General features: G+C 47.4%; 2 protein-coding genes across 2 annotated transcripts in view; one reads left to right on the top strand and one right to left on the bottom strand.

Moving 5' to 3' along the window:
- Window positions 1-5156: 5156 nt before the first annotated feature.
- Window positions 5157-53318, top strand: COL20A1 (collagen type XX alpha 1 chain; the record flags this gene model as incomplete). Its single annotated transcript, XM_082491066.1, has 39 exons — window positions 5157-5229; window positions 7708-7818; window positions 9527-9670; window positions 9915-10073; window positions 10956-11156; window positions 12396-12551; window positions 13256-13375; window positions 13538-13702; window positions 15267-15431; window positions 16731-16903; window positions 17555-17684; window positions 18220-18365; window positions 19797-19920; window positions 20393-20532; window positions 20703-20832; window positions 21357-21499; window positions 22624-22756; window positions 28970-29112; window positions 29762-29891; window positions 30191-30247; window positions 33069-33107; window positions 35074-35212; window positions 36939-37081; window positions 37470-37579; window positions 38343-38501; window positions 40529-40606; window positions 41140-41226; window positions 43407-43460; window positions 44411-44506; window positions 44994-45047; window positions 45398-45451; window positions 45794-45847; window positions 47345-47416; window positions 48093-48128; window positions 49437-49503; window positions 50063-50251; window positions 51590-51667; window positions 52486-52641; window positions 53143-53318. 39 exons carry the CDS (start codon window positions 5157-5159, stop codon window positions 53154-53156), a joined length of 4422 nt encoding a protein of 1473 aa, XP_082347192.1. The 3' UTR covers window positions 53157-53318.
- Window positions 53319-61139: 7821 nt separating this feature from the next.
- The window catches only part of CHRNA4 (cholinergic receptor nicotinic alpha 4 subunit), a gene marked incomplete at its 3' end in the record, with an annotated part of 21737 nt that continues 21445 nt past the window's right edge, over window positions 61140-61431 (bottom strand). The window contains exon 6 of the mRNA XM_082491005.1: window positions 61140-61265. Coding sequence (XP_082347131.1) covers window positions 61140-61265 — 126 coding nt within the window. The remainder of the gene's footprint in view (window positions 61266-61431) is intronic.

The following is a 61431-nucleotide window of genomic DNA, read 5'->3' as shown; positions in this document are numbered from 1 at the left end:
TGGGGTCCTTCCAGCCCCTAAGTGAAACCAGACAATCTTTCAAACCATTTGTCAATATACTCACAGTTGTTGTTTCTAGCCGTTCGGTGCACAAGCAAAGCAGCATCCATCTGCCTTTTTGCTGTTTAAATTCTGGTTTGTGCTGCTGCTCGGGGAGGGTTTGGGTGTCTGTGGGGGCCCCAAGGTTTAATCCAGAGTGTGGGGCTTGAACAAAAGTCAAAGCCAGAAGACCGCAGCATTGCGTGGGCACCTTGGGAAGGGTAGGGCAGAAACCAACAAGCTGAACATAAGCACTGGAAGAAGCTTCAGATTTTTCTGATGTAAACAGAGTTTGAATTTTAGCCCCGCATCTGTATTCCCTGCAAGTGAAGTGCAGGAGATCTGTGCTCTTTCCTTTCTCACATCCTCCTAGTGTTAAAGCAAACTGTAGCAAACCTGGGCAACTACTGAAATCCAGTAGGAATTACAGAAGAGGTGATTTGTGGTATTTACATGTAGGGCAGTGACAACTCTCTCTTCAGAGACTACTAAATGCTCCATGTTTTGTCTTAACAAGATGTAAGCGATTCCTTTCGGTGTTATCCTTTGGCCTGAATATTGTGATGCTTTTAAATACTTACTGGGTTATAAAGCAAAATAGCAATGAACTACCAAATATTTTTTTTAGTGTACACAAATATTTAAAAACTACAATTTTATTATATTTTTTTCTGCCTGACTTGTCACTTTCAAAGGTGCCCATGTTTCCTATAGAACGGCAATTGCCAGTTTCTTGCAGCTCACTCGGTTGCAACGGGAGACTGATGCTGACAGTCCTCCGAGATGCAGCGGAAAATCTGGCCTCCATTTGTAATGAGAAATGTCGCTGTCAGTCGTTCCATTCCTGGCAATGAGGACAAAATCTTTCTGGCAGAGGTTTTGGCGCGGAGCTGGGCAGCTCTCGCAGGCTCTCCCGGGGCTGGGGACCACGTGCCGGTGGAGGTCAGGGCTGTATCCCCCAGCTGGGAACGCTGCAGCACCGTCGAGCTCCAGTTCATGATTCAGCCTCTGGCCTTGCGAAACTTACAGATGTGCTTAATTTCCTTAAACAAATGCGATGCAATTTGCCTTCAGTGCAAATGCCGGGCTCGCAAAACTATTTAATGGGATGTGAATGGGGCCAGACTGACTTCATCCCTGGGATTCCGGCAGTGGGCGGGAGCCGCGACTTGTTGCCGCGCTCTAGGAAACCAGCGCGCGGCTTCCTAGACATGTATTTAGTATTTACTTAGCAAAAACACTAAAAGCCATTCACTGTTTTTCATAGAAGCGGTCTCTTGCTTTCCCCGCGCGCTTTATTTAGCTGTGCGTAGGGGCCACGCAGCGCTCTGGGCTGCGCGGTGCGCGGGAGGTGGGGGAATCGCCGTCCCTCTCCCCCTGCTCTCCCTCCCCTTCCTCATCCCTCCTGACGTCTGGGAATTGAAATCTCTAATCACGCCGAGGAGCAGACGAGGCGCCGGGGCTGCTTCTCCCACAATTTAAGAATGTAGCTGGATGCGTCGCACCTCCCGGCTGACTCCAGGAAAAGCTCCCCGGAGGTCTGTGGCTCATTCCCCTCGGGGGCTCGGTTCGCGGGGATGTCGAGGAGGGGCCGCGTTGGTTTGGGGTACGCGTGGGGATTGCCGGAGCAGGGAACTTCTGCAGGGTTTTGCAGTCTGGGAAACTTGGAGCTGGCGCAGCTCAGCTCGGGGCAGCGCTGCTGACGCTGCGCAGGGGTGGCTGGTCTCGGCCGCTCGCCGTGAAGAGGCTTCAGGACTCACATCAGCTGCAGGTCAGGTCTAAATATTGCCAGGACTGCTTTAGCAAGTCTTTTGGAGTGATGCCTGTGAGAAATGCACTTTGTTTGCTGGTTTGTTTGTTGTTTCCCCTCCCCCCCCAGCCTCCCAGCCTTCTATTTTGTAGTTAATAGCATAAAACCTGCAGGAAATCACTGCCCTTCCAGTACTTGGGAGGGTTTGTTAGCAAGGGCGGTTGTCTGGGTGGGTTTTCCCACCTGGAGGTGTGGTGTGGGTCTGCATCACGCCAATGTTGCTAAGTCTCCCCGGGCTGCGGGGAGCTCCAAAGGCTCAGCCTGGAAGTGAAACTTGTGCCTTACTTTTTTGAGACTGGTGCTGGGAGAGTTGAGACTTTTTTGTCCAGCAGTGGAACTGAAATACAAGAGATTTCCAGGAGAAAACAGAAAGGGTTTGATGAATATGTTGGGGGTTTTTTTTAAGACTGTTTTAGGTCCTTTAACTAGCGAAGTGCTCAGGGCGTGTGGGACAGATGTGCTGCCTGCAGCTGGCTACCTCGGGCAGGTCACTGGTGTCTCCTGCAGGGCTGTCCCTGGAGCTGCGCGCGTGTCCGGCAGCGGGTGGGCCCTCAGGTGACATTGCTTCTGCCGGCGCTTCTGCGCAGAGGCGGTGATGCCCTTTGGAACGGTCCCCAAACTGTGGCTGTGGAGGGTGGAGATTAAGTCACAGTGCCCCCAAATTCTTGCTTTTAGTTGTGCTGGTTTAAACACGTGGCAGGGACATTTTGCATAGATTTTTTTTTTTCTTTAATTAAAGTGATTACTTTTAAAATTTCCTATACAAATAAGGGGATCTCTGACTGCCTTAACCTCCAAATCCCCTCTGAGCACACAGCTGGGGCAAGCGGGAAGTGGTGTGTGTGTCCCCCCGCACCCGTTTTCCAGGCCCTGGAAATACTCACCACATGCTCCATGTGTTGCTGTCTCCAAATTCCTTCCCCGGGTGAGTAACAGGAGCGAGGCACTGGCGTGCCGGAGGCTGTCCGCCCGCCAGTAGGCTGATGTCACCTGTGGTCCCCTCCGTCCCGATGTCCAGAGCTGGCTGGTGGCACCAGCGAGGACAGGAATGGATGGAAAGGGACCAAGGAGACCCGGGGGGGGGGTTGCTTAGGGTCCAACCTGTGGAGAGGGAGCTCTGCAGGGTGGGGAAGAGAGAGCTCCTCCAGCCACGTATCTGCCACCGTCTCAACCAGGTGCGCGTGTTATCCCTGCTTTCCCGGTGGGAAAATGAAAGTTGGAGAAGAGGCAAAATAGCGATGGGTTTGCACTGAGCTGGGAAGAAGCAATGAAGTCCCTGCTCCTTGCTTTAGTCGCAGTAAAGATCCACACCCTGGGGGCTTACTGGATCCAACTGGGTTCACGTTGAACTCATCCTCACTGCCCCATCAGGGTGGGAGATCCTGGCTGAATCGGACCCTGCAGTGATCCCGGTTCAGTGCAGGCTGCAGAAGCCCGTGGGTTTATTTCTGGTCCCATATAACCCTGATTAATATGAAAAGATCATACACAACCCAGTGCTTTTGCCAGAGTTGGGCATCCCGTTTGCCGGCAGAGCCATGGGGAAGTTGTGCGGAATTCAAGAGCAGTTTGGTGGCGTTGCAAAATGGCACAAATGAACTTGTGATTCAGGGAATTTTTTCGAAAATGCCGCCTTCTTGTGTTGTTTGGCGCATGTACCCCTACAGCCAGGGCAGGCTTTGCTTTTCTTGAGGTGACAGTCAGATTCCCGAAACCCACCTGTAAAATGTTTGCTGTTTTTTATAAGCAATGACTTCATTTTATTAGCTGGAAAAAAAAAAAAAAAAAAAAGTGTTTCCCATGGCTAAGGGCTTCAGTTACACTGCAGTTGTTCTGTATAACCTGATCTTCAACCAAAAAAAATCACAGACTGAGTACAGTGGTTAACATCTCCCTGTTATAACTTGCATATTTTTCCATTCATTCTTACAGCAGTTTAGAACTGATTTAAACCCTGGGAGATCATGGCCGGGTCACTCACGTGAATATTTATTTTTCCTTGAAATCGCTGAAAAGCTGACGTATTTGAAAGGAAATAGGCATTTGCCAGGAGCCTCTAAATACCTGTCCATCAAAATGAATAGAAGTGAAATGTCACTGCAGACGGCAGCGGAGGAAACTTGTGTATGGTCTGGTTCTGCCAAAAGCAATAAGGCTGAAATGTGGAGCACAAAAAATGACAGATGCCAAGGACGCGTTGCGAAAGGCCAACAGCATATGTTTTAAACCCGGTGTCTCGAGACTGAGGTGGGGGGGGGGGGGGGGGAAGGGGAGGGGAGGCACTGTTTCCACCAGGGCCGTTTTATGCTGACCTGACATTTCTGACCCAAACTGAATAAAACTGAAATCCAGGCCAGCAAAAATGACTGACGATGCTCGGGGTCCGTGGGCTGTAGGCTGACTGTCCTTAGCCAGCCGGCTCTGGCAACGCTGCAGAGGTTACTTCTAAGTCAAACTGACCCTCTGCCATGATTAAGGCTGTAACTTCGTCTGTTTTCAGTCTTGTTGAGGTGAACAAGTTAAAACAAGGCTCTCCCAACAAGTCCTTGAGTGTAAGTTCTCGGGAACTCCTCCGCGAAATAAGAAATGAAGCCCGTGCTTCTGAACTGCTGACGCATAAACGCAGCTCGGTCTGCGGTCTCCCTCCTGCTGCCTAATTGCTTTATCTCAGTGACTGCAGGGTCGTTAAATCTGCGGTGTGAGGAGCTCGTCTGCCAAAAAGTGCTCCTCTAAATGCTTCTCCCTCTATGACCAGTGCGTGCATTGCAGGGACACGAGAAAGGCGCTGTGTGTTTGTATACCTATACTGATTTCGGTCACGGTAATCAGAAGTAATTACTTCTGTAGGATTTAAACCAGAAGCTGTTCCGGAATCTATGTCTGTCCAGTGATTTGGCCCATGGTGCTTACTTCCATGGTCAGAGCAGGACCCAGCACGTATTGTCCTGCTGCTGTTGGGATCGTCCTGCCAAGAGGGCAGTGCCCATCTCCGGGACCACACAGGCTGAGAGGAGTACTGGGTCAGAGCCTCCTCCCCATCAGGTGTATAAACTCCATTTAGTACTGGGCCAAGGCATTGAACAGCTGTATTGGAGAGACCAAGAATGGGAAATAATACATGGGAATTGCAGGAAAATCCAGCATGTGCTTCTCCATCCGCTCTTTCAGTGCTCAGCGATGTATAGAGCTGTAGACCTCAGCTTGCGGTCCCTTAACCGAGGACTGCAAAAACTTGGGTTTTGATGTGGTGAAATGTAAATTTTACTTCTCCTTCCTGATGTTTGCCTTCTTGTAGGTCCCAATCACCATGCTGATTAGCACTTGCTTCTTTTTTGCCTGCCTGCCTGTGGCGAGCCACGTCTGGGGACGAGTGGGCCAAGGTAAGGAGCCCTCCTGCCCTCGCTCGGGGCAATTCCTGCCGTCTGGATGTCACCTGGATTAGCCCAGCCCTTGCCTGAGCCCTTCCCGGTGGCAGTGGCACCACATGAGAGGGATGCTCCCAATCACACACAGGGTTTCAGGGGGCTGCTCTGTTCTGCTGTCTGTCAGTGAAGCTCCAAACAGCCCATTCCCACACATGAAGAGCAACGGGATCCCTCCCCACCCTGCAAAGCCCGTCCTCATCACTGGCAGCAGCCCAGCATGCCGCTCCCTCGCAGCAGGGATGCATTTCAGCCTGTGTAAGCAATGGAGGGTTCTTATGGGATCTGCAGACGGAGCTTGAGAAATAGGAAGACAAAAAAGGTGTTGCTTCTGTTAGTGACTGCATCTGTCCTGCCCTCTGAAACTATGGCTTTGGACACACACGGTGGTACGTGGTGCAACATCTGGACAAGAAAGCACATGAGGTGCATTCCTTCTGTAGCTCCCATAGTACCATTCCTTCCTCTACTCCCATAGTACCATAAATGACCAGAAAATACCTATAGCACCTCACCATAGCCTTTCTGAGGTTGAAGATCCACCTTTATATTATGTTTGAACCTTCTGTGGAAGCAGTCAGCACAAAGGTTTCTAGAGAGGCGATGGCACCTCACAGTTTGGACAGACGTGCCTCCCTGTTGTGTATCTTCCCAACCAGCCTCTGCAGATAACTCTGGGCTTAACCATCAGCCGGAGAGCAAGGTTACAGCATCAAACAGTACGCGTCCAGCACAGGGCAGGGAAACAGTGGAGCTTTCATGGCGCTGGGGCTCATTTGCATCCAGCACATAATGGCGCTTTAGAGGATGCTGTCCTTTGGTCTGTCTGGGGACATTCTTGCCTTTTTCACTTCTGGGCTCCTAGAGTGATGGCCAAGGAGTTGGACATCTCCATGTTTAATCTAAAGAAGACAGTTCCATGTTTAATCTAACTATGAATTCCCTCATTGTTCCATGATCTTTTACCATCTCTCTAAGGCGTGATTCTGGGATTTTATTTTGTCCCTCACCCCTCTTCCCCATGTTTTCTTTCTTCCCCTTCAGATTTGCCTGGGGTGACATGTGAATCTGAGCTTTGTTTCCCCCCAAATAGTTATCTGCTTGTTGGGCAGCCTGCAGGAAGTCTCTGCAAGGAAAGGTTAAGGCACAGATGTTGGGCTGAGACAAGCAAGTCCTCGCTGCCAACTCTCACTGCTTTCCTGGGCTGTGGCTGGATGGCAAGGATGTCAGGAGATGTCTTGGACATCATGCAAGACCAGATTAGGGACTTGAGGAGTCCTGTGCAAGACAGATTGCCAGCACTGAGCCGGACACTCCAGGTCACCATAAACTTTTTTTATGAGTAATGGTGAAAGGAAAGAGATTGGCAACAACTGCAAATGAGGGTGGGTGTTTGAGTGCAGATGCTGATATTGTGCAGGAAAAGGACAGGCTCACTCGTTGCAAATGAGGGCAGCCTGCTGGAAGGGCAGCTGTAGGTACAGTGCCAGGAAGGAAGGGAGATAAATCCGCTGAGTTGTCATCCTGTACCCAGTCAAGTGAAGAAGTTTCATACGGTGACGTGTGTACGACAGTACAGCTGTTTTACCTAGGAATCATTGAGTCAAAGAGTGACACATGAGTTCAGACCTCTAGCTGGGGTTTAAAAGATATCTGTGAAATCTGGAGATGATAAGGGAATGCGCTCTTTCTTCTTTTTACCTCCTTGTCTGATATTATTTTTTTCCTCAGGATTTGTCATTTAGTTTGCTGCTCCCTGCAGCAAATGGATACAAGCTGGTGCCCATGAGTTATGGTCCTGCCAGGAACTGTTATTTACACTTTAGCAGGTTTTCTTTCTTTTTTTTATTCTTCTTCTTTTTTTTTTTTTTTCTTTCTAAACGCAGCTGGTCCTTGGAGCTGCCTCTGAAATGATCTTTCTGCAGAAGTATGGGATCCATCAGCTGGGGAATTTCCGTATTTCTCAGCAGCCCAAACCTATTGAAGAGCCTCATGAGCCCTTGTATCTCTTTGCTGCCCTCCCATTTCAGATGTTTGCACCAAAGACACTTGCTGAAACAAAGCGTCCTGCTTGAAAGCTCCTGGGAGAGTCCTCCAAGATGTGAGGGCTCCAGAGAAAGCCCCCACTTCTGTGGGAGGCTGTATTCCCTGTTTGCAGCAGTATATACTGAGGTCTCATTTGAGCACCTGAGAAACTCCTCTTGGCATAGGGTGGAGGCTACAGATTTGCAGTGACTCGCGGTGGGTTTCCTGGCAGAGGAATTGCGGTGCGGCGTCAGGGGATGCTGAGGACTTGCATGGGATGGTGGTGGTTTCCTCTGCACTGCAACTGTTCCCATGTCCATAGAGGAGATGGCACATGCGGTGTTTTGTAGGTGCGTGTGCAGAGGGAGGAATTGCATCCATAACAGCATGGACGTGTCTCCTCCTCCCCAGGGTCAGGCCGGCTGAAACTCACTGTCCTTTCGGAAGACAGGCTCCAAATGAAATGGAAAGAGACGGAAGGGGACATCAATGGCTACAAAGTTCGGGTAAAGCCCATGGCAGGTATGTGCTAACGTGCTGGATGTCAGACCCGGCAAAGATTTGTGTATGAGTGAGGGACTGAGCTCCACCTTCTGACTGGACAGCATAATAAGAGCATTATTTAGACCTTAAGGTGATAGAGGTAAGGCAGAGGGAATTATCTGCTGGTTGTTCTGGTTTCGAGTCTTGATTACCGACATCAAAAGTTTCCACTGGGCTGTACGGACAAGAAGTTTTCTGGCCACCATGAGAGCAGTCCATACTGCCACATCAGTGCAGGCACAGTCCCTCCATCACTCATTCACAAGAGAGAGGTGAGATTCAGCTCTCTTCATCCTAGGGGAAAGGCTTAGCCGGAAAGTGTTGCTCTTTGGGACTGTGTGAGACCAGACTGTGTCTGGTTCTTCTGTGGGAGCTCCCAGCTCTTCCCCCACCTGCAGCGACACGGGATGGGATGTCCTTGATCCCACGTGTGGGGGTTTCTCAGCCCTCTGGCTCCCTGCCCCGGCTGAGCTCCAGCTGTCCTTGACTTAGGATGCTGAATCTGGTGGTGTTGGAAGGACATGAGGTCCCTCGGTGGGGATCAATGGTTGGGGGAAACCTTAGTCTTGGCTGGCATTTGGTTTTCGGTTGCTGCCACTCTGCCAGCGAGCCGGAGAAGGGAGCTGCCAGGCAGGACCGCGTGCGGCAGAGCTCTTGTGATCATCCACCCGCTTTTAGCTCAGCCCCCACCTGTTTCCCAAGCTGGAGCAGGAGGTTTCTCATTCCTTCCCTACCCTTGGTGGAGAGCGATGAGCATCCCGGGAATGCAGGGAATCCCCACCAGCATTCCTGGCACATGCCTGAGGTTTTCCCTCTTTGTAGGCTGTAGAGCTCCGTCTCCAGCCACAGGCATGAGCACAGGGATGGTGGGATCAGAAACGCATCCATCTCTGTAATTTAAAGCTTGTAGACCTTGTAGACCTTTCTTAATCCGTGGGGTTTAGGGAGCTACTTTGCCTCTCTCCCTTTGTCTTGTGTAGCGCAGAGGCGACGGTGCAGCATTGGCTGCTGCTTGGCAGAGCTGCTTTGCTCCATCTGCTCACTGCTGTGCCAGCGCAGAAATGCCCCAGTTCCTGGCTGGTGGAGGCATCACAGCCCCAGGACAGGTCCCACAGCCACAGGACATGGCAGAGGGGTCTGGAGTCAGCGCTGGCCCCAGAAATGAGCTGTCTCCCCACAGAGAGCAGCTGCCCTTGGAGAGAGATGGGGCTTGCAGAGACAGCACAGTGAGAGCGGCTGGGATAAGTAAGATGAGTCCCAAGTGCCAGTGATGACCTCAGGAGACACCCAGGCACTTCCTCGTTTTGTCATGTATGACATCCAGCACATCAATTGGTTGGATGTTTTCATAAGCAGTATTTACTAGCAATTACTCAATTTTTACCATCTGCAGACCGGCTTTTCACTCAGCAACTTCTTGAGAAGTTGGCGAAAGTTGCACTAACGCTGGGTAGGAACTGGTTTTCCATTTTGGGCACGTATCAGAGATTTTAAAAAAACCCTAAACGTTTTCAACGCTGGAGTGGGAAAAAGAGTAAAAATCAGAGATCCACAAAATTAAAAATAGGAATAAGAGTTGACTGAAGTCCCTAGGCAGACATTCCCTGCATTTCAGCGGTGCTTTTGCTACTGTCAGCTTAAATTTAAGCTCTAACAGTCTCTGAACTGTGGTTTCATCCCACCTCAGGGGACTCGGAGCAAGAAGTCATGCTGAAAACCAAGACTCCCAAAGCCACAGTGGGGGGCCTGAGCCCTACCAAGGAATACACGCTGCAGGTCTACGTGCTCAATGGCTCCCAGGAAGCTCTCTTTGCCAAGAGGAAATTTGTGAGTAAGTAGAGTGTGCTACATTTTACCATTCAGAGAGCTCCTGAGGCTCTTGGAGATGTTGCTCCTAAAAGCTCATCCTCCAGAACTCATCCCCCTGTAGACTATGCGACAATCACAGGGCCTGTTACTACTTTTTTTGGAAGGTTAGAAAGGAGAATGGTGAAGACGCAGGAGGTGAAAAATGGACCATGCCTCATAGATCTGCCTAGACTGACTCTCTCTCCCTGTCTTTGGTCTTCCCACAGTAGAGGAGCTAAAAAATGCATCCCAGACTAGAAATAACCGAAGAAACTCAGGAGCTGCGTCAGGAAAGAATCTCACCTCTTCAGGGAGCTCAACAGCTGAGCACAGTGGGGTGGCAGAGGCCACCCCACCACCCCTGAGCGCCGTCCTGACACAGCCAGGTGGGTGCACAGCTGTCCCTAAAAGCACTCCCACCCTCCCTCTGCAACCCCTACTTCATCAGGGACATTCAGTCAGTGAGACATGGCGCCCAGTCTCATCTCTGGTGTGCATCTCTGAACTACAAGAGCACAGTCAGCAACCTAAAAATATTTGCCCCTCATGACAGCCAAACTGTCCAGCCTGGCATAGCACATCCACGTGTTCCTGGGGCTTACGGGTATTCAAATTAAGCAGATACAGTCAAATCCTTCAATTGAGAGCAGATCCTTTGAGAACAAGCTGCTCCCAAGGCACTGGGGCTAACGATGCCTGATTTCCTAAGCTGCAGATGGTCTACAAGAAGGTGTGACCTCTTTCTGTGGCTGAAGACTGCGTATATAACTGCACAGATTTTCTCATGTGTCTAATAACAAGTTTTGCATGTGCGCAGAAAAGTATTTGTACACGTTGATGGAAGAAAGATCCGTCAGGGCCATTATAGAAAAAGACTGGCACTAATATAGGATGTTTCTGAGTCACACACTGCTGAGGTCTGGAGAGTCACTGGGTATCAGGTGCCATGGTATGTTTTCCCTGGTTTATGTTTTATAAACATTCATTATTTTTCATCATCAAAGATAATGGGAAGGACAAACTTTTGATGTGATCCTTTACTGATGTTATTACTATCATCTCATGAGCCCACTTGCAGCCCTCAGAGAGGCGTGAATGAAGATGGCATCGTCTGCCTACCTACCTGTTTGCAAAAGGCTGTAGGACTTTTATGCTCTCTGAGCCCCCTACACCTCTGCCAACGTGGCTGAAATCAGCTGATGACTACAGCAGCTTACAGGGGGATAACACAGCTAGGGACAATGTATTTTTTTCTCTTTGGAGCACAGCAAAGGACAGAGGTGAAAAGAAAAGGCAGAAGGGGGCTCAGCCAAAGAGCTCAGGAGAAACTGCAAGAAACCAGCCTGGTGCAGAGGCCAGTGTGACAGAAGCAATACCAACAACCACAAGATCATCCCAGCGCCCTCCTGCAAACCCGGCGCGAGAGCCTCTAGGAAAAGAAAAACCCACAAAGGATTCATTGAGGCGAGGTGAGAGGGGTTTCAAACATGTCTTGCTCCTTCTTCCCCACTCTTTTCCCTAAAGCTCGTTGAATAGAAGCCTTCCATCCCACTCTCTGTCACCAAGATTTGCAAGAATACAAATGCTGCTGATGATAGTGATTTTCATTGCTAGGTCATGCTTGGGGGAACATGCCAGAAACCACTGGAGAAGTTTGGAGTTCTGCAGAACATCACAGATTTTAAGGCAAACTGGAGCTAGCCCAAAAATTCCTTCCAGACAGTTTAATTCATTCATCACTTTCTTGATGATGCCACCTCCCCCTGCTTCTGACAGATCCATGTAAGAGCTTGTATTCTTCAGCAGTCCCCCAGCCATGGACCTTTCCAAGCCTTCAGGAGGAGAGGAGCCCATCAGTGATGTTTGTAACCCAACTTGCTCCACCTCCTGGACTTGTTCTTCATGTTTCTCAGAAAACTGAGCCATGATGATCCTTCAGATTCATCAGTTGAGACTATGGCAGGGCAGATGGCTCACAGCAACTGTTGAAACGGTGGGAATGGGATTGGGCAGAGCATCCTCATTTGGTCCCTTGAGACCAGTAGGAATCCATGGCTGTGAAAAGAGATAGGAGAGTAACCTCTTTGGAGCCCACTGAATCTTGATGGGATCATCTATTTCCCTCCACCAAAGATGGAAAATCCCCCATCCGAAAAATATTCAGGGAAGATGCATTCGACCAGCAGCATGCCCTGTCTTATCCTCTGTTAAGCTGCAGGCCTGGGCTGGGGAGAAAGGCTGTGAGTGTCTGTGGTGCCAGCAGGTTTTTACGGAGAGATTGGATTTAATATAAAGCCACGAAATAATTATAGCCCACAGGGGATCTCGTGATGGAATGGAATTAAGCAATCACCTGCGATTCTTGGAGACTTAGGCTAGCTAACAAGGAAGCACTGGGCTGGGGCTGAGATGTAATGGAGCTGACAGCTTGCAGAGAGCAGTGCTTGGGATAGGCACACACTTCCCGACAGCTTTAACCCATTCTTTGCAGAAGTGCAGCTGTGCACCACTCAATTTCTTGCTACTGAGATGGCTTATCCTTAGCCACGTGGTTTTCCCAAGATGCTGGGATGCATCAAGCTGGCAGATGGTCCAATCCACCATCCAGACAGGGCCTTACACTGCACATTTTGTTTTTATCCTAAAACTGAAGTGGTTTTTCCTCCTTTACAATTGCTTCTCTCAATATCAAAACTTATACCCTCCAGGTTCCCAGTTTCAGTGTGACACATCTGCAATGACTGATATTGTCCTGCTTGTGGATGGATCTTGGAGCATTGGACGCAACAATTTCAAGCTCATCAAGGAGTTTCTGAGCAATTTGATTTCCCCATTCGATATTGCCCAAGACAAGATAAGAGTAGGTAGGACACTTTCCTGTTTCCTGACCTTAAGAAGTCCGTGTTCGAAGGGGCCTTGGTCCCTGTTCCTGTGGTTATGGGCTCTGAGCTTTATTCTTTCCCCCATCTGGTAGCGAGCTCTGGCCTCTAGTGGCTGTACGAAATAGCTGCAACAGTGAACAGAAGCGATGTCTTCTGGGCAGCGCCAGGTGGGGCATTGATGCTGAGACACATTTGGGATTTGCTGCCTACCTCTGAGGAGGTGCTCGGCCGCCACAGCACCGCGCAGACAGATGTGGTGGCAGCGCTGCGCTGGAGCTGCTCCCAGTTCAGCTCAGAAGGGTGCTGCTGCCCGTTCTGAGCGTTGCTAATCCCAGCGGATAGCGCTGCCCAGGCTGCACGTCAAATTAGGGCGGCGTAAATCCTTCCGCTCCTTGCTGCTGACTAATTTGACCCCGATTAACGTTGAGACCTTATCAAATACTTCAGAGCACCACCACAGGGGTAAGTTCCACTGTACCCCGCGGGGTCTGAGGCATCACCTCGCCGCCTGCATGACGAGGACCACGCAGAGCAGAGGAGCTAGAAGCCAAATCTGCTCACCTCCAGTCCCATTTATTATTTTGTGTCATCCTCCCATGGCAAGCCTGACGCCGCCTTCCCAAAACGAATCTCCTCTTGCAGCTTACCTTGGCTTGCAAGATGCCGATAGCTCTTGCCTTCCCCAGGGCTGTCCCAGTACAGCAGCGATCCCCGCACGGAGTGGGATCTGAGTGCTTACTCTACGAGGGACCAGGTGCTGGAGGCCCTGAGGAATTTGCGGTACAAGGGTGGCAACACCTTTACAGGTAACTCCATCTCATGGGTCTCTGCTAAATGATCTGTGCAGCTGCAGGGACGGAAAGCTGTTCCCATGGGATAACCTCCATGGGGGCAGAGAAAAGAGAAAAGGGGAGGGGGGAGGGTGTCTGCAAGGCTGTAGCACACCATCCATCTCTGCTCCTCCCCAGGTCTGGCACTGACCCACGTCCTGGAGCAGAATTTGAAACCAGACGCTGGTGCCCGGCTGGAGGCAGAGAAGTTGGTAATCCTCCTGACTGATGGAAAATCCCAGGATGATGCCAACCTGGCTGCTCAGACATTGAAAAACCTGGGCATAGAGATATTTGCCATTGGTAAGCTCACAGCCATCGATAAGCTGTAGAACAAAACCAACCTATTTTTGGTCTTCTTCAAATTGAAGGTTGTGTTCCCTCAAATTTTTAATATATATATATATCCTGATGCTTTAAAACTAAGGTAATGGGTAAGACATTGCATTGTGGCTAAGATGAAAATTAACTCATTTATTCAGCACAGGCAGCGTCTTCAAAGGGGATTTTGTTTATTAAGAAAAAAACCTCATTCACAGGAGTTATTTCACACCTCCCATCCATAAGACCTTTGCGAGCCTCAGAGACCTGTACCATGAGAACAATATTCTCAGCTGTGGAATTAGGCGAGAGAACATTGTATTGGGGAGGGCAGGAGACCTCTTTTATAATTACTGCCTCGCACAACTTTCCATTTCTCTGAATAGTAACACTATCTGCTCTTTGCTATCCAGCAGCAATAATGAGACATAAAATGGCCTTGAGCAGATCTGTCCTTGATGACTAAACAAGTCTGCTGGAGTAATACATGGGCAACAAAGTTACATAGAAAACTCACCTAAAATTGCAATCTCCAGAACTTTAAGTGCTAATTTAGGTTGGGAAGAGACAAGCAAGTGTTTATTGCATAGGGTTATGTAGCTAAGTGGCTGGCACTGTGATTTCTGTCACGGATGGGTGGAGACGTTGAGCCTCAACCTTATGTTGGGCAGCACAACAGACTAACATCTGCGCACCTGAAATCACCTGGAGATCTGTTCCTGGCTGGGGTATTTGCCTTTCCTCTCTGGTTAGAGAAGGATGATGTCGTTTGGTCCTTAGATATCAGGACCTGAGTATGAATCTCAATAGCCCCTTCTTTCTCATTGCAAGAGGAAGAAGGTTAGCAAAGCTGTTAAGGGGATGGTCTTGGATTTGAGAAACCAGGTGGGGCCTCCATCTGGCAATGGTACTGCTTGGGCAATGCTAGGATGACCTTCAGCCTAGCACTGGGAAGCCGCATAAGTGGTATGCTGTGGGGCTTGGTCTGCAGAGGGTTAATGAGGATGGGGAGCAGAAGGATAGGGATGGAGGATGCTCTGTCATGGTGAAGTTCTGCTAAATAAATGATCTGCTTTTTGCCCATCCCTGGCACTCTTGAAATGCAATATAACATTCTAATGAACAACAGACTCTCTGTGGGGAGTGCCGGCACCTCATAAATGCAAAATTTTTGTTCATTCATTCCCCCATTTATGCCAACTGCCTCTTAGGGTGAAAAATGTCTGCCTTCCTGGTAGCAAAGCCTGCAAGTGATGAGGAGGTAGGAAAACAGAAGAAGGATTCACTAGACTGTCTCCACGCCATAAAAGACCTTCTGAGCCCACAGAGTCGAGTCTTTCGCAGGCTGGACTGAGGCTGTTGCTGCAGGAAAGCCCAAGGCCATTCTTAGATACCAACACCTGACTGGAATGACTGGGAGGCTCTGCTTGGAGAGCAGGATGACGGTGGACCCATCCTGCCCCTGAACAAACAACACAGACAGAGGAGGCAGAAGCTGCTTCTCTCTGGGGAGTTTTCTCAGTCTCGTTCTCTGCTCTGGTTGCAGGGGTGAAGAACGCGGACGAGGCGGAGCTGAAGCAGGTGGCCTCGGAGCCTCTGGACCTCACAGTCTACAATGTGCTGGACTTCCCACTGCTGAGCTCTCTGGTTGGCAGGCTCACCCAGGTCCTGTGCACCAGGATCAAAGAGAAGAGCAACAAGGAAAATGCAGGTGAAGCGAAACCTCCTCAGTGAGGGCTGAGCTTCCTTCTGCTCACCATCCACCTTCCTTGCAATCAGGATTGACCCTTTCTCACTCCTTTCCCTTCATGAGCTCCACCACACTGTCAGCGCCACCTAACTTTTCTCTTCCATTGCTGATCTCCTTGCTCAGCCCTGTGATTGTTGCCTTCTACAAGACACTCTGGATGCAGTTGTTCCACTCTCACTCCACTGCAGAATCCCTGCTGTCTCTAACAAGTCACAGAGAGCTGTTACCTGTAGATGTTTCCATTCTGGTGCTCTTGGTTTGGTTATCTGCTTTGAGCCTGTGAGACAATACAGCCAACAGCCATTCCTACCAGGGGTTTGGATAACTCTTGGTGGACATAATCACCTAATGACAATAATTACCATTGTAGGGAAGAGGGGACTTCTTTTCCTCTTCCATTATCATATGGTGTGATAAATGCATTGTAACCATCTCCTTTTCTGAGTTTATTCCAACCAAGAGGTGGTAGAAAAAGAAAAAGAGGTAATTTGAGAATATACGAAGGAGAGCGTACAGAGAAAATGTGGATGTAGGAAGAGGAGATAACAAAACATCTAAACACTCCCCATGCTTTACTTGAAATGATGGATCTCCAAGGCATTTTCAAGTTAAAACCAAACAGCCTATTTCTTTCCTTTGCTGGAGAGCAGCTTGTGTGATGAACAGGAGAGGATAGAACCACTCCAGATGTTAGCTTAGATCCTCAGGAGAGAAGTATCATGTACATATTTCCATGTCTCTTTGCTCTAATATTGGCCTAAGGAGAATGGGAAAGTCTAACTTTCAAGTATACTTTTATTTTAATGCTCTGGAGATTCTTAGAAATAAATTGATTAATCCTTATTAATTTGTACTCGTTTGATATAATTAGATGTTTTTCAAAGGTGCATATTAAGCTAAAGAAAAACGGGCTGCTCAAAAAAGAAACCAAAATAACTTCTGCTTGTTCATTTTGACAGATTTTCATGACTTAGGAAAGCTGGGTCATCTTTTGTATACATGTAAAAATGCAGACTTGTGTTGAAAAAATATTCCCAGCACCCAGCAAAATACACAGCTTGTTCTCTATGGAGTATTTATGTTCTCTGTATGCCCGGTTTTAAAATATTTATTTCAGAGCAGTTTGGAACAGTTTCTATACTGCATAGGGAACGAGACTGTAACTTGATGTGAAAAATGTCACTCATATTTATGAGCTGGAAAGTACATTTGGCAGCAGAAGTCTGAATATAAGAAAGTAACTCTGTTTTTAATTCCTAGGCAGCACTGTGAAAGATATCGCTGTGAACACGGGTCCCCAGCTGAGCCCAACTGACCTTAAAATATCAGCTGTGACCTCTAAGAGCATGCACTTGACCTGGAGTCCTCCTCTGAGGCCACCAAAGAAATATCGGATTGTGTATTATCCATCTAAGGGTGGTATTCCCAAAGAGGTGAGAGACCTTTCTCTGGACATCTGAGACTGCAGATGGTGGCTGGGATTTTAAGTGGACCTGAGTAGATGAAGGTAGAGGTACAGTTCTTGTGGGACATCAGCTAAAGCCAGAGATGAAATTAAGTAGAACATTAGTGTAAACATGATCAGCTGATAGGATGACAAGACAGAAGAGAAAATGGGATAAACATCATCTTGCTAGAAATACTGCAAGCCGTGCTGATGCTGATGCCGATTTTTCTCTTATGCAGTGTTATCCCCTCCCTAAAGCATCTGTTTTGACTCAAAGAGGACACACAGGTAGACAGAGCTGTCCAAGGATGCTCATCTGGGATGGAAGTGACTTAGAAAAGCAAATCCAAATTGTTGATGAGTTTCCATTGATTTCAGTGAGAGCACGATAAGAGTCTTGTGCTTGGTGTTTGCACAGATCCCAGCCTCAGAGGACATGAGTGCCTACTGCCTCTTACCTCTCTATTTTGGGGAGACACTAGCTGGCACAAAGTTCAGAAGGCAACTGGACTGCATATTTCTGGTCACAGATCTCCCACAAAAAAGCCACGCTTGCTAGGGAAGACCAGTTCAACCATTCCTTTGCTCAAGAGCAGCCAGCACTCCCCATCTCGACAACCTTCCTTTGTGCTTTCAGGTGGTTTTAGATGGAGCAGTCTCCTCTTTGCAGCTTTCCAATTTGACCTCGCACACGGAGTATCTGGTGTCGGTGTTTCCCATTTACGACACAGTTGTTGGGGATGGGCTGAGAGGCATCACCTCCACATGTAGGTCGTGAGTAAAGAGAATTTTGCTGATGCATGGTTTATCATAAGTGAACAAAGCTCTTTCATTGTGACCATCTCAGACTGGAACCTGGCATTGTATTTTGCCCCCTCCCTCAAGTTCAGTCTTTCTACAGCTACTTTTATCCATGGAGATGTTCAGAAGGTGACCAGACTAGACCCTGAGCAACCTGCTCTAATTTGGCCCTGCTTTGAGCAGCAGGTTGTACCGGAGACCTTCAGGGGTCCCTTTCCACCTCCGTCATTCAGCAAAGGAGACCACTGTGTTGAGCTCCCCCTGACGTGGCAGTAACACACCATGCTGGGAATATATTGCAACCCCTTGCCACTTTTTTATCCCTGGGGCTCCAAATGAATTAAACCTATTCTCTGTGAAGTGGCAGCTCCACTATATTAGATGTGGGGTAGATGTCCACCAGCTTGCAGTAGCTGTTGCAAAGCCAGGTCTCCTCTGGCGTTTGAGCTGTCACAGACCTCATACACTGAAGATACCTTTCTGACTTGTTTTTCCCTTCAGTGCCTTTGTCTTCCCCTCGGTCCCTGCGCGTCTCTGAGTTGAGCCACAACAGCATGAGGCTGAGCTGGAAGGCAGCCCAGGGAGCCACACAGTACCTGGTGCTCTGCTCTGCGGCCCCTGACGGAGCAGAGGACTATACGACGGAGGTAGAGTTCATGGGAATAATGATAATACCATTTTTTCTCTGTCTGGGCTGAGTTTAGTTCTAGGTCTAAGCTTTGTGAATCAATATCATGTGTTTAAAAGAAAAAAAAAAAGCGTCAACATTATTACCAGCAGCATCTTTCATAGAAGGTTTTTTGTTTGTTTTTTTTTTTTTTTGTTTTGTTTTGTTTTGGTTTGGTTTGGTTTTTTTTGTTTGTTTTTTGTTTTTTTTTTTTTTTTTTTTTTTAATGGTGTATCTCAGTCAGTTATAACTGTGAGGATTTCACACAGGAAGTTAAGGGATAGGGAGAGAACTGACCGTCTCCTGGGGCCCCGGGAACCCAGGCACTGAACTTGCATCTTTGCAGTCCCGAGTATAATTGCTGTATCCTTGAGGCTTTACGTAAATGTCTTTACTGTGTTTATCTTAAAATGTTAATTGAAAATTTGTTAGGGTGGTTTTTGTTGAACTCTAAAAACAGACCTGCAACACTGCATAAGAATAAAGCAATGCTCAACGAATGGAAAATCCTTAAAAATATCTAAGAACCCTTTGTCATGTGTGCATTTTAACGAGTTGTCTGGAGTACCTGTAGACTGAGGATATGAATTTGGAAAAAAAAAAAAAGCAGTAGAGGGAACATGTAATGCCTCTTTGACTCACATTTTCCCCCTTGAATGCACAGCAATGGGAGCAATTGCGGGATGGTTTTCAAAACAGAGCAATTAATGCTTATACTCTGCCTTCAGTGCATAATTGTGATGGTTTTTAAGATTCATAACATTTGAAGAGAGACCAACATTTAAAATTGTATTTTAGCATATTAGAACATTCCTGCAGTTGCCTGACCTACTCACTCTGAGTGCAGTGGTCTAAGGCTACGGGACGACTTCAAAACCAGCATTAAAATGTTCCCAGCTTTTTATAAAGCTGTGCTCCATGGGGTGCAGCCTCCCGTAAGTCTCTGGGACGTGTTTCTGCAGCGAGCGCCCTGCGGGAGGAGAGCTGTGGCCGTGCTGCGTTAGCGGCAGGTGGCAGCAACCCGGCTGCTATGGCTCTGCCTGCAGCAGGCAGCTCTTCTGCAAGAGCTTTCCCTGTGTCTGAGCATAGCGGGGTCACGTCTCTCACCCGCTCCTTCATCCAACCCAGAACGACAACAGCAGCATCTCTGTATAAGGGTCTTCCACCTCTGCAGACCAGGGTAGGAGAAGGTGATGTGTAACCCCAAGGTGCTCGGTGTCCCTTGGGAAGAAAGGCAGAGCACTGACCACTGTAGAGCACCCACCCAAGTGGTGAAGTCCCAAAGGGGAGAAGTCCCCTCGGTGTAACCAAAGGGACCTTGACCTGTGTCTCTGGAAGGTCTTGCTCTGTTGAGGGCATTGGTGGGTACCCCAGAATTAAAGGGTACCCCAAAACATCTCTCTGTCGACAGGTGAAGGTGGCCCAGCCTGAGGTCCTGCTGGACGGGCTGTCGCCCAGTACGGAGTACTCAGTTGCAGTGTACGCGATGTATGGGGAAGATGCGAGTGATCCAGCCAGCATCCAGGAAACCACCCGTAAGTGCTGCTGCTGCTTACTGAGTTGTTATTAAACACTTAAGGCGGGAGAGACGTGTTAAATGAGGTGCTTCCCATATTGTGCATGTGGCTTGTAAACACTCTGCCTCTTCCCTGCGTGATCTTAAGCGAATATTGGTCCCTGAGGGGATCTGTAATTACAGGGTGAGCTGTGAAAAAGAAGTGATTTTCCCATGGTAAGAGAACTCCTGAAAGAGCTGTTCCCTGAGGTCTTTGTTGTTTGGGAAGAAAAAGGGAATTATTTGGCTGTTTCTTCACCTAAAGCCCAGGTAGCCTTTCATGACGTCCCAGAGACGTGTACTGTACTGACATAAAGAGAATATTTTCCCGAACGATGAATGAGTCTCTTAGTTCAAGGTGGGGTCATTTATGAGCAGCAGGAGGCAACTGCTGCCATTGCCATCGTACAGCCTGGGAAACCTCGGAGTGCCATCACTAACTGTTCTTGCAGTGGCTTTGAGTCCTCCCAGATACCTGAGCTTCTCCGAGCTCAGCCACGCGTCCGTCCGGGTCAGCTGGGAGGCTGCATCTCCGGCCGTGAAAGCTCACCGTGTCACCTATGTTTCTAGCAGAGGGAGCAACGCTGGGGAGGTGAGTCCTCAAGGGGTTGGTGGAAGGAAAAGAAACTTGGGAGTTCCTTCAGCTGCATGGTTCAGGGAGGGCTTATGGGCACTTTGGATGCCTTTGCCACCCACAAGCTAATCCCTCTGCTAATGTCCCCATGCTCCTCTCCTAATACTCGTACAACTCCTTCACCGCAGGTAGAGGTTCTTGGCACTGCAACATCCACTGTCCTGAGACCTTTGTCCTCCCTCACCCAATACTTCATCAGTGTCCGATCTATGTACGATGAAGGGGACTCCTTTCCAATTACCGGCAACGTTACTACCTGTAAGTAGGGAAAGGAAATGCTTTTGGTCCCAGTAACAGGTGACAAAACTGGCTTGTGTGTGTCTGAACACGTTTTGAAGACCAGTCCCAACAGCTCATGTCCAAAACCCTTGCACAAACCCCCGGTGACTGCTGTTCTTTGTGTGTGGAATACCTCTAGCTGTGTTATGTTTAAAATGAGGTGGAAGGGTTAAAGGAAAGAAGCAAATGAAGAAAAAGCACGATGTATCACTAACCTCTGTGTCCTTGAGACCCCTCCTAGCCTTCTTCCCTTTACAGTACCGGCATGATATGTGTCCTCTCCACAAATGAGATAATCCTCCTTAATTAGGGTTTTAAAAATAATTTACCCCTCTCTGTCCTGATGGCTGTTGTCATATGGGTCTGAAGAAGTGGAAGACAGGCTGGTCTCAGACATCTGCCTGGTCGATGTTTTGCTCCCCGACCATCTGCTCCCCACCTTGGCTCTGACAAGGCGCTGTCAGAGCCTGAGCTTCAGCTGGTTTTCCTTCTGCATCCCTCAGTGAAGGTCCCCCCGCCGCGTGCACTGAAGGTTACTGAGCTCTCCGGGAACAGCCTGCGACTGCAGTGGGAAGCTGTCGCTGCCTCCGATGTGGTTGTCTATCAGATCAAATGGAGCACGGTCGGTGGAGAGAAGCCTCAGGAGGTACGGACCCATGCACAGCTCTGGGGAGGCTGGGTTGGCTTTGTGCCCGCTTAATGGCTCTGAACTCACCTGCAAGAGTGGTATAGGGATGTGCAAAACTATTCAGGTTAATGCACTCGAGAAATTGAGCAGTTCAGCACCCAGCCGAAGGAGGCTATGGAATAAGACAGAGTCTGTCCTGGGTCTGGCTCTGTTCAAGGGAACTATCACCTCGAGTGCTGGAAGTGGGAGGGACAGCGGGACGGCAGGGTCAGAGTCCGACAGGCTCTGGGAAGATTGCAGAAGTGTTCTGGAAAATCTCAAGGATGACATTCAATAGGGACAAGCAGAAAGTATTAAGCTTAGGCAGGAATAATTAACTACAGGTATACAGGATGTCAAACAAATGGCTAAGAAGCAATTCAGTAGAAAAAGATCTGGGGTTGCAGAGAATCACCAGTCCACAATGTCAAGTTGTTGTGGAAGAGACAAAGATAATACCCAAGTATTTATAGCTAGAGGTATCACCTCTAAGACAGGTGAAGCAACTTTTGCTTTCCTCGGTGCTGTAAGCACTGAATACTTTTTGGGGTACTGCTCTTCAAGAAGGATGAGGTCCAACTGATGAGCACACAGAGAATGACCAGAGACAGAGCTGGTGCAGGGGGTCAGGGATGGACCAGGTCACCTATTCCATCTCAAGCCCCTGTTTTCAATATGAGTGCGAAGAGCGGTTGAAGTGGGTTAAAGACACGAGTCTCTCATACAGTGCTTCACATTTGGGCTGGAAAAGGGGTGTGCTGAGGCTTCTGTCCCCAGCACATCTGAAAGCTGGAAACGGAGCAAAGGGGTTTCATGCTCAGGGCAGGTTGGCTGCCTTGTGTCAGAGCACCGCATCGTGTTACTGAAGTAGCTGCTAAATATAACTGGGCAGCAATACATGGGCATCTACTCTGCATTAATCAGGGCTGGAATCTTGCCTTTGCTTAGATGTCTGCAACCCGCAACAGCAGACTTTGTCCCCGAAGCCCAGCGCTAACTCATTTGTGCCTACGGGCAGTCTGTGAGACAGACGCTTGGACGGCATGAACCAGCTTGAGGGGATGCCTGGGAACTCGACTGACTCATTTCTTCCCCTGCTGCAGCTCTCCATTGCTGGAAACGTGGCAACTGCTGTCCTGCCAGGCTTGCAGAAGAACACTGACTATAAAATATCCATCTGGGCCTATTACAAAGATGGTGCTCGAAGTGACACAGTTTCTGTCCAGCACAGGACCAGTAAGTGATCAGTGCTCGTTACGCACAGCCCACAGGTAGTAAACAGGGCATGGGATATCTCAGACCCCATCACAGACCAGCAGCTCAGATCTGGTCATCTCCAGCTCTGAAATCCCAAACCTGACTGTCTGAAAGTGGCTGGAGATATTTAGCTTTCCATCTTAAAAGTATTCTGAATTTGTCCTGAGAAAAACAGGCTGGGCAAACACAGGCGGGCTGATACCCTCACGTGTTTCATGTAGGATACATGGCTTTCCCCCCACTGCTTCTGTAGAGTGTATTGATGCAAATGAATTGGCTTTCTGTAGGGTGTTCAGCTGGACGTGCTGCTTAATGAGTGTTTCCTGTCAGTAAAATATTGTTAAGGAGGGTGAGGATTTCGTCAGCTACGTCATTGCTGAGCTGTGCTTCATCTGAGGGCACTCACCAAAACGAGAGAGAATCCTGCAGGCAGCCTCTGCCTGGCAGCATTATCTAAATCTCGCTTTGTACAGGCAGGATAGGAGGTTAAAAAGTGGCATTCCCAGAGGTCCTCTTAATTAATATTGCTTGTATAATGGCTTTGTTGGCAGTGAATGGAATACAATTCATTCAACTGCGGCAGTCCTCTCCTCCATCTCTCAGCTCTCAACCTCCTTTGCAGAATGAACTCAACGGTTGAGCTGATGAAGCTCAGAGTAAATGACACTCATGGACTAAGAAGCTCAGGTTTTGTCAATAATGAATAACAATAACAACATTTGTTTATAGAAAGCTACCTCAAGCAAGTACCTAGAAGCTGCAGACTGACAAGAAGAAAACAATAAATGACTGCATCCTAGAGGTATATAATGATAAAGGGGCAGAGCTGTTTAGTGGCTTTGGAAAATGAATGGCTACATTTTAAGCCACGAATTACAGAATGTCAGAGGAGCTCCCTCAGCCCATGGCAAATGGCACGCGACGGGGCCCTTCTAGGTGTATTAGAACAAGCCGGTCCTTGCTGGTGTTGGCACCCTGGTAGGACATGGAAGGTAATTTGACTTCTGCTTGTCAGCTGCTGTCCTTGTGCAGGAACAAGGATGTCGTAGGGATGTCAGACTTTGCCGTGCTGCGTGAAGAAAGCATTCAAAGAAATTGAGTGTGCCAAAAAGTTGGGCAGCCAAAGCGGAGTCTCAGTGCCAGGGTGCCGCTGGTCAGTTTGCATGAGGAGTCAGGACGGTGTTCTCAGGGCCAACATTTGCCCGTGCAATCAATGTCTTTGGTGGTGATTCTTTCTTTTTAATGTTTAAAGTAAGAGGTGCCCACAGGGGAGAAGCAGCACAGGAGAAGGGGTGGATGATGATTTCCAGGAGGCAGCGCTGATCTTGGCCAGTTCAGAGGAAACTTGTGGACGCCAGCAAATTGAACAAGGCTGTGCAATGGATGTATGGGGAGATGTGGCATTAGGCAGGACTCTGGGAAATTCTGGGGTATGGTTATACTTCAAAACTTTACTGTTTCAAGCAAAAGGTACCATCTTGTACCGTGCAATTACAAGTGGTTAGGATGTCTAACAGGGTCAATCTACATGTCAGAGCTGGTGAATGGTAATTTATTCAGCTAGAGCACGGCAGTCTCTTATGTTATCTGGAAAACCCCAAACCCTTGGTTTGATTTTTATGAGCCCTCTCCTCCCTAATTTTTATCATAAAATGAAATTCCGGGGGCTGAAATACCAACAAAAGCTACCTAGTTCTCCTCAGGATGGCAGACTTTGGGTTGCAGTGTGGCGAACAGCAGCGATTGGGCTGTGCTGAACAAAAACAAAAGAAGGCATTAGAAGAGGTTGAGAAACCACTTTTCCTTTCATCATTGCTTTTCTCTGTTCCTCTCTTGGCAGCATCCCCTCATGTAGCAATAGGTAAAGTCATGAAGTTTCTCTTAACAATGCCTTGGTAGAATTTGCAAGAAAGCCTGAAGTTTTAGGGCAGTGGCTGAAGTGAAACTCAGCAGGAAGCACTGGTAACACAAGCTTCTCTCCTCATCCTTTATCCTCCCTGGAACACTTTCTTCTTTGAAGGTTAAGGGGAAAAATGTCAGGTCAGAGCGATGCTGTTTGCATATTGGTTTTGTGAAATGGAACCACGTTCCTCCCCTGGGGGTGAGGTGCGAACAGCAAGTTCATTTTATTCAGGACCACTAATCCCTCTCGCCCCACCTGAAACACCCATTTCAAGGCCAAGGGACCCTGCAGACACCAGTCCCTCGTAGACAATAGGTCCTCAGAAACATCATCCTCTTTTATAAAAACCAAACCCATTCATCCCTGTGATGTGTCACTGGGTAGGCTTGGGATGAGGTTTCTATTCTTCCTGGCAGGCAGAAAATGCGTTTCAAAGTTATGGCTTGATATTTATCCTCAAAATGTTTATGAATTCAACTTAAAATGGCTGAATAGCTTTAGCTGGGAAAGGAACAAAAGTTGGAGACAGTGATATGGTGCAGGTCCCTTATATTCTTATCTAGCTCAGCACTTAGTGTTTAAGTTGTAAAGGTGTAATTAAACGTTCAGAGAGTGAGTGAGAGGGAGTAAAAATTACTTTTGGAGTTAAGATGTGTAGCTGGAAAACCTCAGATCCTCAGTCTTTTTAAAAATATTATTTATTAAAATATTTAACTATTTACATGGAGTGAGATCATTGCAACATAAATAACTGAGATACCTTAATTTTATTCCCACCACCAGCACCAGGAGGTCTGGGCACCCTCCTCAGGAGAAGGGCACCCTTCCCAGTGACTGTGCTAGCACGGGGGGGGTCTCTCTCCTTCCACGAGCCTAGTCCCTCTCTGCCATTGCCTTACTTTTATATGAGCCTGAAACACAACAAAAAAACCCGGTACCAAAAGGAGTGCTTGAGTTGTCACAAAATGCATGGAGTAAGTGGAATTTTTTCAATTCTTGGTCTTGACTAGGGAAAAAAAAAGAAAAATATTAGGATTATTTTTCAGTAATGCAGTTAAGCAAACCTTTCTCTGCAGACTTACCAAGAGGCACAGCAGGAACAAGAGCACACTGATGTATTTCCCACGGATAACAAAACTGTGTGCTTATCCGCACTTCTGATGTTTCATCTTGTCTCTGTTATATTTGGACTGAAGACTCATTTGGGTTAAGAACTGTCCTTTCAGTACGTTGCTGTAAATTGTCAAGTGTAACAAAGTCCTTAGCTTTGACCAAAGGCTCTACACAGTGGTCAATTGTCATATTGACCATTAAATGTCAACAACCTTAGTGGTACTCCAAACAGATACAAACCTTTCCCGCAAGGTAGTGGGAGTGCAAAAGATGCTCTTTGGGAGAGGAAGCTGCTGGGACAGAGAGGTGTTGCTGAGCGGCAATCCTTGGAAGGTGCTGGAAGGGGTGGCTTTTGATCCTGCTGAGAAGCAGACAGGGATGTCTCGTCGGTACCGAGGGGAAGTTCGTTCATTCAGGCTGAGGAAAAGGAGCTTGAACAAAATAAAACAGTCACTTGTTTTTTCTGAAGAACAAGGATATCGGGGTCTCTCTCTGCCATGGTGTTTCACGATGGAAGCTCTGAGGCAGTGGTGATGTGAATGAGCATGGGAGGACGTTAGCAGTCCATGGTGACACAGGGACTCTTCCCGCAGCAAAAGGGCTGTGACGTGACTCAGGAACCTGGATGCAAGGGCAGGACTTTAAGGTCTATTGTATATGTAACGGAATTTCAGCAGTATACCAAGTTATTCAAGCTGTCAGTTGAATTTTGCTATCACTGTAAATGTTTAAATATTGCTCACCATCCTTGCCCAGCTTAGCTCAAATCCTGCCCAGGAGTTTAAAGTGAAGTTGCATTGTGTCCCAGGCTCAGCGGAGGAATGGTTATACATTAAGCCACCATATCCCAACTGTGTTTCTGAATCTCAGTTGTCTGCTAACACAGGCTCTCCCAGGCAGAGGGACAAATGGACCAGACTGCAATAGGGCAGCCCATATAGTCTGTTGGTCCATCGGAATAAGAACCACAGAACTGGGACCATGAAAGGAGTCCCTCAGCTTAAGCAAGTTGAGACAAAAATTATTAAATATGGACTTGGGAAGATCTTCTTCACGAATTTGGCAGTGTTACCCCTCCCCATCCTCCCCATCTGCTCAGAAAGTGTCTCTTGGAGGTTTCTGCCACGAGGGCAGAGCATGCAAGTGTGTCTCATCTTCTTCTGTGTGAAGAACGAGAGAGCAGTTTGGATGGGAACTGCAGCCGAAACTGTGCTGAGCCACCCTGGCTAACTTGGCACTGAAGTGGATTACAAAGTACTTATGTGCCCCATTCTTCTTGCTATGCTGTGCCAGACACATCTCCAGCCTGGGGCTGAAAAATGTCTTCATTCTTTATCCAGCTCCACAATGAGCTCTTCCTACCAGAGCATACATCGGAAATAAAAGGGACTGAAATGTGGGGAAGAAGTTTCTACCCACGACAGCGAGGGAAAAAAACCATGACCGACATTATCATTGCAGATCAATATTTTAATGGAGCAGACTCCAGGGTTTTACTCTCATTTGAAAATGTGCCTGTGATGCTGGTTAGACCCAAGAACAAGCAGCCTGGGATTCCTCCTGTGGCTAAGCAGAGGTTCAAGAGGTAATTGAAGGCACAGATGGTGTCCTCTGTGTCAGAGATGCTTCTTTCCTCCTGGGCAGCTTCGGGAGGTGACCTTTTCGCTGGCTGTCAGATCCATGCCATCAAATTCCACTGGGCCTGAGGGCTTTCCAGAATAAACCCAACTCAGAAGACTTTCCCTAACTTTCCCTTTGTTCACTTAAACAGAATCTTCACTTACCTCAGCTGAAGGAAATAGCCAATGCAGCAATGCAGACGTGTAGCACAGCACTAATAATAGTGCTGTTGAAGTGACTTTACTTCCCACACTTGTTTTCTTCTCCGCTTTACCTTGCGGTGATGCACAGCAACAGCCTCTAGTCTGATTCAGCTGCCAGCAAACTTGGTTCAGCTTCAGAAGAAAGCCCATTTTATGCAGAAAAAGGAAGGAGGATCAATGAAGATGTAAATGATCTTCATTCAACCTGTGCTCTAAGGTCACCCTGGACTTTGCTGGGTGGGCAGAAGAGCCTTACAGGTAGAACTGCACTATAGAAATCTCATAGCCTGGGTGTGTGTCCTTGACTCTCTTTAGGGCTCACCCATAATTTTTAGTCTCTTCTGAATAAAATGCTTCCTTTTCTCTGTCCAAGACTTCTGTGCCTTTACATCACCAAGGGTTCAAGGCCAGACACATGCATTTATGCAGAGCAAGAAGCTCTTTGGAAACAAGCTCCAGGAGCAGATGACCCCACGCTCTCGAGCCCCTTGTTTGAACAGCGGATGGATTTAGCCCACTCTGCCTTCCTCTTACTAACCCTCAGTCCCTGCTCAGAGAAATCGCTCCAGCATAACAGCCTCGGTCGCCAGGTCCAGTTTGCTCCACAGCAGGACCCCAGGGAAAGAAATGCATTTACATAATTAAAAATTTCCCAGCTTTGGTCTCTGGCAAACCCTTTTCTGGCTGACTGCAGCTCAGCCCATCACTTATTTGGGATAGATCCATACATCGCAGTGCAGGGGCTGAAAAGAGAAGAGTAGCTCAGGCACTGCACGTGCTCCCCTCCTCGAGGCTGTGGGTGGTGGTGTGAGAAGCGCTAGACAAAAGCGTTGTGTGCCGACTGCTCTGTGGTTTTTTATGAATAATTTTAAAACAGAAAGAAAAAGCTGAAAAATATTAGAAATTATGAGGGATTAACTTTGAAGCATGATCCAGGTTTAACCAGCAGTCAAGACATTTGTCCAGTGTCTCTCCAGATCATCGATGAAGTTCAATTGCAGTTTGGGTCTTTATGAAGGGTATCCTTCGGTGTTTGTGATGTGTACAAAGGATCTCTTTTCCTTGTGCTTCCAGGACTCTTCCCTCATTCCAAGATTTTTTTCCAGGTCCTAGGACCTGAACTGTTGAATGTTTGAGTTGTACTGTGTTTTGCTTGGGCAATCCTCATCCCTCCACAATCTCTTTTCTCTCTTGCCTTGTCCCCAAGGTGACTGCTTCTGCTCTGAGCATTGGTTAACAGCACAGCAGAGCACTGAAGCATTCAGAAATGGGCTAGGAAGCAAGTGCTGCTGACCCTGTTTATAGACATTGCTACCCGCCTTTTATGCCACTCACCTTTAATCCCTGCTGCAGATTCCCGGAGCCCACCCACCAACCTCTTCATTGACTCCGAGACCCCCACCAGCCTCCAGGTCCACTGGACCCCCCCCGACGGCCGTATACAGCACTACAAAATCACCTACAACCCTATTTCTGACGCTGGTGCTCAGCAAACAGTAAGTCTCCAACTCCTTTGTAGGTGACAGGAACCAGAGCAGAGGGACACGGGGACAATTTCACGCTCAGGGGAAGTCAGCTCCAGTAGGGCTTACCATAAGGATAGCTGGTTCACAGGACTACGAAAACAAATCTCTTCCTCTGACTTGCTGGATGTTGCTTTGTGAAGAAGACCTCCAGGCTTCTCTGTAATTAAGATACTTGCGTCCATCAAAGCTGCTAATAATGCAGCTTTCTCCCCACCCTGGACTGGGATGGGGAATTCTCAGGGGCAGAGGGGTTGAGGATAAACCTACTGACCCTCTGACTTAGGGAGATTAAACATTAACCTTTTAATACCCACGTTTTCTACACAAACCTGGAGTGGGTACCATGTTATAAGGCACTTCTGACTCATTTGAATGGGGAATATTGGGGTCTACATAGAGAAATACTCTTTCCTCGGACATGGCCGGTCTGATGGCAATGCAGAGCCAGGCTTCCTTGGCTTGCTTTCACCGCTGCCTGAACCATGCAGGAATACTGTCCTGAGCCCCGCTGTCCCAGGACTCGCCGCTAGAACCCCTCCATGTAATGCTGGATTGTGAGTAAGCGCTGTAACGGGGAGCCTGCCCAAACGTTGGGCTCTTTTTTTCCACCCCGCTGTAGATCATGGCTTCTGGCAAAAGCAGCAGTGTGACCCTTCAGTCGCTGCTGCCTGATCGAGCCTACAAGGTGGTCATTTCTGCCATCCACTACACGGGAGAGAGCGAGAGCACGTCCACAACGGGACGGACGGGTAAGTGTATCAGTCAGAACATGCATGTTCTTCATAACCTTCCATCCATCGGTCTTGAGGCAATCTCTATTGGAGATGCGATGTCCTCGCTCGCCCTGGGCTGTGGCCAAGCCCAGGGCTTTGCTCGTCAGGGCAGACTACTAGTCTTGAGAAGGGAAAATTCCACCTCAAATTCTCTGCACTCCTGTGCATGATTTGCAATTCCAGGATGACTGGGAAAGGCTGGTGACCACCTGGGTCTCGAGCCAGGCATCGCCATCCTGAATAACAGCTCACGTGTGCATTGCTTTCTGTTTCAGCTCCTGTGTTGTCTAAATTCCCTTCAATACGAGGATTCATTCCACCTAAAACCGAAGGTAAATCACCTTCTATGAAGTCTTTGGGTTCATTTTTTTTCAGTAACAGATAGCACAGTGTGGGCTCCGCAGGGCAGGCAGGAGTGGGTATGTCATTTCTTGACAGATGCCTCTGGGGACTGTGCAAGGACAGCCAGAAACCACATAACTTCTTAATATCCAACTCACTTAGTAAAGAGACTGAGAGTATTTGTAGAGGATTTCTGCACAACTTGACCAAAATGGAGCAAAGGGAATGATGACATGTTTTAAATTAAAGTTCCTGTAAAGTCCCTTATTAAATTTAATGAGCGTATGTTCTCATATGCTCATGTAAAGCAAACTATGAAATGGATTAGTGAGAAATGTTGAATTAACAGGGTTATAAAAAGTTGTTAAGAAGCAAATATTAGAATACAGATATTGTGGCAGTAATGCCTTTTCCGGTCTATTCGAAATGATGCTAAACAAAACTTCAGTTTTAAAATGTATTGAGGGAAGCCACAAGGGAAGAATGGAGCAGATTAGATGAGAAAATTTTAGTTCATACCCAACAAAGAACATATCAGACTAAGTTTTCAAGCAGCTTATTGAGGAAATCCACAGATGTTCAGACCACAGTAGAAAAGTCCTGTGAACTTTCAAGTAGAAAACAATAGTCCCATAAGGTTGATGAGTCATCTTGTAGAATTTAATATAACTCTATGGCTATGATAGCTGAAAAGACAATAGGAGAAATATTAAATTCTGTATGTTTTATAAAGTAACTTTTTTAAGAAGTGGAGATGATATGTAATGATGCTGGGAAGTCTGTTGCACGCGTAATAAAAGACTCAAATATTGATATGTAACGAAATTATTGAGAGAAATGGTCTGACCTTGCAGGAGTGAATGTTTATTGTATTATGAATAACTGCATTTGGCTGGGACCTGGGGAGAAAAACAAAAAAAAAAAACCAAAGAGAACAACAAGACAGCAGGAATCCTAGGCTGGAAATTCTAGGAAAAAGATCTTCAAAGCAGAAATGCAAACTGCCAGTGTCAGGGATCCTTACCCTCACTCTGATATGCTTTGCCTAAGCTGAGCTTTGCCAGATCAAAGAGCTATGAGCAATCCAAGGGACTTCAGCCTGGGAAGGAGGCGAGAACAGCCAGGGATGTCACTGAGAGGGGACACTGGGGTGTGGGCAAGGGTCAGAAGAAGCTCCCTGACTCCCAAGCAAGAAAATCAGATACCTGGTAAATGGGCAAGTTTATAGCCTCTTTATATGACTTTGGGGGGGTTTATTTTCTTTTTTTTTTCTTCCTTTCTTCATCATTCTTTAATTCTGAGCAATTCTTTGGATTTGGAAAGCCGGTTGGTTTCTGGAAGGGGAAGAAGGGAAAGAGCTGTGTACAGCTTGTAAGCATAAGTCAGATCATCCCGGATGCGGGACACGGCTGCACAGCCAGGGGCTGGTCAAGCTCAGAGAGATGGTTTTGAGGCTCAAGTTTCAGTAACTGTTTTCTTAACTGATTTCCATAGATCCCTTCATTAGTTTTATACACGATGCTACAGGAATTATGGTACGTATGTGTAAAACTATGCATTAGATTGAATAATGGAGGTCATGGCAACTGGCAAGCCTTTGTGTTTTAACTCCTGGCTTTAGCGGTCCCATGGCCATCAAGGTCACAGGTTTGGGTGCCCTTCCTTTCATGTGTGTCTTGATCCTGAAGAATGGCACTGAAACTCCTATAGGCTTAGGAATCTCAAGTGCCTTGGGGAGGATAAGTCACCCCCTTTAAATTTTTTACACATTTGACAAAAGTCAGGTTTGGAAAATTGGAAGCCCTGCTTTTCTGATGAGGTATGAAATGGCACTGATGCAAGAATAGCACGGCTATAACGAAGCCTCAATATAATGATCTGCTAGATTCTATTATACTGATGACCTAGAAACCATTTATGAAATAGCCCATCTCGTCAAGTGTCCTTGATTTTCAGGGACATTTCTCATTTTGCGTCAAGCATTCCCTTTGTCCCAGCTCCATCTGGCATCCATGGCCTGGGATTTACATGGCAGCAGATAATTGAAAGTAGCATTCGTGTGCTGTTTTCTAAAACACCCTCTTACCTGAGGCTTTTAAATGGAGAGTGCTCATAACCATGGTGCCTCACGTTCCAGCTTTGTGTTCCAGCCTTTTCTCTTCTGGTTTTGTCTTTTGTCCTGTGGCAAATTAGAGGATTCATCAAGGGATTTTCTGAAAGGCAAATTGCAAAACTTCATGAAAACTCTTTGTGTTTCCCTAAAGATTTCAAAAGCCAAAATCTCTGGTTGAAATATATATTTTTGCTCTGTGTATTTTGAGTTTCAGGTACAAAATTTGGTACTGCAGATATCTTTTGGTGTTTTACAACACCATTAAGGGGCACGTTACAGTAAAAGCACTGTTTAAAAAAAAAATAGTGTTTTGATGTCTGTTTTTAAAAAGAAACTTGCAGAACATGATGCTCCCTTGTATTTCATATTGTAAGGCACCAGGTGAGTTAGTCAAGAGAAAGCAATGATGGAGATGTTTGATGATGAGAGACAGTATTTTCACTTTTGTGATGGGCAAGCCCAGGACCAAACAACCTTTATGTTTGCATAAACATAAATTCTCTCTTTCTCCACATATATATAAATAAGGTTAAAGGCCAGGCTCTGACGTAGAATATTTTAAGTTTTGCTGTGTTTTTCCCATTGCTCTGCCTAGAGGAACCGTGTTCATTCTGCTTCCGTAATCATAGAGTCATAATCCCCTACTGTCTTTTTTTTCCCTAATAGTTTTTCCCTTTTCTTTCCTTCCCTTCCCGCAGCCTGCCCCACCATCAGCTCCACCGAAGGCTCCGTGCGAGGTACGAGGCATATCAAGCCCCAGCGGTGCCGGGCTGTGAAGGGCAAAACACTGCTTGGTCTTGGCGTTTGAGAAACGTACAAGAGCTGAGCAGGGGGGAAATCGTTTCCCTGCTCTGAGGGAAAGGGGAGAAGTCTGAGAACTGAAATAGAAAAATATCCTTTATCAGGTAGAAGAATATTCTGCACTCACTGAATTGGTATGCCCCTGCTGTTCCTCCAGCTCCCGCTCTCAGCTGTTAGTGCTTAATGCCGGGATTTTCACCGGCCTTAAGGAAGTTGGGCTTGAAACAGCTGTTGAATTTCAAGGGGATTGCATTTCCTAACTCATACAGGCTCCTTAAGAAAACCTCAGTGTGCCACCGAGATCACCTTGGCATCCTCTAGAGGAGGGATGGATACCCAAAGAGCTCTCTGCAGTCAGGCTGTACGGACTTCGCTGGGGTAGCCAGTTCCCGTTTCTCCTGTCTGTGCCGTAACCCCGTTCGTGCTGCTGGAGTTGCCGAATGTATTTGTTAGTTTATAAGCAGAACTAATTGCTTTCTAAGTGATATCACCTCCTTCCCAGAGGGCTCTGTGATATGGGGGAGACTGAGAAACTGGTTTCAGTTCTCAGCTCCTCTGTTACTCCATGAGTGAGTCACTTCAGCTCCGCTCCGCTCCTGCCCCTGACCCTCGCAGCTCGCAGGGATGCGCATCCCTGCCCGGGAGGCTCTCGGCGCTGTTGTCCTCTCTACAGAGGCAGAGGCCAAAGCAATCACACCGTAAAGCCACAACAAATGTTGGCCTCTCCTTCTCCTCCTTGACAAAGGTGGCAGGAGTAGCCATTTCCTTAGCAGCTCGCTGAAAGCATTACATGGCGGATTCAGAATATGACAATAATATGAGCAGATTACAATATGTTCATAATTGTGACTCAAGCTTTATTTTCAGCCTTTACACTAGAATATTTCCTGCATGTTTTAAAGGAAGTTCCAGTGCCAGAAGCTCCATATCAGAGATAAATGGCTCTCAAGTAGGTCATTTCCTTTGGCAAACTCCCTAGAACTGCTGGAAAACGAAAAAGAAAAAAAAAAATAAAATAAAGCACCCTGGACCAACCCCCAGGCAGAATTAAAAACTCAAGCCAAGAAACTGCAGAAGATTGTACATGGTGAAGGGGCGAGGGAATCCAGACTGAAAGGATGTGTGGTAATGAAGTTGTAGCCTTTCCATTTGCCAGAGAACAAGCTATCTCCTTCATCCCAGCCTGCTGCAAACTCAGATAAACTAAAAAAAGAATCCCAATTGCAAGATCTTGTCTTACTGAACAGAAAACTGAAATGAGAAAATGTCTGGGAGCTTTAATGATGAGCTGGGAGAGTGAGATGAGGCTGCACGAGCCAGGGAGGCGATGTCGCAGATGTCAGGGGAGAATCTGTAGACCACACGAGGCAGGTCACCCCTGGGTGTCTCGTGAAAACAGAGAGAAATGGAAATGTTCATATTTTAAAGTCCTTTCCTAATTTCTCTGACTCTTACATACAAGGCATTTCAGAGCAGAAGTAATTCTCTTACCCTGCTAGCAACTACTGGACTGATTCCATGATGTCTTTTGAAGATCATTTTTTGCATCTAACTTGAGAAGGAGAAATTGTTCTTCTTTCTCATTTGTTTTTCATTCTGGAGATTTGAAAACACAATTGTGAAAGTCTCCATCTGTAGTCTGGTCTTCTCCAAGAGGAGAAGATTACAGCAAATGTGTGCAGTGGGTACAGACACAAACTATTTTCCTTGGCTGCCACTTGTGGAGAACACTCCAGGTTTCTAGTGAGTTTGCACAAACTTGCTGACGTTCGTGTTGCTATGGCACTTTCTTCTATTGCCTTCTCCACCCTAGTTAGACACTAATTCTACCCGCTCTGCAATCACACTTTTTTACACTCCTTTCTAACCACTTATTTTTCTGTTTTTCTTTCTCTGTTCCAGGATTTGATATGATGGAAGCTTTTGGCTTGGTAGAGAAGGAATACGCCTCCATTAAGGGTGTAGCTATGGAGCCATTCATATTCAGCGGTTCCCGTACCTTCACCCTGTTCAGAGACACTCAGCTCACCCAGCGGACCAGGTGGGAGCAGAGCCGTGACCGGCATCATCCTCATCGTCGGTCTCGTGCATACACACTAGCTATGCTCACGGCAAAGGGAGATCACTGATTCGTGGATGAGTGATGCGGCCCCACTGGCAAATGCATAAAATGAAATGATAAAGATGATGAGCTAAATCAAAGCATAGGTAGACTGAAAAGAACGCCAGAGTGTTTTTTCTTAATGTATCAAGAAATTAACCTCTGACTTTCCTCAAGATGAGTATGGAATATGTCACGCAGAAGTTAAGGGGACACAATAGGAGTATTCATTATATTATTGGTGCAGCCAAACATTTTCCCAGTGAGGTTTATCCTTTCTACAAAAATGCTTTTTTCCAGCAGCGTCAGTTGCTATGGATGGACCTAAGGATCATGTTATGTATGGACACTGCACCATTCTTTACGCACTCTGTCCACAACCACGTACGCTTCGGCGATGGCAGCTTGAGGTCACATTTCCATCTTCAATCCCTTCCCCCAGCATCTCTGGTTTGGAGGCAGATCTTTGCTCTAGAAAATATTCGTCTCATAGCTGCTCTCTGCAGCTTGGCCCTTACTGATGAGAGGGAATAACCACTGGCTCTGGGTTGTGACTTGACCCTGTTTCATTGCGTATGAGGCTTCTCCGCAGGGTCCCAAGCGGGCCAGGCAGCTCCCATGACCTCACTTATTTTTTATGATTATAAATCAGGAGTGATCTGACTTCTGACATTCGGCACTACTTTGTTTAAAACCTAATTACTGCGGCACTGGCTCAGTTTAATCTTAGTTAAAGAAGCAAAGCTTCTTAGAGTAAACAGAGTGGGGGAGATTCAGAGAACCCTTTGGTCTAAATACTCAGAAAATTATGGGCAAATCCCTTTGTTCAGCTGGTCCATATGCCTTTCAAGGACATTATTCCTTCAGAAACAGAGAGAACTTGACATTACTTATGAATCAGTCCTGAAAAGATACTTGATGAGTTGTGTGTATGCCCATGCAAATGTGTCCTGTTTCAGATTACAGATGTATTTCAGGCATAACCAATTTGACCTTCCTCGTTGCCTTCTGTCCTCTCGCCACCGCTGCTGCCCGGCGTGCCCTGACGGCTTTGGCAGCGCCTGCAGAAGGAGCTGGGTGGTGCCGTCCCTGACGGGCATCGCTGCGTGGCCACGGGCGCCAGCTCTGAGCCCAAATTTTGCAGCTGGGACCCGGGGACCCGGAGGGGGCACTTCTGTGGGCTCTGTGCTTATCCCTGAAGGACACTGAGGCTAATTTCTGCCAAGGCTTAAACATTTATCCCATGCTGCATGATGACCCTTCCTCCTTCTTGAAGAGGAGACTTGGGGGAGTGTTTTGGAGCCTGGCAGGGCTGTTTTGTCAGCTACAGCTGGGCTCTATTTTGAAAAGCGTTAAGGCTGCACTCGCTGTGTCTTGGCGTTCCCCAAGGCGTCTCTTGCCCTGACGGACTGACACCGACTGCCCCCCCTGGCACGAGGGGAAGGCCCTCGGGGGCTCATCACTCAGCACAGGCTTCAACAGCCTGAGAGTGATGCACAAAACAGGGCTCAGGCTCTCTCCTGGTGTTTCGTGTTCAGCTCCCTGGGGTGAAGCTTCTCCAGGCTGCCCTGGAGAAACGCGACGGGGGAGCCCTGTCTGTAGGATGTTGCCTGCTGGGTCTTGCTGTTTTAAGACACCAACGCGGGCTCGGCTTGTCTCGTTCCAGCGATGTCCACCTCTTTACCATGCCAGCCGAGCACACCATCAGCATCCTCCTGCGCCTCCTGCCCGAGACCCCCAAGGAGCCCTTCGCTGTGTGGCAAATAACAGACGAGGACTTCCAGCCCCTCCTTGGTGTTAACCTTGACCGTAAGGTTCCTTATTAAATACATTAAATTCAGGTATTTGCATACATTTCGGTGAGCAGCAGAACTCATTTTACTACTCACTTGGAAATTTTTAATGTTTTAATGTTCTTGTTATACAGTGGCAGTTGTGGGGAAGCTTTGTTGTTGTGGCCAGCCTTGCATTTTAAATGTTTCCTAGCACAATTAAAAGACATACTTCCGTTTTTATTCTACTTGTATCATATTCTTTATTTTTACATATTTTCTTTTCCACTGTTCAGATGTATTTCATTATAACATACGAAGTCTTTCACCATATTTAAGACTATTTATTTACTACTGTTCAGTATGTGGGTGAAACCAATTTCTCTTTTAATTCTAAGCTGTTATTTGTCCTATTTTCCCCGTAGCCAGTAAGAAATCCTTGACCTATTTCAATCACGACTACAAGGCTGATTTACAGGAAGTCTCCTTTGACCAGCAGGAAGTGAAGAAGATATTCTATGGGAGCTTTCATAAGGTCCTTATCACGAGAGGGAGAAATGTGGCTCATGATCTTGCTCCAGTCTAAGAGTATAATGCCATCAATGTGTATTGTTCAAAGCAAAGAGTGATTGTACAACTGCTTTGCATTCAGATTGCTAGGGAACTGGCAAACTTATTGATATGCTGAAGTTTATGATTGTAAAGAATTAAGGGTCATCCCATGTTCAAAATATGATTTCCACCTATTGATTTTTTTCCCTTCCCCCTAGAAACTCCAAAGCTGAGAGGTTTTTAGGTCTTCATAATCAGGAAATATTGAAAAATCAAACATTTTTTTTTTAGTTTGGGATTTTGGTGACCATTTAGTGCTGAAAGGAAGGTAAAAAAAATCTAGCCTTACAAGAAAGCCACCTTATCACTCGTAGCAGAGGTTTTTGGCCATCTATGTCCTCAGAGCAAAGGCATTCCACCCAAATGAGCAATGAGCAGTTCCCATCAGTATCTGTAGGCAGCTTCATTATTCAGCTAGTTCTGAAAACTGAATTATTTAATACAACTCCAGAAAGGCTTCTCCAAAGGAGAGGTGAGGGGAACATCAGGGAAAAGTGCAGTGCTGCACAGCAGACACAGCATATACTGCAACTTGTTCCTGAGCCCCCTTGATCCACTCGCTCATTAAAACCGCACCGCTAGCAACAGCAGCAGTCTGGGAACTGGGCAGAAGGCATTACTGTCTTTAAAAGACCCCCCCATCTCATCGCGGGGCTCCAACCCGCCTCTTTCCGCCTGCCGCCCAGGTGCGCCTGGCCGTGAGCCACTTCAAGATCACACTCTATCTGGACTGTAAGAAAATAGCAGAGAAACCTATCAACACCCTCGGCAGCATCTCCACCGCTGGCTTCATCATGCTGGGAAAAGTGACAAGGACCAGAGGACCCAGGAGCGGGTCTGCGCCGGTGAGTGCCCAGTGGGGCGTGCTGTCGGAGAGCGGGGAGGCTTCAATTTGGAGCTGGCTGGGGTGGGCAGATGGAGAGGAGTGCCATCTCGCATCATTCTTGCTCCGAGTGCCTCCAAACGCTGCTGTGACGCACGACCGTGTCCTGATCCCGCTGATCTCTGCGATTTTAATGAGCTTTCCCAGCGCGGTGTTTCTCCCCCTCGCCTCCCACCTCTGCTTGAGGTCTGTGATCAGGGGCGGCAGCGTGTGCCTGTCCCGGAGGTGCCTTCAGCTGGCTGCATCCTCTGGGGACCAGGGAAGCACAGCTCCTGCGCTAAGATGCTGAAACAGATGGGGGGGGTTTGGGAATTGCATCTGCCAGGGAATGTTGAGCGCATCAGCCCCCACGGCGGGATATCGGGAAACGCCGGTGACTGACGGGAACAGGGTTCGCTGCACCTCAGTCTCCAGCGCATTTGGGCTCACCTGTCTGCACGCAAACGAGAGGAAGAGAGTCTTCAGTATAGAGGCTCTTTGCCAGCTGCTACTTGAAAAAAAAAAAACCAACCCAAACACTCGGTGCCAGCCTGCGGGTATGTCCTCACTGCATGGCACAGCGCGGCGGAGAGCCCGCTCCCTGCAAGAGGAAAGAATAAGGGCAAGTGCGGGCTCGGCGTCAAGTCCTGTGACAGCCCCATGCACCGTCCTAAGGGCAAAACCACCCGTGTATGCCATCGCCTGGCAGTCTGTTGCCAGACTTACTCCACAAAACAGGAGTGTTGTTAAAAATGTGCAGAATAAGGGGGGAGTTCATCCCTCCCAATATGCTATTGGGACTGTAGAAAATCATTCACGACTTACGCAAAGCTTTTACTCCTCGGCTCTGCTTTTAGATCTAGCAGTCCAGGGGAAAACAGCTGATTTACAACTTCCCTTGCCCCAAATCCGTGCAGTAAAAACAGTTTGTCCCATAAGCCTCCCCAGCTGCAAAGAGAGAAGCAGAGGTCTGGGATATACCAGGGAAAAAGCGGACATCGGAATTGCCTGTAAGATATGGGGTCAGCTGTATATCAAACCAGGGGACAGTGCTACTCAGGCGGTATTTACTTATTTCCTAAATACATTCTGTGGCAATTTGATCGCAAGCCTGTGGCCAACAAGGCAGGAATCTGTGCTTTGCCTGTTCCTCCCAAATTCTCCCTGCCAGCCAGATCCAGCTGAGTACCGAACAGCTTCGTGCTGTCCCTACTCCCGTTGCCTTTCAAGCCCAGCAAAGCTTCACGTCTTCCACAGCTCTGCTGCCCTCGAGAAGACAGAGTGTCTCATCACTGGTTATCGTGGAACCTTATTTAATTTAACATAACTTTAAATGCCGCTTGATCTACGGGGCTCATCTATATCTGTGTGCTGCATGTCCCACTCCCTGGGCTGTGCAGCTCGCTCATTGTCAAATGCATGGAGAGGAAGGGAAAAAAAAGATGAGAAACGGTGTCAAGGAAAGCAAAAAAATATCTCTGCCTCATTATTTTGGTTTGGCTTTGTGCAGCGTCTGCTCCTTTGTTCATCGGAACGGGAAGATGTGGCAGTTGTGAAGGATGTGGTGAGAGAGACAGGTTGGGGGTTCTTGGGAGGGGACCACATCTGCCCTGGGAAATGCTCTGCCACGTTTACTCTTATCTCTGTGCCCCTAAGGGGGGCAAAGCAAAGTTTGCTTTCACATTTTGGTGATGCTGAAGCCCAATTACTTGAGGTCCTGCCCGCTGTTGCAGGACTGTGAGTAAATTGGACGCTTGGCTTTCGCTGGTGTGAAGCTGCTTGTTGAGGTGCTTAGCAAGACACAGAGACCTGAGGGCTTGTCAAACCCTCGATGGCCAGGGGTTTTTATCATGTTGTGGCTTTTTGGGGGACAATTATAGTTGGGACCACATGGAGGAGTCCTGTCAAATCATTACTGAAGATTATTTTTAGCACTCGAATGTCATGAGATTTGGTGATGAACCGTGTGTGCTAATGCTACTTTCTTGTCAAACCCTCTTTTTTCCACAGTTCCAGCTGCAGTCTTTGCAGATCGTGTGCAGCAGCGTAGGGGCAGAGGAAGACAAATGCTGTGATCTCCCCGCGCTGGTAAGACAAGAGGGACCACTCTGCTAATTGACATGAAGCTGGGGGTGATGGAACAAGTCCGTGGCACTGAAATGTCACCGCAAATGGTTTTGATAAACTCAAGATGGAAACCATTTTTTTTTTTCCTTTTCTCTTGGGAATAATATCTGTGTGTTTGTTAGTGAAGTGAACAAAACTGAGTTTGCTTCAAAAGGAAAGAAATCTCCAAATCCCGGTGCAGCGTATACCCCTCCTGTCATGAACTGATCTGTGACAGCAGCCCTGACAGTCCTACGGCTTTGCTGCCACCTCAGCCCTGAGTCACAACATCCCCCTCCTTTCCCTTTCAAGTTTTCTTCTCAATTGTCGGGTGTAAAAATACTTGGCAAGGCGAAAATTATCTTCCAGCTTGTGTTACACAAATTTCAGGCAGGGCTGGTTCATATTTTTTGTCTAAACTTGTTTTTTGACAGAAAAATAAAGAATGTTACCTGTGATCCATCCCGCTCTTGCTACGCAGCTGCTCATGCCACTTTGGATTGCTTTCATTTCAGAGGGACGAGGAGACCTGCCCTTCCTTAGCTCCTGCCTGCTCTTGTACTTCTGGCCGCCCGGGCTTGCCAGGACCTCCAGGGCCCCCTGTAAGTTCACTCTTCCACACAGTATATTGCACGCACTGGTGTTGCTTCATGCTGTTTGGGCATGCCAGGCATGAGGATAACGCTGCTGGGGCTCCACGAGGTTTCAAAATCATAGAATCATCTAGGTTGGAAGCGACCTTTAAGATCATTGAGTCCAACCATTGACCCAACACTGCCAAGACCACCACTGAACCACGTCCCTCAGCACCACGTCTCCCATCTTTTGAATACCTCCAGGGATGGTGATTCCACCCCTTCCCTGGGCAGTCTGTGCCAGTGTTTGATAACCCTTTTGGTGAAGACATTTTTCCTAATATCCATCCTAAACCTCCCCTGGCACAACTTGAGGCTGTTTCCTTTCATCCTATCTCAGGGAGCTTTGATGCCCTCCTCGTGCCAGGGCAAGGCTGAGAGGTATCCTTGAGGTTTCAGATGTTGATGAAATGGGGAGATGGCGAGTTGGCACCGCAACAGCTGCAGCTGGGAACAGACTGAGCAGTTCTGGTGCCATGTTAATCCTCTTAGGAGGGGAGGACGGGTCACCCTTGTTGCCCGCAGAGATTTCATGGATCAGAGGCTGTGAAACTCTTTGTAAATGGAAAAAAAAACCAAACTGCCACAAAACCTTCCTATCTGGTTTCTGTGTTAAGTGGGGGCCATATAACTGTCTGTGTGGGTGGGCAGTGTAAGAAGGAGGAGACTGCGATTCTGACTGTCCCCAAAGCTTTCTCTTTACAGTGAAGGTGACCTGCAAGAAAACCCTGAAGGAAACGGGAGGGAAGTGATAACAGTCATTACTATGTAACGTGCTCAGGGATAAAGGGCAAATGCAATATTTTGTCCTATCCATTATGGACGCAGGAGAGTCACTGTGGGCTTAAATTGCAGAAGGGAATATTCCAGTTAAGCACTAGGAAGCAGCTAGCAAAACGTTTGCATTTTGGAAATATGGGGAAAAATGTTTTATTTGCACAAGGCATCCGGAACCTGACGACGTGTCCAGAGCACCCCATTTCAACTACTCCGGGAGCTTTACTCCTGGAAAATAACCATTAAAAAGCCATTGGCCTCCTTGCTCAAGTGAAAAGGTTTCAGATCACCCCTTGCGTTACTGGGGTTTAACTGTGAATTCGGTTCCACCCTTTGCAAGGAACAGCGCCTCATTGCAGAGTAATTACGCGCTCATTCCAGTGGAAGTTTAATTACATAGCGCACTCCACTATCACAGTTTGCTTCAATATCCTAAGTGCATAATTACCAGCTTGCATTGCCCTGTGGTTTAAACATCTCCGCAGTACAACTCTTTAAAGAGCAGGACTCTTAAGCATTAGAGAAAATACGGTTTTGACACATAACCTTATCCTCACACCACTAAACCCTTGGTAATTTGCTGCAGTTACAAGAGCACTCGTTGCTATTTTTAAAATTTCAGTTCACAAGACTATGTCCCACCTTGTGTTTATCGCTGTCCTTAATGAGTGTTTTTGAGCAGGTCCAGCTGACTTCTGAAATGAGCTTCTGGGCTCTTCTGAAAGCACCTTTCCCAAAGCTCCCTGCCCGTGCTTCTTAACTGAAATCTATTGGGTTTTTTTAGATTCAAGAATAGAAACTTTCAGATTAGGCTGTCAAATGTTCACATGATACTGGTTCATGCCAGAAGATTGGTTTTATCTCTCCATCCAGCAGTTATGAAGATGCAGAGCTAAGCCAGGTCTCCCCAGAGCTGGTTGCTGTCCCCAGTCTCAGCATGTGTCTGTTCTCTCGGGATGGTATCATAAAAAACAAGTTAGTCCCAAAGGGTTGTAGATGTGAGCACCTCCGCTTTTTCTTCTCAAGCACGTTCCCATGTTCATATATGACGTTGTCTCAGCCTGGGTTTGCTGGGGGAGTTGGAGGGAGGAGGTGGAACAGGTTGAAAGTTCATGTCTTCCTGCTGGCGGTGAGCGCACCCACCGCCTGCCACGGAGGGGCTGTGCTGTTCCTCTCTTCTCCCCTCTTCCACGTTTGCTGGATGACTTGTTTCATTTTCCTCTTGTCTCCATTTGCTGTGAGCTCTCTGGGGCAGGAAACATCTTTCACTGTGCGCAGCAAAGCGCACCAACTCCTGTCCCCTAGGCTCCTGGTTCCACTGCAAGGAAGATTATGGTCTTCATAACAGTACTTTTGTGTCCTACTGGCAGGGCAGCCCTGGGAGGAGAGGACCGCAAGGAGAGCAGGGGGAACCAGGACCCAAGGTGAGTCTTGATATGTAGCCCTACCACCGGCTTTGTTTGCTTCAGGCTGTGTTGGAGGCATGATGCAGGAGTGCGGAGTCCTCAGTGCAGCTGGACGTGTTCATTCCTGGCCTGAGCTGGACTCCGTAGGCTGGGGACTGTCTCACTGCACCAAGCAGAGCCCAAGCAGAGCCTAAAGGACCGACACATTGAGGAGGAAGGGATCACTTATTCTTAATTAAATGCTCTGTTGGGCTTCGGAAATTGAGATGATAAGCCTGATTGCGCTGAATTAATGCAACGAATGTGGTCAGCAATGTTCTCTGAAAGCCACCTTGCTGGGAAACGGTCAGCCTTTGTGCTGGGCTTGTTCTGGCTGCCAAGCCTCCAAACCAGGCAGATTGGGACTGCTCTGGGGAAGAGCAGCGTGAGGAGCGAAGCAGAGCAAGACCCGCACAAAGCCTTCAGCAGCAGCCCCAAGGTGAGCCTAGGGAATGAATGGGTCTGAATCCCCAAACCCTGGGGACTGGAGCAAGCCCTGGTGCAAGTGTTGACTGCTCCACCAATCAACACAGGGCAGAGCCAGACCAGCCCATTGGTCCCCTTCTTTGGGATAACATCTGGGAAAGCAGCATGGTTAAAGGGGAAAGATCTTGGGGAAGGAATAAGAATCAATGCAGATCTCATCCATGGGTTAAGGAACATTTCCCTTTGCTCTCTGGCCACCTTGAATAACAGGAATGACCCGCTGCTTGGGAAGGGGAATCGTGCTTTTCATGAAAGATGCCCCAAAACCTTGGACCTAAAAGGCAAAGGCAGCTGAGGTTACTGGAGATCCCTTCGCTGTCCTGACTTCATCTTGAATGTTGTAGACGGTTCACGCTGACCCAGGTCGTGCAGTGCAGCCCACGTGGACAGCAGGCGCTAAATGCTTCCTTTCCTTATGTTTGATTTCATGTCTTTGGCTTTAGGGTGAACCAGGCCCACCTGGACAAGTAGGGCCAGAGGGTCCTAGTGGTCAGCAAGGCTCTCCAGGTTCCCAAGGAATCACAGTTCAGGGTCCTGTGGTATGTGACCTCTTCAACTACCTTTTTTGTCACTTGCAGCTAGAACATGTCTCAGAAATGGGTGCCTCAATAAAGCCCCCCAAATGTGATCTATGTATTTACATCATCCTTGCTAACAGCTGGACAGCTGCACTAGAGACAGAGGAACTTTTTTTCATTCTGACGAGGCCCTGCACTTAGTCATTCTGGCAAAAGACTGCCTTTGTCCAGACTCTCCCTAATGTGCCTTTAATGAAAACAGCCCAGGGGAGTATTCAGGCATTTTTCTTTGCCATGATCAGCATTGCTTGGCAAGGAGTGGAGGTGGAGGCTGCTGTGTGTATGTCTGGGACAACAGAATCCCCATGGACATGCTGTGGCTGTAAGGTACCCTGTAGCACTGTAGAGAGCAGGAGCAACCGGGGACGCAGATGTGGAGCAGCAGGATGCTGTGTGCCTTAGAGGATGCTGCAGCGTGCCTGACTACGTCCTTCTGTTTTAACCCAAGGGACCACCAGGAATTAAAGGAGAGAAAGGAGACACTGGAAGTCCTGGCATGCAGGTAATGGTAGACACCATTCCTTCTAATTGTCTCAAAGATTTGCCCATTTTCCCCAGTAACTACTTTAAGCAGGACTGAAAAGCTGTAGAGTTGTTACTGTTGTCTGCTTGGAAAATGTCTTTAATTTTGGAGTATCATCACTTTCCCAAGGGAAACTGAGTCAGTTGGTGCCAGAAAGAAAGACCTATCTGGAAGCTAGATATAATGGAACTAGAGGTGGGATAACAGTGATTGTTCTGTTTAATGAATAACTCTCTGTCTTCTTCCATCTTTTTCTTATGTCCCTGTTACAAGATGAATTAGGCAATGATAATCAAATGCCAACTTTACACAGCAATTCTGATTTACAGGGCATTCCTGGTGTGCAGGGAGCTCCAGGCAGGGATGGTCTTCAAGGTGCAAAGGTAAAATACCTCACCTCTGAGTTTCCATGCATGGGTGCCTAAAATCCTGCTGTGAGCTTATGAGCAGAGACCCAAAACATCCAGCTCTCCTAATGCACTCAGTACATAAGTGAATGGTCTTTTCACAAAGCCAGAGGGATTGAGGGGGAAAAAAAAAAAAGGGATGATCTCAGGTTTGGCCAAATTCGACCAGGTGTCACCCTTCTTGCCTGTGTGGCAGATGCATTTTTTGCCCATTCCTAGCAAGCTCCCGTTAAAACCAGCAGATGGAAAACCCACCTCACTGCTTACTAGGTCTCTTTGAATCCTCTCGTTAATAAATGACCGGATTTGGCTTTGCAGGGGGTGAGGGGACTAGAAGGCACAGCTGGGCCTCCAGGACCTCCTGGACCAAGGGTGAGTACTCACTATGAGTGACGCATATCGAAATCTCCGCACCAGCAGGGGCTGGGGGTTTCTGCTGAGCGGCTGTCACCCAGAGGGGCCAGGGCAAAACCCCTTCTAGGGCATCCCGGGGAATACCTGGCACATTGTGCTGATGTCCGCTTTCCCTGCCATTGTCAATGTTAAGAAGAAAAACCTTGACTTCTTCTGGCAAGTTCTGGAGAAGCTTTCACCCAGCAAGGAGATGCTTTTGCCATTTTTGCTTTCCTGGTGCCACTGTTTTTCAGCTGTTGGTTGAGTTTGAGGTATATGGGCTCGTTAGACTGAAATCAGCAGGAGCTGGAGGATGCAGGCAGGTGTGAAAGGATTCCCCCCCCCCCCCCCCCCCGTTTCCAATATCTGCCGCCAGGGCTGTATGTAGATAGGTGTATTTACACTCTGTTGTGCCCAGGATAGCAGAACCTTAAGAAGATCTGTTCATTTACATCCATCTGCTAATTTGAAGGTACCACAGCCCTTTCAAGTTCTGTGAAACAGGTGCCCTTCACTTTACGTGGGAAACTGAACCAAATTTGGGTTTAGATGATGGGTGGTGGACCAGATAGTTACTGCTGAATTATGAGGAATTTGGCATTCCTGAATACTGTAAGATGGAGATTGCTCAATGCTGTCTTTGCATTAGACACCACAGTAGTTGTGGTGAAGTCAGGTATTTGTGGGAGCTAAGATTGAATTCAGCTCATAACTTCGACTTGCTCGTCCCGGGGAAGATGTGAGGCCAGCAGGGTTGAACTTCAGCTTTCCAAATACGAGGAAGCACTGTAGCCTTCAGAGCAAGCTCTGAAAGCTGTTCTGGTGCTGCCGTGAAGACTTCTTTCATTTTCACTGATCAGAGGAGTCGCTAATCTCTACTGAGCTTAAACGTAATAGCTGGAAAATTATAAAAGAAAGTATTTTTACTGGTTGTTTTTGGCTTATTTTTTTGTTCCCTTTATGGCTCCAAAGGGCACAGAAACTTCACAAAGAGGAGATGACCAAAGAAGGCACTTCCCGCTCTCTAAGCTGCTGTTACTGTTATAATGTATTAGAGACAAACACAGGTCTTAAAGGAAAAAGAAAAGAACAGAGTGGTATTAGGAGGCGGAAGAAAAGGGTTGTGCTCTAGGCTGTGTCTAAGTCTGAATAGATAATGAAGGATCTAAAGGCTGTAGGGTGAAAAACACATTGCAGCTTGTTGGCAAACCTCAGCTTTGCTGGCTTGACCATAATTGAGATAGTAATAGGAAATGATGTGAACATGACTCACACATGATGTACTCTTAACATTGGACTCGTGGCTGGACGAGGTACTGACATAAACCTTAAGGCTACAATGCCCTTGCTAGAGTCCTCTAAACTCAAGCTGCTGGTGCCCCGGGAGCTGTAGGGAGATGTCAACCTTGCACAGAAAAAGAATAATGTTAGGAAGTAGCTGGACTTTTATCTGTGTCTTGTAATTAATGTCTGCAGGGTTTCCAAGGAGTGACAGGCTCCCGAGGCAGCAGTGGAGAGAAGGGACCTCCAGGTGATGTTGGGCCAACAGTAAGTTTCTGCTTTTGCGTCTCAAAGAAGGCCAAGTCATGAAATAATTGAGTGGAAACAAGTTGTTCCCACAGCAGTTCTCCTTCAGAGTCTAAAGAATAGTTTTAATTCACATTTGTCCTTGTTAAGATGTCTGGATGTACAGAGCCCAGGCTACTTAACTGTTGACAAAGTGTTTAACAAACCCCACCTCTCTTTGCTCTCTATAGATTCACAAGCTACACAAAATCCAACATCCAAACAAACTTCTGGTGTCAGATTCTGGAATAACGCAAGAGTCAGTCCTGAGCTGGAGTAGCCAGCAGTGGGCTTGTAGGGGCAACCGCAGGTCTAGATGCCACAGTTATTTCTACTTCTCAGATGTTAAAACCCACCTGCTGTGTCGGGAAATCTGTTCTAAGATTGTATCTGAGGAATTTCTGCATCCCTATTGATGGTGCTTTATGCCACTGCTCCAGCTGCTGCTTTATTATTCTTGGAAAAGAAGACAAAATATTCCTATGAGCTCAAAGCTCTTCTAGTCACTGTCATGAGGTCAAGGAAATGATGAGTGGGAAAAATAAACTCTGTGCTCCGTGTCCCACTAAGCTAACCCACGTCCCCATTTTTCGTTGTTGTTGTTTTCTTCTCCTCTTCCTTTCCCTAGACTTTTATTGTTCCTTTTCTTTCCTTGCAGGGGCTGCCGGGTCCAAAAGGAGAAAGAGGAGAGAAAGTGAGTTTTTGTGGTGCTAGGCAGCAACACTGTCCCTGTGTCCTACACCCAAAAGAGTGGATGCGGTAACATGCTTTGCAAGCTATGCTTACACATATAAACCTTCCTAGTGTTGAATAACTTCACGTACCTATAGCTTGTTGCCTTTCCATTCGCCTGCACCGGGATATAAATAATCCTGCAGCAGCCAGGAGCTCCCTAGTATCAACTGCAGTAGTGAAGAAGAAATGCCACCTGAAAATCCCTTATTTGCTGAGAAGGAAAAGGCAAAACCACTTGACTTGACTGAGTTGCTCTTTTTCAACGTATTGTGTAAGAGGGGACTGGTTTGTACTAGGCGTCTGGCATGCCCCAGCACAGAGCATTCGATGTCAGGAGATCTACCCCACCTTTGAAGGCTATTTTATTGTGAGAGGAAGTTTTTCTTATCCTGAATTCTGGATAAAAAGAAATCCCGTGTCCTTTTATGAGTCTGAGTCTCATTGCCAAGAATGATTTATGTGAATTAGGCTTCAGACGGGAGTGAGCTGCATTTCACAGACTGCTTTTGTCTCAAGTTAATGCTTCAGTATTAAAATTTTTAACACCGTTCGCTTCCGTTCCCACCAGCTTTTCATTTTCTATACTTTTTTTTGCACTGGAATTTTCCTTTTTCCCTCCCTTGGGTGTTGTGCCAAGCTTTTGTTTAAATCTGGGTAATCTGCACAGTGATCCAGACAGAGATGTATATTCTATAAACGTTTTTGGAAGTATGCAGTGCGTTAGTGATGAATTTTCACAGACAGAGTCAGTGTTTATTTTTAAGTGGCTTTTTGCATTTTAATCACTTCTCCCACTTTAGTAAAACTTTCTAAAGAACCCCTCAGATATGATTTATTCAGAATACAGTAACAGTAAGAATCAATATTCATAAAAGATTTAGACAAAGATAGGATGTTGTAATATCTGATCGTATTAAATGTTTTACATATCACAGAACATTGACTTATGGGCTTAGCATATTTTTTGATAAAGTTTGAAAGTGACATTTACTTTCCCTTTTTTGGCAGCTTCGGTAATTATTGAGATTCGGTCTGGGCTTTTTGATGTGCAGAAGAAAACCAATTATTGATGTTTCCCAATTTCAATTTTATGGCTTCAGAGCTTTGTGATAAATAAATAAAGCCACATTTCACAGTAATTAATATCTCTGAAACTCAAGCTGAGAAAAAGAACGGACAGAAGCTATCAAGCATTATGATATCGAACCTTTTTTAAAGATAGTAATACTTCCTTTTTTTTTTAATAAAAAAAATTGTTTCACTTTAGGGGGAACCACAGTCCTTGGCCACAATTTACCAGCTCGTTAGCCAGGCTTGTGAGCGGATGATTCAGAGTGAGTACCACCAGCCCAGCTCCCAAACGTGTTCCCGTCTCTCCAGCAGTGGTGAACAAAACCAGAGAGGAGACAGCAGGAAGCTGTAGTCACCTGGGGAGCTCCTCCACCCTCTGCCATGCCAAGCACCACGCGTAGCAAATGCCCCATCACAGGCGCTCGGTGCTACGTTGGTTTTATTGGGTGGCATTAGCACAGAGACCCCTGAAATATTTGTTTGGAAAACCCTTTGGCACTTTGCAAAGGCTCCCTCATTTCTCAAATGGAAAATTATTCTTTCAGTGATTTGTGCCGATTCCTCGTGCGACGAGGCATTTTTGGTAAATCCCCTGTGCTGTGATGCACGGAGAGAAGCAGAGGATTGCCCAAGGTCAGGCAGCAAAGTCATGACTCAGCTGCCCATTTTCCTCTTCAGCTTCTGGCCTTCTCAGTTTGGCCTGGCAGCCTTTTAGCACTAGCTGACAGTTTTGAGTACCTTTTTAGATAACATCCCCTAGGTTTGTCTCTTTTCTGAATTTCCCAGCCAAGGAAACATTCGTTTTCTGTCTTCCCTTCTCAGCTCATGTGTTGAAATTTGACTCATTCATTCATGAACATGCAAGGAAGCCAGTTCCTGTTTGGGAAGAAAGGTTAAAACCAGGAGAACCAGGACCACCAGGTCCTCCAGGTCCCCCTGGGAGCAACGGAGAAAGAGGAGAAAATGGCATCCCTGGACAGCCAGGCAAAGATGGGTATCCTGGAGAACGAGGTATGGACAGAAGCATTCATGAGCATTTTTGACTATATCTTTGGCACTTTAACTAAACATTGTAGCGCCTCAAGCAGTACTGTAAAAATAATCCATAATATTATCGCATGTCATCTCATTGCTATTTTCCTCTTGGACTTCTCTCTTCTAGGAAGAGAAACCCAAGTTAGGTAGTTCAAGGAATGGGGAGAAGGCAGATGCAGCCCATTCTTTTTGCAAGCTCTGCTTTGAGAGGAAGGCCAGTTTGATACCGTGTGTAGGCTTCGGGGGACGGAGAGTTTAATTTTAGAGGGCAGGAGGCTTTCCCTACAGAAAGGCAAAAGAAACAGCCATTTGGATGGACACGTGGTGGTGGAAGAGATCACCTCTGGGCAGAAGTGATGAGTCTTGAAAAACAGTGAAGGAAGGCGTGAGGCAACTGTGGTAATACTGAAAGTGGAAGTAGGTTTCTGGAGCAGCAGTTCCAACAACAGCCTCACACATGACTAAAGAAATAAATTAATGTAATTTCAGAAAGTGGCTTCAGTTATTACCCATGAATGAGTGAATGGTGGAAATACGTTTTGCTTGGATTTGCAGACAACGTTTGTCAGTGGCTCGAGTAATTGTCTGTCAAAATAAAATGAAAAACATTGGTTTCATGATTGTCTTAACACCTCTAAGCAACTAGACGCCTTCTCTTTAACTCCTTGCTCTGGCACTATTCCGTCTTATCTGGTATCTGCACAGCTTATCTGTTCAGAGCTTATCAAAATGTCACTTAAGAGCAAAGGGAAGTAACAACCTGCAGATGTTTCCAGCCTGTCGAGCGAGGAGATGGAAGAAGACAGATCTCACTGAAAAACAATCTTAAGGACACGGGTGATCAAAATATTGTCATCTTAAAAATCTGAAAACTGGTATTTTGACAAAATGCCTGTGTTTCACTGAGATGTACTGGTTTCGTGAGCAATTTCACGAGAAAACAACAATCGAAGAGACGGTTCAGCTTTGTGATTTGTCTGATCCAAGTGAAGAACATGGGAGTGGACCTCGCACTCAGGCCAGTGCACTAACACCGGTGCTGTGAATTTCTCTGGGAAAAAATCTCCATTTTCACCCGCATCAGGCTACAAATCAATGTTAGTTGGAGCCCTGTTGATCCAAATGGCTACTCTGGAAAAGAGAGTAGGTGCCCAGACAGAATTGAAAGAAATGGATATTTCTTTGTGTGGCCAAGGGCTGTGACTCTCCTTCCATTTAATATCTAATAACCGGGCGAGGAGACTGCAGGAGACTTAAATCAGGGTGAAATAAAAAAATGCAGTGAAGTGACACTCATCTCTTATCTGCGATTAGGTGCCCCGGGGCCCAAAGGAGAAAAAGGGACGTCTGGAGCTGGCGAGGAAGGGATCCAAGGACCCAGAGGCAGAACAGGTAGAGTGAATACAACCTCTTTGTATTGACCCGGTGGGGCCAGCTGAAGCCCACCAGCTTCCAGATTCAAAGCGTCATTCAGCCTTAAGACCACTGTGGTGGGGCAGACTGACCTTCCCGCCGCAGCGCTGTTGGCGGCATCCGGGATGGTTCATCCCCGCTAGGACACCAGGGACTGCTCCAGGCTGTCTCCTCCCTCTGGTACCCATTCCCAGGTAATGATGTATTTTAAGGACCTGAGACACATCCAAGGAGTTTTAGTTTTGCTGCCTTTTTGCATGCAAAACCAGGTGCTCAGGGGATAGAAGGTCTGAAAATTCTGCTCATGGAACACAAGGGGGTTTTGAGTAATCTGTTAGGATTTGGCGTACTCCTCCATCCTGATGCCTGTTACTTGAAATCAGTGGGAGGTTTGCCACTGACGCACCAAACCAGGCACTATCAAGACAGTGTGGTCAAACGTATTCTTCTGTATTTAAAATTTTAGAGTTGAGATGTAAAAACACAAAAAACAATGACGCTGGGATGGATCCTGCAGTTAAGGTGATTTTCTGCATTCACACGTAGCTGGACTTTGGATTCTCATAACTAGGCTTCATTTTCAGCCAAGCTGAGCACCCTTAAGGTCAAGAATAAGCCCTCTAGTTACTGGGATTCAGAAGAGGTGTTCCATGCAGCAGGTCTTATTTTTCCACCAAATGAGGAAACAATACTTAGAATATTAGCCGACATGTAGGATGGGGAAAATATAGAAGAGGTATTACACTGAAGCGGCTAAAGTAGATGTGCTACATCTTACAGTGCTTTTCCTTCTTCAGGCCCACCAGGAGAAGTTGTGCTGGGGAAACCAGGTCCGAAGGGTTACCCTGGGAGTGCTGGTCCTCAAGGCTTTCCCGGTGTCAGAGGGCAGCCTGGGCAGCCTGGGTATCCAGGGGGTTGTGATATCTCCGGATGTTATGGGGCAGGTAGAAGAGGTAAGTCCCAACTATCTCAGTACAAAAGTTGCAGATTTATAGCTGGTGTCTCTGGTTACTTGTCTTAAGCTAGGCAGAAACCTTTGTTCATCCTTCAGGCACTGTCAGTCCTGCAACAGCCTCCTTTGCAAAGCCGTCAGGATGATTCACATGGAATTCATATGGATAAAAGGCAGTTCAATTGACTGCTCCTCAGCCAACCATCATAGATTAATACATAAATACAGCAGTAGTTGAGCAGGTAGAGTGATTGTGGGGGTATCTTCAGTTCTTAATGTCCCCAGCAATGCTTCCATAGTGGATAGAGAGGAACAATATCTCAGTTCCTACGTATACATTTCATGGAGGGTCAACTGTACAAAGTCCTGGGAAATTAATACCATCGCTGGCACCGAATAAAAGATCTACAAGGGAAAAGAATTAATTCTACACCATTCTTTCTCAGTACTTGACACTGATTCATTCATTTGCTCAGTGGCCTCATCTTCTTTCCCCACACAGATTTCATCCCGTGACGGCTGGTTCAGAGGCAGCTGAAGACATTGCTTTGCCCTGGAAATCTCTGGGTGAAAGCTCCACGCGCTGCAGGAGAAGCAGCAAGCTGCACACCGCATGTGTTGTTTGTGCTTTTTTAATGTCCCGTCATTTCTATATGGACAAGTCAATCAAACACTAAAGCCACCAAACCAGCCTGTGTTCAGATGAGTCATCCGTCTGTTTTTCAGCACTGGACAATTGCAGTGTTCAAACTCACATTGCACGTCCTGCAGCAAGACAAAGACACAGCCAGAGGTACAGGCTGACTGACAGACGTGTAAGAAAAAGAAATAATGTATTGAAATGCTCAGAAATACCAGATAATTTTTGCCCATTTGTCTGCTTGTGGTTTCTTTTTGTCACTTGTTATTCTGGGTCCCCAGCACAGAGCAAAACAGCACCTCATGCCCAAAGATGCAAATCCACTGGAGCAAAACTGCATTTTGCGTTGGTTGACAAGGTAACAAAGTCTAGCACCATTTGGACTGTCGCTGCTTTTGGCAAAACGCTGATGGCTTCCTTGCAGGGGTGTTATGTACACAAGCATCGCAGACAGCGTGATAACCTTCCCGGGATGTGACAAACCCCACTGTTTAATAACCATGTTCTCTGGGGCTTGGTAACTGTCAAGCAAAGCTTTAGATCAGAGCGAGCACAGCCGTGTACCGGGAGGAGATGGAGAATAACCTGCTGGCCCTTCCCATCTCTCCCTCCTGTAGGCTGAGTACCGACTTTACATTTTATCAGGTAGAATATTCAATAGCTCTGAGTCTGACTTTTATCTATATGACACGGAGGTAATTGTCATGTTACACCCCTTTCCTTGCGTGAGCCGTGGTCTAATGCGTCTCCACAACAAACCATACAGACACTGATAAAAATGTACCTCCCACTTTGCAATCGCTCCTTTAGGCAGCGCTCAGTTATGCTGCGTGTGGACCGCCGCTGCTTCCGGAACAATTGTTTCTGAACTGGGATTTCAACCTGCAGCAAGGAAATATTTCACATTCTGCAAAAGCAGAATGAAGCAAAAAGTATCATTACGGATTTTGCAAAGAAGCTAAGGGGCAAAAAATGGTGCATCACACATATTTAGTTTGGGCGTGCAATTTCGGCACCTACATGCAGACTGGTAGCTGGGTATTCACACGGCTATAGCCAAACTTTGAAAACTTAACAGCAAATACAGCCACATTTAGAAAGTAGATTGTCATATAAACACCAAAGAGAAAGAGGTCTACCTTAAGAAAATTATGTTATTTAGACAAGGAATCCAAATATTATTTCTTCTTGTCATTATGGAAAAATCCTATAGAATTAAGAAATTCTGCTGAAGGCACATTTGAAGATATCAGACTCATATGGGAGTCATTCTACAACAAAAGTCACATAAAATATGATTACAACATGCTGTAAATATTTAAAGTAGTCCTTGGCATAATGCATGTTCATTCTCTAGAACTCCCAACAATTAATGTTTTTAGTATGACATACATTCCCTTTGGAAAATGTAGGAAAATGCATAGATATACCACTCTGATAAATGAAACATTTCTGTTCGCTTTGGAGCTTTCCAGAGTTGCCTTGACATATAAAATAGAAACCTTTCCAGCTTAGATGAAGTGTTGCCGCAGACCAAACTCCAGCCAGAAGAAAAAGGAGAGGTCAGAGGAGCTGAGGCATAGAGCGCATTGGGAACACGGTGTTTGGAAGAGATGCGTTCACTGGGATAGACGCCCTGCACACGTGCTGTGGAGTTGTAGATGTTTGTGTTGATAAAGGTCAAAGAGCTTTTGATCTGTTTTCCCTAGTCTCTGAAAAATGAAGGCGTTCTGAAAATAAGCCTACCAAACCTGCATTACGTTGCGTTCAGAATGGTTCTGCATTTCGCACTGGATGTGGAACCCAACGCCTGTGATAACTGGGAGATTCAAAGCAGTGGGCAGGAAAGGCGAGGAGGTAAAGCGGGTACCCTGCACAGCAGAACCTACAATTTTTCCCCTGAAGGAAATGTTCACAAGCTGGGGAAGGTAGGTATTTTCATGAGCAATATCTGCATTTCACATGTAATTCTGCTTCCTTTCCCATTTAAATTGCTGCAGCCAAATTCCCGGTTCTGAACCTGCTCTTCCGTCCCTCCAAATCTCGTAACGGCAGGTGATTTGATATAGAGCTCCTTTAGTTTTCTTTATTGACTGTATTTGAAAGTTACTAACATCGTCTCGCTGCCTGTCTCGGGATTTAATCTATTTGGCAGAATTTCAAGGGACCTTTGCTTTTGTCTGATCATTTCAGATACAACACGAAGGGTCAGACCGCAACAAAATTGGGTCCCAGAAGGGCTGTTGATTAGGAGACAGACAACCTGTGCAAACAACTTGCCCGCTTATGTTCCTAAACTTTGTCCCACGAGTGGTTTTATTTACTTGAAATCACAGCAATTTAGTCCACCTAGGAACACAGAGCGTATGCATAAGTGCTTCGTAACCCAATTGCTGTAAGCCAAGGAGCATTTCTGTTGAGAGATTTTAGGCACTGAGAGTGTCCTCATCCAGCAATGAATGTTGCAGGCTATTAAACGGCAAAAAGAAAAGATTTCAGTGGTTGGAGAAACCCAGCAGCCCCGGGGGGGAGGTGCAGGGAGGCTCGGGAGGCCCTGCCCAGCCCAAATGGCAGTTCCCTCCACTGCCAGCGAGTACAGGAACCGGCCCTTTGTGGATATGGATACCCCACGCTCTTTGCCGAACGCAGCCTGTTGTTTTCCCTCTTGCGTTGTTCTTCAGCACGCTTTGTACTTTTCTGGCCCAATTTATCACTCTTAACGCAAACCGTAGTTAAGAACGGTGTCGTTCATTAGCAATGTGGCTTAAAAAATTCTCTTGCAGATCTTTGCTCGGTAGGGACTTTGTTCTCAAAGCTTTAGTTGCTACAAATAAAACTTTGGATTTTAGGTTTTAAATCTGTTTTCTGGATAAACCTGAATTAACCTCAGTGAATAAATTTGACACGTTCTTGTGAGATCCCACAAGTTCCTACCATTTCTTCACCTTTGCAGACTAATGCCTGTTTACCTCCCCTCTGTTCAAACCTTATTAAAATCCTGTCTCCTGATTTGCTCATTCTTATTACTGCCCTTAAGTGATCTGTGTAATAGAGACTTTCCTTTCCACACAGTGTGTAGTGCGACATCATATCTTCAGTTTCTTTAAAACTTCTCTCCTCCCGTCCTTAAGTTGTGATAAATTTGGGGTTTTACCCCTGCTGTAGAGTTTGACCCGACTCATGCAGCTGGATTCTGGCAGAGGCTTGAGGACCTTTCAGAGACAGATTGTTTTGCCACAAGCATCATTTTAAGGTATTAAATCAGTCTCAGGGGTGAGATACAAAGAGTAGAGAGGACAACTGGCACCACTGCTAACAAGCAGCTCTGAAAAGTTTTTCTCCGGGGCTCAGCAGGTTGGCTTGACCAAATTTAAAGGGCTGGAAACAAAAAAGGCATCCTGGCTTGGGATGAAAGATCTGCATTGGAGAGAGCCCATAGGGGCTATCGAGGCAGGTGGGGCTGTTAGAGGGAGATTTTCCTTAGTGCCATATGTGAATTTAACATCTCGCACGTACGACTTTCTGCCTGTCTGTCTCTGCACAAGTGGATTTCCTCAAGTTCAGTTTCTTGATAAATGTCTAAAGAGAAACTTATCCAAAAGGGAGGTGGTACACCCTATGTGGATTGGCTCACTGGAGAATGAGACGATATGGTAGAAAACAGTCCTGAAAACAGCCGGGGAAATGGGGATTACATAGATCCTCCTACCCGCCAGCTGCAGACAAAATACCCTGCGTGCCCTCCAGACCCAAACAAAGTGAGCATTAGGGAACCAGAAGAAAGAGGATGCAGGGAAAAACAGAAAAATGGTGGTAACTGAGGTTATTACAGTCAGGTTTCTATGCCTTTGGTCTTCTTCCATTCATGGCCAATGGAGCTGTACTGGTGGGAAAGCACGAAACACTGTGGTGAGGATATGGTCTCTCCTCCACAAGTAAACCAGAAAAAATCAGCATCCGTGTCTGCTTTCTGTGATGCCTTCGGGGTCTCTGAGCTTAGTTTTGCACTCCCAGATCCTGAAAACCAGTTACTCTGCTCTGGGTCTCTTCCAAGGCAGTTTTAGAGCTCCTGCTGTATCCCAGTCTTGCTTCCTCCCTCTTCTCCTGATGGCAGCTTGTTCAGTCCTGGGAATCAGTTCTGAGCTGGGAACATCGCAAATGCTAACAGCCTGGCTGCATACATTCTCCTGGAGTCTTTCATATGCTAAAAAACTCTCTCTTTGTGTTTCATGGGTTTGGAATAGCAGAATTATTCATTATTCTACAGTTATAGTCTGGATCATGTCCCAGTTTTATTCCAGCTTCTGATCATTGAATCCTATGGTGGGGTAACATCCTCCTTAATGACCTCGAAGAGGGAATAACCTGACTAAGAAAGAGCGGTAGGTGTTGATTCCTATTTTCTCCCCTCAGGTTTTACAAGGAGGCACATCAGAAGCATAAGGCAAGACTTTATTTGAACTTTAAACTGGGGAATTATTAATAGCACGTAAGAAGAAATGGAGCAGAGGATGCCAGTGACCTGCATTACCCGAGTGTCTCCCCAAATGCCAGTAACTGCTTTGTAACCGGTTTCAGCTCTCACTTCTCATCTTGTCCTGCCAAACTCTGTGATCCCACAGTGGCGCTGACTCTTCAGGGACACAACGGCATCCTTAGCACTCCTGATGACACCGGATATTTCTGATGCTCTAATGGAGCAGACGCATGTGGCTCTTTCCTCCCCCCCACGCCTGGCAGGGCAGCTCTGCCCCGGGCTGCACTGCAGTTCCGTGTCCTCGCCAGGCGGTCCTGCTCTGTAGCTGTCACCCTGCCACGCTCCCTTTGAGACGCTGCACTTGGCACTGTGTGCACTGGCAATTCCTTCGTGCAGAAAAAGCGAAGGTTTGAGATGGGCCCTTTGCCGTGAGCAAAGTACCGCCTATGCCTGCCCCTACTGAATTGCCCAAAGTACCAACCTAAATATTTGGCTCTTAAATCCATCCTTAAACCTTTATCAGTTCTCCTGCTGCCCCCAAATCATTCCCTTCTGCTAGGCAGGGGCTTGACCACAGCTCTCGCCGTACAGCCGCCCTCGCCTCCGCTGGTCCCCAGCCCTGCTCTGCTTTGGCCACCGCTCCGCTGCTGCCCGAGAGCCCCCGTTCGCTGGCAGACGTGAGCAGAGACTCGAGCCCCTGCGGACTCTCCAGCACAGCTGAGAAATGCGTCTGGTTTTACTGCTAAAAATGTGCAGGCACAGCCCAGCATCCCACCTGCTCTGTTGCTACCGGTGCTCAGGGGCTTGGGTGAAGGAGGAGGAGGAGGGAGGGGAAGGAGGAGGAGGAGGAGGAGAAGGAGAAGGAGGAGGAGGAGGAGGCGGCTGCAGAGGGAGCTCTGAACATCAACGTGGGCACGGCTGCAGCCTGGCGATAGGATGCCCCTGACCCAGCAGTGCCCAGGGTCAGAAATCATCCACCCTTTGTGATTATTTTATCAGTGCACTCGAAACGCGATAAAGCGCTGGAGAGAGCTCAGGGCACCCCGGTGAGCCCAGCCTGGCTGCGGCACGGCCCCTCGCCCGGCCCCGCTGCGCCCGGGCTGCCATGCAGGCTGCAGCTGCCATCCCGCCTTTACCCACCAGACCTTGAAGATGTTCCATTGTTTGTTTTCCTTCCATTGCCATAAGCAAACTCACTGACTGTGAAAAGGGATGAATTAGCATCTCTAAAGACTGTCTCTCTCTTTATTCTGAAAACAAGCGAAGAGGCAGCAGCAGCTCAGGCTCCCTCATCCTCCCTCCCCACGCCGCGCCGCGCCAGCACGGCTCCTCGTGCAACTGGCCCAAACCACGGCTACGCTACGATTTTGTGAGCTGCACGGATTATAAGCGCTTGGCTGAGCCTGCGGACACAGAGGTCAGTTGTAGCTTCTTAGATGAGGCCAAACGGGCTGATCACTGCATTGATTTTCAGGCTGTATTGCTCGGACCGAGTGCAGTAACTTGTATGTCGAAGAAGCCTCTTTCAACCGTGTTGTTTCAGTTCCAGCATCACTGTCACAAGCCCGTGCAGCTCTCTGCTGCTCACTGAGCCGTGTGCCATGAGCAAGCCTCGCCTGCCAGGCTACCGCCTAGAGGTGCCACACGTCTCACCTGGGCTGTCACCTACGCCAGGCACCGGCTTCTACTGGGACCTTCTGTGCTGGCCACCCTCTCCCGGGGTGCGTTCCCCAAAGCCCTGGGCTAACCACAGCTGCCTAGCACTGAACTTCCCCACGGCCGGACAGTCTTGTGCCTGCGTGTCCCAGCTGCAGGGGGCAGAGGTGATGCTGGGTGAAGCCCAAAGCCCCTCAGCCGCCAGCCTGAGTCATGCGGCCACGGCACGTCCCAGGGGAAGCCTGTATTTTTAGACTACGTCTGCCTTTCCTTGCAAACTGTTTATAAGCCCTTCTTCCTATGAGACCTCCAAAGTAAGCAGGGAGGCACTGGGCTGGGTGCTGCTGTGCTGATCCCTCCTGGCGCCCAGCACTCAGCAATGAGGATGGGAACGGTGGGTTTGTGAGTACCAAACAGAGGGGATGCTGAGCTGGACGGGCTTACCGTCTGCCCGAGTGTGGTCGTTCTCCCGTGGTTGCAAATGCATACAGAGAAAAGGCAGAGGGTAGATGAAGCCTGTGCTTACCCTCCGTCTTCCAGCCTTTCACCCACACGTGTGGCTCGGCTGTGCCGTTGTGTACCGCTGTCTCCCTGTGGTAGGACAGGGTTCCAGTGATCCCCCCTCCAGTGACCTCCAGGCTGGTGGTGCCTATCCCTGCCTTCTCCCTGCAGATCCCAAAGCTAAGGACAAGACATGCAAAAAAGGTTGGTTTAGTTTGGATAGAAGCACAGTTGCTGCAGCAACGGGCCAAATTTAAGGCCATACCTGTAATTTCTGCAAAATGCCATTCTGAATTCCCAAGTGTGGCTGTGTGTCCTGTTCAGGTTTCCCCATGTAATGGCATATTTCCTTATTGCAGCAATGCACCCTCCTGGATTTTTCTTTTGGCTTCCCCATCTCTAAGGACCTTCCCTCCCTACAGCAAGGGCTTTTCAGCTCAGGGTCACCTTCTGCTATTTCGCAGCAGCCACAACTCGGATCCAGGAAATATCCCTTGAAAATACACTAAAGTGCTACCAACACAGTCCGAATCTTAACCTCAAATCCTCCCTTCGTGCGCGTGATCCTCACTCAGCTATGGTCCCCATGGCTTCTGTAGGTCGTTGGCCAAAGTAAAAGCTGTCAATGGAAAGAGCGCGGCTGCTGTACTAGTAGTGATCGCTGTTGCTCCCAATGGGGCTGCGCTGCCTCGAGCAATTCTTTCAGCCTTTCCACTCTGTCCGTCTTTCACCAGCTGACCACAGACCACGTCCTGCACAGGCACCCCACATCTGGAACTTTATTTATAAAATGACTCATACAGGGACACACAGTCCTGAACCGCCTTGGCTCGACAGGGCAAAATGACTAGGCAGGGCACACCGAGACCTCTGCGGGCAACTGGAGCTACTGGGCCAGGAGCTGGTTTGTAGGTGCGAAGCCTCTTTATGTGCTGCTTTAGGGAACAAGCTCGTGTTCTTACATTGCTGAGTATATGCCAATGAATGCCACCATGCTATGTACAGACTTCAATAAGAACTTTTCCCCTAAATTAGATGAAGGAGATGAAAATGGCTTGGCAAAACAACGCAACCTCGGAAAGTATTCCCAGAGAGCTCTGGAGCAACTCAAGCGCGGACACGCAGTAAATTATTCAAAGGGCTGCCTCCATTTCTCTGCTCCTCTCCTCCCAGGTGAACTAAAATCCATAGAGTGGGATATACTTTCTTCCTTCTGGGGCTATGTTTAGATCATTCCTGCCAGCCACGGTGGGAGGAAGAGCCCAACAGTTCCCAGCAAACACACAATGATGAACATCCAGAGGAAGATCCGGTCAATGACCATCGCAACGTACTTCCAGTCTTCCTTCACCTGGGAACACAGAGATGAAAGGCCGATTATTAACGTTTAAATGAGATTGAAACTTATGAAAACCATTAGTGCTTTATTTTGAAAGAGGATATTTTCATTTAAGTCCAGAGGTAGGAGGGGAAGGTCTCGCATACATTTAGTGATCCCATATGATGGCAAAGATTCA

This window comes from Vanellus vanellus (assembly GCF_965231255.1).
Source record: "Vanellus vanellus genome assembly, chromosome: 15".
Taxonomy (NCBI): Eukaryota; Metazoa; Chordata; class Aves; order Charadriiformes; family Charadriidae; genus Vanellus; species Vanellus vanellus.
The sequence above is the reverse complement of the archived record's forward strand: the minus strand, read 5'-3'. Positions and strand labels throughout refer to the sequence as shown.